Below are 72,089 nucleotides of genomic sequence, written 5' to 3'. Positions count from 1 at the left end.
TCCTGAAAATATAGCCATCAGGTAAATTCCCCATGCAGATTTACAGGGGACTATCCTTCATACTCATACTTCTCCTGAAAATTCCTCAGTACTTCAGAGCCCTGCTCATCTTTTTTTTTTAAGTTTTTATTTAAAAATCCAGTTAGTTTACAAACAGTGTAATATTAGTTTCAGGTGTGCAATATAGTGATTCAACACTTCCATACATCACCCAGTGCTCATCACAAGTGCACTCCTTAATCCCCATCACCTATTTCACCCATTTCCCCCCATCCACCTCCCCTCTGGTAACTAGCCATCAGTTCGTCCTCAGTAGTTGAGTCTTTTCCTTAGTTTGTCTCTCTCTCTTTTTTCCCTTGTTTGCTTCTTAGATTGCACATATGAGTGAAATCATATGGTATGTCTTTCTCTCACTTATTTCTCTGAGCATTATACTCTCTAGTCCTATCCATGTCATAGCAAATGGTAATATTTCATTCTTTTTTACGACTAATATTCCATGTATATGATGTATATGTATATATACACATCTTCTTTAACCATTCATCAGTCAATGGACACAGGTTCTTTCCATAATTTGGTTATTGTATATAGATAATGCTGTTATAAACAGCAGAGTGCATGTATCCCTTTGAATTAGTATTTTTGTATTGAGTAAATACCTAGTGGTGCAATTGCTGGATTGTAGGGTAGTTTTATTTTTAACTTTTCGAGGAAACTCCATACTGTTTTCCACAGTGGTTGCACCAGTTTGCATTCCCACCAACCGTGCAAGATGGTTACCTTTTCTCCACATCCTCGCCAACACCCGTTGTTTCTTGTGTTGTTGATTTCAGCCATTTTGACAGGTGTGAGGTAATATCTCGTTGCGGTTTTGATTTACATTTCTCTGATGATGAGTGATGTTGAGCACCTTTTCATGTGTCTGTTGGCCATCTGGATGTCTTCTTTGGAGAAACGTCTGTTCATGTCTTCTGCCCATTTTTAATTGGATTATTCATTTTGGGGGTTTTGAGTTTTAAAAGTTCTTTATATATTTTGGATTCTAACCCTTTATGAGATATGCCATTTGTAAATATCTTCTCCCATTCTGTAGGTTGCCTTTTGGTTTTGTTGATTGTTTCCTTCACTATGGCAAAGCTTTTTATTTTGATGCAGTCCTTTTCTTTTTTTAAGAGAGAGAGAGCAAGCATGTGCAAGCGGGGAGGGGAAGGGCAGAGGGAGAAGGAGAGAATTTTAAGCAGGCTCCACACTCAGCATGGAGCCTAACTCGGGGCTCAATCTCACGACCCTGAGATCATGACCTGAGCCAAAATCAAGAGTCAGATGCTTAACCGACTGAGCCACCCAGGCACTCCTTGATGTAGTCCCAATAGCTTATTTTTGCTTTAGTTTCCCTTGCCTCAGGAGACATATCTAGAAAGAATTTGCTACAGCTGATGTCAAAGAAGTTACTGCCTGCGTTCTCTTCTAGGACTTTTATGGGTTCAGGTCTCACATTTAGGTCTTTAATCCACTTTGAATTTATTTATTTATTTATTTATTTATTTAATTTATTTATTTTTAAGATTTTATTTATTTATTTGAGAGAGAGAGAATGCAAGATAGAGAGCACGAGAGGGAAGAGGGCCAGAGGGAGAAGCAGACTCCTTGCCAAGCAGGGAGCCCGATGCAGGACTCGATCCTGGGACTCCAGGATCATGACCTGAGCTGAAGGCAGTCACTTAACCGACTGAGCCACCCAGGCGCCCCACTTTGAATTTATTTTTGTGAGTGGTGTAAGTGTTCCAGTTTCATTCTTTTGCATGTTGCTTTCCAGTTTTCACAACACCATTTGTTGAAGAGACTCTTTTTCCCACTGGATATTCTTCCTGCTTTGTCAAAGATTAATTGACCATATAATTGTGGGTTTATTTCTGGGTTTTCTATTCTGTTCTATTGATCTATGTTTCTATTTTTGTGCCAGTATCATACTGCTTTGATTACTACCTCTTTGTAATATAACTTGAAATCTGGAATTATGATGCCTCCCATTTTTTCTTTTTCAAGATGGCTTTGGCTATTCAGGGTCTCTCATGGTTCCACACAAATTTTAGGATTGTTTGTTATAGCTCTGCAAAAAAATGCTGGTGGTATTTTGATAGGGATTGCATTAAATGTATAGATTGCTTTGGATGGTATAGACATTTTAACAATATTTGTTATTCCAATCCATGAGCATGGAATGTCTTTTCTTTGTATCATCTTAAATTTCTTTCATCAGTGTTTTATAGTTTTCAGAGTACAGGTCTTTCACCTCTTTGGTTAGGTTCATTCTAGATATTTTATTATTTTGGGTGCAATTGTAAATAGGATTGATCCCTTAATTTCTCTCTCTGCTGCTTCATTATTGGTGTATAGAAATGCCACAGATTTCTGTATATTGATTTTGTATCCTGCGACTTTACTGAATTTATCAGTTCTAGCAGTTTTTGGATAGAGTCTTTCAGGTTTTTTATAGAGAGTATCATGTCATCTGCAAATAGTGACTTTTTACTTATTTGGATACTTTTATTTCTTTTTCTTGTCTGATTGCTGTGGCTAGGACTTCCAGTACTGTGTTAAATAACAGTGGTGAGAGTGAGCATGAGGAAAAGCTCTTAGTTTTTCCACATTTGAGGATGATACTAGCTGTGGGTCTTTCATATATGATCTTTAATATGTTGAGGTATATTCCCTTTAAACCTGCTTTGTTGAGGTTTTTACCATAAATGTACTTTGTCAAATGTTTTTTCTGCATCTATTGAAATGATCATATGATTCTTATCCTTTTATTTATGTGGTGTATCATGTCGATTTGTGTATACTGAACCACCCCTGCAACCCAGGAATAAATCCCACTTGATCTCGGTGAATGACTTTTTAAATGCATTGCTGGATTCAGTTTGCTAGTATTTTGAGAATTTTTGCATCCATGTTCTCAGGGATATTGGTCTGTAGTTCTCTTTTTTAGTGGCGTCTTTATCTGGTTTTGATATCAGGTTAATGCTGGCCTCATAGAACGAGTTTGGAAGTTTTCCTTTCTTTTCTATTTCTTGGAATAGCTTGAGAATAGGTATTAACTCTTTAAATGTTTGGTAAAATTCACCTGTGAAGCCATCTGGCCCTGGCCTTTCGTTATTTGGGAGCTTTTTCATTAAGCATTCAATTTCTTAGCTAATTATCAGTCTGTTCAAGTTTTCTATTTCTTCCTGTGTCAGTGTTGGTAGTTTATGTGTTTCTAGGAATTTATCCATTTCTTCCAGGTTGTCCAATTTGTTGGCATATATTTTTCATAATATTCTCTCACAATTGTTTGCATTTCTGTGGTATTGGTTATTTTTCCTCTCTCATTTGTGATTTTACTTATTTGGGTCCTTTCTCTTTTTGATAAGTCTGGCTAGAGGTTTACCTATTTTATTCATTTTTTCAAAGAACCAGCACCTGGTTTTATTGATGTTGTTTTTTTTTTTTTTAGTTTTTATATCACTTATTTCTGCTCTAATCTTTATTTCCTTCCTCCTTCTGGCTTTAGGCTCCCTCTGTTCTTTTCCTAGCTCCTTAAGGTGTAAGGTTAGGTTGTTTGAGATTTCTCTTGCTTCTTAAGGTAGGCCTGTATTGCTATATACTTCCCTCTTAGGACCAATTTTGGTGCATCCCAAAGGTTTTCAACCGATGTGTTTTCATTTTCATTTGTTTCCATGTATTTTTTAGTTTCTTCTTTGATTTCTTGGTTGACCCATTCATTGTTCAGTAGCATGTTTTTCAACCTTCATGTATTTGTGGTCTTTCCCAATATTTTCTGGTGGTTAACTTCTAGTTTCATAGCATTGTGGTCAGAAAAGGTGCATGGTATGACTTCAATCTTCTTGAATTTGTTGAGGCCTGTTTCGTGGCCTAATATGTGATCTATTCTGGAGAATGTTCCATGTGAACTTGAATGTGTATTCTGCTGTTTTAGGATGGAATGTTCTGAGTATATCTGTTAAGTCCATTTGGCCCGGTCTGTCATTCAAAGGCATTGTTTCCTTGTTTATTCTCTGTTTAGATGATCTGTCCATTGATATAAGTGTGATGTTAAATTCCCCTATTGTATTATTATTGATTAGTTCCTTTATGTTTATTAATCATTTAATGTATTTGGGCACTTCCATGTTGGGTGCATAAATATTTGTTATATCTTCTTGTTGGATTGTCCCCTTTATGATTATTTAGTGCCATTCTTTGTCTTGTTACAATCTTTGAGTTAAAGTCTGGTTTATTCGAAAAATTGAAAAAGTCTAGTTTGTCCAATGTAAGTATTGCCACTCTGGCTTTCTTTTTTTCTTCCTTCCTTCCTTTCAAGATTTTATTTAAGAGTGAGAAAGAGCACAAGCAGGAGGAGAAGCAGAGGGAGAGAGAAGCAGACTCCCCACTAACAGGGAACCCAACATGGGGCACGATCCCAGGACCCTAGGATCACAACCTGAGCCAAAGGCAGATGCTTAATTGACTGAGCCACCCAGGTGCCCTCTGGCTTTCTTTGGACACCCATTTGCATGATAGATGTTTCTCCATCCCCTCACTTTCAATCTGCAGGTGTCTTTAGGTTTAAAGTAAATCTCTTGTAGGCAACATATAGATGGGTCTTGTCTTTTTATCCATTCTAACACCCTATGTCTTTTGATTGGAGAGTTTAGTCCATTTACATTCAAAGTAATTTTTTTTAAAGGTTTTATTTATTTGACAGAGACAGACACAGTGAGAGAGGGAACACAAGCAGGGGGAGTGGGAGAGGGAGAAGCAGGCTTCCCAGTGAGCAGGGAGCCCGATGCAGAACTCGATCCCAGGACCCTGGGGTCATGACCTGAGCCAAAGGCCAACACTTAACGACTGAGCCACCCAGGTGCCCCTCAAAGTAATTATTGATAGATACGTACTTATTGCTATTGTTTTGTTTGTTCCTGGAGATTTTCTGATCCTTTTCTTTGTCTTTCATGTTTTGCTGATTTTCTTTCGTGATATATTTGAACTTTTTTATTCTTTGCATGTTTATTAGTGGGTTATAGGGTTACCATTAGGTTTGTATATAACCTCTTCTGCATATAGCAGTCCAAACTAACTTGATGGTCGTTTAAGTTTGAACCCATTCATTTCCCCTCTTTCCCTATGTTTTAGGTATGTTATTATATCTTATATCCTTTTTGCGTGTGCGTGAGTTCCTTGACTGATTTTTTACAGAAATATTCATTTCTACTGCTTTTGTGTTTCCAAACTTTATAGTCACTTTTGGTCTCTTCTTGAGCCCTGCTCCTCTTCGGAATTCTCTGCACTTCATCTGCAAATGCTCCCTAAGCCCTACCTCAAACCAAATTTCCATTATAATTTTTCTTCAGGACACCTCGGGTTATCCTTGTTTAATTAAATAGACAATTAGCTTGGAGGCATAAGGCTCATTAGAACTTTTCATTATACTCATCCCCTGCATTCTGATTCATTTGTATCTACTTAATATTGTCTAACCTCGCTTATACTTTACAAGATTTCTTTCACAACCCTTATAAATATAGCCTGGTCTTTATTCCTCTTCAATAACAATTTCTAGCCTAAAAGCTAAAAGCAATAGAAACAAGCGTTTATTCATATCAACTGAATAAAGAAATTTAATATCAATTGAATAAAAAAATCTAACAACAAAACTAAAAAACAGGCTGCAATGTTTACATTTCCTTGGATGATTAAATGTTAACACACAAGTTTAATAAGTTGTTTAATAACAGTAAAATGGTAACATTTTCACTAAGATTTCTCTGAATTAACAATGGGAAATTAACATTAGAAGGGATCTCATCTTTATTGAGTTTCCATACCTTTGAGGTGCAAACAAAATATGCCAAATATTGCCCTAGATGTTTGTGTTATTGATAACAGAATAACTGTACTTATTATATGCTAGGTACTGTGCTTTCATTTAATTTCATAAGACCCTATAAGGTCTTATAAGGTAATACTAGTGTCTTTTTTTTACAAGTGAAGAAATTGAGATTCAAAGAAATTATTTGCCCAGAGTTACACCGTTAGTGTCAGGATTTGAACCCAAATCACTACGATGAAACTTCTTTCAACTATACAATGCCATTTTCATCTCCCAATCCTGCACAAAAAAAAGTCAAATTATCAAACCGTGAGATTTTCCAAAAATTATCAATTATCTCACAATATCCCCACATGTGGGATCATGGTTAGTCACTGATAAAATCTGCATCTGAATTCCAGAAAAGCAACCAGAGATTATTAGGCAACCTTAACACATGCCTCCTACCTGGTATTACAAATCTGTTATCCAAAGGCCAGTCCTGGTGGAAAAGCTTGATTTGGCCTTGGTAAGGAGACAACAGAGCCTCAGGGTCACCCTAAAGGCCAGTTTTCCCTGACATAATAGCATTGCTCAAAATAATTCCATTATTGCACTGGGTAGAGGTCTTCTGTTAGAAATTATCAGAATAAAGGGATTCCATTCTAAAAGAAAATGAAATTCTTTTTTTTAAAGATTTTATTTATTTGAGAGAGAGCAAGCCCAAGCAGGGGGAGGGACAGAAGGAGAGGGAGAAGCAGACTCCCTGCTGAGCAGGGAGCCTGATGTGGGACTCGATCCCAGGGCCCTGGGATCATGACCCAAGCCGAAGGCAGACACTTAACCAACTGAGCCACCCAGGCGCCCCCCAAAAGAAAGTGAAATTCTAAAAAAGCTTTTATTATAGTGTTTACAGGCTCACTTTGATATGAAGCAAGGAATTCTACACAATGTACAAAAGAATCTGCAATAAAATGCACACTTTTCTTTGATATTTAGATTTGTATCAGTGTCATTAATATGTATATGTGCTCCCCCAGGAGCACTCAGTGAATACCATCATTATATGATGGTATCATACTATATGAATATCATAATGTGTGATTAATGTGTAATTAAGATGAATGGACTATTTATTCATCATTGATGCTTAACTGAAAGAAAAACACAAGGTTTTCTAAGTATAAATAAGAGATATACCATAAAGCAATTTTTCCCTATTTCTCAGATTTTAAAAAATCCATTTCTACTTAATTATACTGATATCCTGATCACGTCAACACCCCTGTGAAGCTAATAATGATAGCAATCACAGATTTTCTGTTCTTTACCTCAAGAGCTTTTGTTTTTGTTTTTTAAAGATTTTATTTATTTATTTGACAGAGAGAGAACACAAGTAGGGGGAGTGGAAGAGGGAGAAACAGGCTCCCCGCTGAGCAGGGAGTTGGATGAGGGACTCGATCCCAGGACCCTGAGATCATGACCTGAGTTGAAGGCAGTTGCCCAACCAACTGAGCCACCCAGGCACCCATGTTTTTGTTTTTAAAGACTATTTATTTATTTGAGACAGAGAGAGAGCAGGGGCAGAGGCAGAGAGAGAAGCCAACTCCCTTGCTGAGCAGGGAGCCCAACACAGGGCTTGATCCCAGGACCCTGGGATCATGACCTGAGCTGAAGGCAGACGCTTAACCAACTGAGCCACCCAGGCGCCTCAAGAGCTTTTGTTTTTGTTGATGTTTGATTTGTTTCATGTACTTCAACTGCTAGGTTGTTATGTTTTATTTCTCATCTTTTTCAGATCTAAAAATAACACAAACCTACAAAACATTAATTATCTAAGATACTTTTAATAAGCAAAATTGCATTTTAGCTGCAAGGGGCCAAATTATGCACATAGATTAATTACTCCTTCCACAAACACAGTATCAAGGAGGGCAACCTAGGCTGAATGCTTTAACGTATCACTCAGATTGTTCAGATGAAAAAAATTCTGCGTAAAATATAATTTTCAAAAATATATCAAATCAGCTATATCAATTGTGAAATATAATTTTTTAAAGATTTTATTTATTTGAGAGAGAGAGAATGAGAGATAGAGAGCACGAGAGGGAAGAGGATCAGAGGGAGAAGCAGACTCCCTGCTGAGCAGGGAGCCCAATGTGGGACTTGATCCCAGGACTCCAGGATCATGACCTGAGCCGAAGGCAGTCGCTTAACCAACTGAGCCACCCAGGCACCCCGTGAAATATAATTTCAAAATGGTGTAAAAACACCAATTCTTTCTTGTAATACAAATGGTACACATCAAATCAATACATTGTACACCTTAAACTTACACAGTGTTATATGCGAATTCTATCTCAGGAAAGCTGGGGAGAAAAAGGGGAGAAATATAACAAAGACTATGAGTGCCATCACTATCATTACCATATCCCAAGAATCTGTGACTCTCCCTTCATCACTGTTTTCATATTTACACTTTTGGTGGTTATCTGTCAATGTTACTCGAGGTCAGTGTCCTTGTCTTATCTTTGGTTCCCCGAGATCTAATACAAAACCTGGCACAAAACCTGCTCTATTAAAACAACAACAACAAACAAACAACTCCTGCTCTACAAACGGTGACTGAATTGAAACAAACCTCCTTTAAGCATCTTTGAGGCACAAATGAAACAATGTATGCAAAAGTGCTTTGGATACAACACTGGATTTGTCAATGATTTTTTTAATATGACACAAAAGGCACGCACAGGCAACAAAAGAAAAATAGACAAATTGGACTTCAGGAAAATCTAAAAACTTTGTGCACCAAAAGATACTATTTTCAAATTGATGGTTACTGGAGGGAAGGTGGGGGAGGGTGGTTTAAACAGGTGATGGGAATTAAGGAGAACACTGGTTGTGATGAGCACCAGGTGTTCTAAGTGATGAATCACTATATTCTACACCTGAAACTAATATCGCACTGTATTGTAACTACCTGGAATTTATAATTAATTAATTAATTGAGAGAGAGAAAGAGATTGAGAGCATGGGAGGGGGAGAGGCAGAGAGAGAATCCCAAGCAGGCTCCATGCTGAGCACAGAGCCTGACCCAGGACTTGATCTCAAACCAAGAGTCAGATGCTTAACCGACTGAGCCACCCAGCCACCCCAATAGCTGGACTTTAAATAAAAACTTCAGGGGGAAGGGCACCTGGGTGGCTCAGTTGGTTAAGCGACTGCCTTCAGCTCAGGTCATGATCCTGGAGTCCCGGGATCGAGTCCCACATCGGGCTCCCTGCTCAGCAAGGAGTCGGCTTCTCCCTCTGACCCTCTTCCCTCTCATGCTCTATCTCTCATTCTCTGTCTCTCAAATAAATAAAATCTTTAAAAAAAAAAAGATTTTTATTTATTTATGGAGAGAGAGAGAGAATGGTAGAGAGAAAGCATGAGCTTTCCAGAAAAGCAACCAGAGAAGATTATTAGGCAACCTTAACACATGCCTCCTACCTGGTATTACAAATCTGTCATCCAAAGGCCAGTCCTGGTGGAAAAGCTTGATTTGGCCTTGGTAAGGAGACAACAGAGCCTCAGGGTCACCCTAAAGGCCAGTTTTCCCTGACATAACAGCATTGCTTAAAATAATTCCATTATTGCATTGGGTAGAGGTCTTCTGTTAGAAATTATCAGAATAAAGGGATTCCATTCTAAAAGAAAGTGAAATTCTTTTTTTTTAAAGATTTTATTTGAGAGAGAGCAAGCCCAAGCAGGGGGAGGGACAGGGAGAGGGAGAAGCAGACTCCCCGCCGAGCAGGGAGCCTGACGCGGGACTCGACCCCGCGACTCCAGGATCATGACCTGCGCCGAAGGCAGTCGCCCAACCAACCGAGCCACTCAGGCGCCCCCAGAACAGTGGTTCTCAATCAAGGATGATTTGGCAGTGTCTGGAGACACTTTCGGTGGCCACAACTGGGGGGAGGGTGTCCTACCAGCATCTGGGGGAAGCAGCCAGGGATGCTGCTAAACATCTTACAATGTACAGGGGGGTCCCTACAACAAAGAATTATTTGGCCCAAAACGTCAACGGTGTTGAGGCTCCGAGGTCCCGCCCTAGGACTCCCGCCGGATGCATGTTGGAATCTCTCAATTAATCCTTTTTATCCACTTTGCTCCAGTCAAGGAAAATTCTTTCATAATCTCCCAATTCATTGATTCTCTTTTCAACATGTCCATGTTGGAGTTTCTATGTTTTATTTCAATAATCGCATTTTCCAATGTCCAAAACTCCTGGTAGGATCTTTTTTTATAAGCATTTATTGTATCGCTCTCTTTGTTTCATAACTTTTGTTCTTTTTAGGTGGAATTATGCTTTTATCTATCTCTTTGAGCATGTATCATTGTCCTATAAATTATTTTCAACCGATGTAATTCATATTCTGGGTTTTTTTTTTCCCTTTGCTTGTCCTTAGCATCAAGTTTCTCAATATTGTCAAACGATAGGTTTTACTTGAGTTTAAGGTTTAGTCTGCTGGTTTTTAAAATCTCCTCCTTTCCTGTTTTACCCCACTCTACCAGGAAGGCTTGCAGTTGTCTCTAATTGTTCCTCCTGGGCCTTCAATCAAGAACTAAGTCTTAAGTGTTTTGAGCCTAGTGTTCTGATGCCCTCATATCACAGGTCCAGTTACTGAGCCAATGGGCTACTTAAGTGTTCTTCATTAAAAAAAAAAAACAAAAACAAATTAAAACAAACAAACAAAACACCATGTTTTTCTCTCGCTGTCACTGGACCCAGTTTTTCACAAAGCAACAGTCCCAGGCATAATGTCAACCATTTTACCGGTCTGCTTTCACAAGTGGACATCCCAGGCCCTGGCTTCACATCACGCTTCCAGCTCATCCGCCTCAGTCAAAGAGCTCTCAGCGAAGTCTGTTTTACCAACAGGGCTAATGCTCCGAGCCACCCTGGTGTTAGACCCAGAGCCTGAGTCCCACAGCAAGCTCCGCTCATCACAAGGGCTTTCTCTTACATTTTTTGTCACATAAGTTTATCTGTTTTTTTTTTTTTTTCTTTAACCATTTTCTCCTATTGCTGGGTGTTTGAGGCAGAGGAACTGTGTTGAAGCATGAACTCACTTTAATATCTCAATCACAAGTCATACTTTATTTCGGTACTTTTTAAAAATGAGAAATCTTGTAATCAGAAAAAAAAATCGGGTTTAAATTATTTTTTACATTTACTCTCCACTATATACGTACCATAACAGAGGCAAATAAATGATAGAGTTATGGATGCAAAGAGGAGGAAGAGCTGAATTCTGATAGAGGAAGCTGGGAAAGGCTTCACATTTCAATCACTTGTTTGCCAGCATCCCCAAATGTTCTATGGATTCACAGGAACCAGAAGGGAAGAAGGGAAACAAGTATCCAGGCCCATCTAATTAGCTTGTAAGAAAAGATCAGTGATGCAGCGCTGGGTAGAAAGGGCCGATCACAGAGGAAGTGGCAGCAGTGCAGTGGGGGTGGGATGGGGGCATAAATACCAACTTCAGTTTGCTTCAGCCTATGGCTCTTTGGTCTGCTCTACTGTCATACATGGAAACTGAGCCAGTTTAGCAGTTCATTAAGATTCGTAAGAGAGATATGATAGCAGATGGGGAAGCATCAACTAGCTGAGGGCTCAGAGACCGCAGTCGTGAGAATGAAGCAGAACAAACAAACTTCTCATCAAGTAGGCCAAAAAAGAGGGTCAGTTCTGAGAGCTGGAGTGTGGCAGAGAAGGTGCAAATAGGACATGGGCTCAGATACTAAAACTACACTAAAGTCAGAATGAGTTCAACAGCTGAAGGCAGGGAGGACATTGGTCCTGAGCCAGAGGTTTAGCTGGGTCTGCAGTTGAGAAAGAATGGCAGTCCCCCAGTAGTGGAGATTTGGGACCCAGGTTAGACAGGGAGCCGTATCTGTCAGTCCATACATTAAGAGCGTTAGATAGACCCTATCATCAACATGGATGAGATCAATGGAATTAAACTTTAGATATTTTAGTACTATGCTCTAGTTCTATTTTTTAGTATTAGAAGTGGACATTAATTCACAAACAGCAAACTACAGAAACCTGCCTAGCTTCTCAAGAAAGAAGCAATTTGCATATACAAAGATATGAATATAAATTCAAGGTGTTTTAAAGACTCAGTCCTTTTTCTCCTGACAATTTACTTAAAATATTAAAACTTTTAAACAACATGCCCAACATTAACTTTTTAAAAAAAAAATAGCAAAAGAAATCTACTTCAGATCCAAATTTCTTGGTCAAGTAAAACTAAGGGATTGGTCACTAAATTACAGAAACAAATCCATGTATAACAATCTCAACTTCTAAATAAATGTTTCTTCTCACTAACTCCAAAAAATAAAAACTTTTATGAGTTGGCTTCACAAAGGTTGTGTCTGGACCAGAAATGCCCAATCAGAACATACATAACCCCAAGGTGCTAGGTTTTGAGTGGTCAAGCACTATGGACAAGGTACTAGCTAGTTAGGCTGGTTGCCCGCAAGGTGAATTTCAGTTTTTGCTTAGAAGTGTACCAGCAATGTCATATTAAATACCCATGGTCTCTTACAAACCAATCATTATTTTAAGTTGAGGAGATTACATACCTTAAGTATTAATTTTATTCTTCACTTAAATACTTATTGAGCCCATACTATGTACCTAAACACTGTATCAAGGGTTAGATCTGGCTCTCAAGAGGCTTGCCATGAATTTTATATATATATATATATATTTTGCCATCAGTTATACTAATAAAAACATTAACAAAAAATTTAAAACAAATTGCATGCTGTGTACCAGATACTGTGCTGTTTTACACTTGATCTCACTAAATCCCATTTTCAGGGTGAGGAAACTTAGGGTTTAGGGCTGAGTAGCTCACCCAAGTTCACACAGCTAGGAAATGGTGCTGACATTAGAACTCCAAACTGTCCCAGGGCCCCAGATCATAACTACTGTGCATACTGCCTCTAGCAACAGCGCTATGACATGAAAGTGTCTTTAATCCCATAGAAGGTCAAAAGTGAAAAAGGAAAAAAGGACTGTAGATAAATAAGGAAGGACATTCAAGACAACTAATTTCTTCCAAGGAGATGAGTATAAGGCCTGACTTTGTGAAGCAAGTGATATTTATACAAACTTTTGTGGGATGACTAGGATCTGGTTGTACAGATAAAGGACAGAAAGGCAAGGTGTAAGAAATATGGCCTGTACAAGGCACATTGCATCGGGAGTCAGATGATCAGGTTTGACCTTTACTCCTCCCTTTCTTAGCTGTGGAACAAGAAGCAAACCACTTACTTCTCTAGGCTTCAGCTTATTCTTACATCAAATGTCCAGTTTGGTTCATTTAAAAAATCGTGTGTTATATGCAGAAAGATATTCATAGCATAATCATTTATAAAAGTAAAATCTAGGAAACTTATCAGTAAAGAAGTAAATAACTCAAATTATTTTTCAGCTTTTCCTGACAGTAACTGTGGAGACTGCAGCAACACAGAAAAATGTAACAAACTGCAAATTATAAAATTATGTGCACTATTACAAATATACGTATGAGGACATAGAGAGTAAGGGATAATATACAGAAATAAAATTTGCAAAATAAAAATGCAAATACCAAATCCCAGACCTCTTAAAGTAAAAACCTCTGGGGATGAGACCTGAAAATATGTATTTTTAGAAGTTTTCTCAGTGACTCTGGTGTATACCCAGGATTAAGAGCCACTGACAGGATAACTAAGATTTCTTCCAACTTTGATATCTTAATTCTTTAAGAACATTCCATATACCATGGCAAAGTAGACAAATGCTAAGAAAAGATTAGAGAAATGTATAGGGAATAGTGATTAGTTTGGGGTAACTATACCATAGAATATATCAAAGATGGCATGAAGGTCACCAAAGGCTGAGGAGGCATTTGGACATTATGCTGTAGGTCATAGGCAGTTTTCTACGGCTTCTGAACTAGTAACACAGAAAAAACAGAACCAGCTCTCTGGATCTGTGGTCTTAGCAGCCTTGGGGCCTTTGCTGTTTTTGGTTGGCATCACTGGATTTAAAGGGCCCTCACTGGTCTCCAACCATGTCCCTCATCTTCTCATGAGCACAATCTGAGACAGCTCTTAGGGACGGCAGTGTCCTGGCATATTAGATGCCACTATATTCTCCCTCACCTGAGACAGACATCACTAATCAATCACAGTACTCTTTCCCAGTAAGCCTAGTCTGCCTCAAAATATTTCTCAAAATAGCCCTCCAGGAAGCCAGTAGACCCTACTAATTGCAGAGAGCCTTAGGACCAATACCTACCTCTTCAATATAGCTTAAAAATGCTCCAAGGTTTGCACAGGAACTCTGAGAGTTCTAACTAATTTTGTGTTAAGTAGGTCACAGGTTCAACTTACACCAAGAAAAAAAAAAAAAAAAACCTGACAAACAGGTATGTAGTTCCTGGTTAAGGTAGTAAACTTCAAGGATTAAAAACAAGTCATATATGGGGCTCCTGGCTGGCTCAGTCAGTAGAGCACGCAACCCTTAATCTAAGGGTCTTGAGTTCAAGCCCCACATTGGGAGTAGAGACTGCATAAAAAAATAAAAAGATAAAATCTTTAAAAAGTGGGGACACCTGGGTGGCTCAATAGTTATGCCTCCAACTCTTGGTTTCCACTCAGGTAATGATCTCAGGGTTGTGGGATCAAGTACCGCATCAGGCACCATGCTCAGCGCAGTCCGCTTGAGAGCGCAGTCTCCCTCTCTCTTTGCCCCTCCCCCCTGCTTGTGCACGCTCTAAAATAAATAAATCTTAAAAAAAAAAAAATCTGGGCGCCTGGGTGGCTCAGCTGGTTAAGCCACTGCCTTCGGCTCAGGTCATGATCCTGGAGTCCCAGGATCAAGTCCCGCATCCGGCTCCCTGCTCAGCAGGGAGTCTGCTTCTCCCTCTGACCCTATCCCCTCTCATGTGCTCGCTCGCTCTCTCTCAAATAAATAAAATCTTTAAAAAAAAAAAATCTTAGGGGCACCTGGGTGGCTCAGTTGTTGAGTGCCTGCCTTGGGCTCAGGTCATGATCCTGGGGTCCTGGGATCAAGCCCCTCATCGGGCTCCCAGCTCAGTGGGAAACCTGCTTCTCCCTCTCCCTATGCTGCTCCCCCTGCTTGTGTTCCCTCTCTCACTGTGTCTGTCAAAATAAATAAAATCTTAAAAAAATTTTTTTTAAATCTTAAAAGTCATATACCCTAGACTTATACAATGTTACATACCAATTTTACCTCATTCTAAAAAATCATATAAAGACACAGACAAAAATTAGTTTATCTATAAAGGGGGTGGGAAGCTTTGGTCTCCTTCTTGGCAACATTAGACACCACTAAGTACAAAACTTACAGAATATTGATGGGAAATTTTTATCCAGCCTAATTGTTTGAAGACAACAAAAAAATGTTCTCAAATATGCAAAGCCAAAAAATATACCAGCTATATACACCTTCTTCAAAAATGTACCTGATTATATCATCCAGCCAATCAACTAATGAAAAAAGAAAACACATTTTTTATTTGGAATTTGTGATTTTTTTTTTGTAATTCCTTCAACTTTATTTTTTCCAAGGTTTTTTTTTTTTTTTGGCTCTTATAAGTTCTTTGCATTTCCACATAAATTTTAGAATCAGAAACAGGAAAACGTCAGACTTTCAGCGACCTAGAAGATGTGATCTGGGAATAAAAGGCTGAGTGGCAAATTTAAAGTAAGTAAATGCTTAGTCAACCCTCCGTCTGGGGCACGATGTTCTGGCTCCCTGGCTTAGCTTGCAGGACAGAGAATGGAGTGAAAAGTTGGCCTACAAAAGGAAATGTAAGTTATGTAACTTTTTTTTTTTTTAAGTGGGCTCCATGCCCAACATGGGGCTTGAACTCACAACCCTGAGATTAAGAGTCATGTGGTCTACCAACTGAACCAGCCAGGTGTCCCAAGGAATTTCTGGATATTAAAGGACTAAGAGTTAATATTTAAACTTTTAAAGCTAAATAAGTATAGTAATTATGGCTACAAAGCTCGATTTAAATATGCCACAATTCATGAATAAGCCCACAATAATATTAACTAAAATGTAAACACACACACACACACACACAAAACTAAGAGGTTGGGTAGGAGAATGGGAAGAAATAAAAGTATGATAATTTCTTCACATTTAATAGAGTGAATCAATTTCATTTTTGATGAATCAATATATATATATGAACATTATTTAAAGATACAAAAAAGTAACCACTAATAATAGCAGAGAGCCTAATATACCAGAATATACTTAATATATCAGAAGCTGGAGAGAAATACCACAATACATAGAGAAACGTCTGGAAGAACATGCATCAAAATGTTAACATGCTCTGTCCGGATGACTGGATTGACGGTAAGTTCCATTTTCTTCAAGTTTTGACAGTTTGTTCCTCACCTCATGGCCTTAGGGCTTGCTGCTCCCACTGTCTGCAACACTCTCAGCCTATCTTCAAATGGCTAACTCCTCTGCTTGGCTGTCTCCTTCTCACTACTTAGATACAGCTCACATATAATGAGTTCATTTCCTCAGAAAGACCTTCCTTGATCGTCCATTCTAGAGCAGTGCCATCCCCACAAACCAATATTATTTTACCCTGTCTTATTACCGTATTACCCTGTGAAGTGCCTTCATGGCACTTTATCAGTAACAAATTTCAAAATTATCATTTTTTTTTTATCTTGCTAATCTCCCACACTAGCATGGAAGCTCCATGAGGGGAGAGGCTTGCCTATTTTGTTTCATTGCTGTCTTTATCTCTCCCCTAGGACCTTGACGCACACCCCGGCACATAATATTCATTGAAAAATGAATATGCACAAGTCAGTTTTGTAATCAGAACAAAGAAAAAAGCTATTTTTGTTTGAGAAAAGAAGAGCAAAGAGAGTAAGTTGGTTGAAAAAGTGAAAGATGAGACCAGAAGATATTTTATGCACACTTAATTGGCAAAAAAATTTTAAATGTGAGAACCAGAGAGTGGGGAGGGAAAAAATAAAAAATAAAAAATAAAACAAAAATGTGAAAATGCTAAATGTTGAAAAGGATACTGATCATCTGGAACCCTTATATACTGCTGGTGGGGTATAAACTGATCCAACTACTTTGGGAAACAATTTGGCATTCTCTTATCATTTGTGTATCCTATTACCCATCAATTCCACTCACTCCTAGAGAAACTCTTTCACATGTGCACCAGGAGACATAGGTTATAATGCTTACAGCAACACTGTTTGTAAAGGCAAAAGACTGGAATCCCAAATGTCCATCAAAAGGAAAATGGATAAATAAAGTCCAGCATGTCACACAATGGAATACTATACAACAGTGGACATGAATGCACGGCAGCTACACAAAACAACACGGATGAATCTTAGTATGACTTATCATCCCATGATTCCAATCTTAGAGACAAAACCATACAATACATTGCTTAGATATAAGTGGATGTGTAATAAAACTCTAAAAGTAAAAGCAATTATACTTCAACTTAAAGCAACTTAAAGAAAGCAAAAGTACAATAAACACATTCACATATTCTTTTGTGTCAGATATTGTGTTAAAAAAAGGAAAGAAAAATAAGAAAAAATTGGACCTCACATTGGAGTTGATCATATTTATTTTTCAAATATAAATATTGTACCATTAGGAATCTTGGTTAGAAATAATGAATTCTTTTTAAAATAATATGTTAGTTCTAAAAATACAAAGTTTTAAAAGTTACATTAGGCTTCCAACTTAAAGCCAACCATATTTTACTCACAACTGTATTCCCTCTATCTGGCATAGTAGGTCTTCAATTAATATATATTGCTCAATGGGTGATAGGTGATACGTATTTGAAGCACTATTAAGAAAAACAGCTATTTTTATTAAGCTAGAAACTGTTTTAAACACTTCACAGGAAGTACCTCATTTAATCTTCCCAATAATCTTATGAGGTAAGTTCCATTATTATCCCAAATTCTATGAGAAAACAAAGAGAGCACCTACCTTGGCCCTGGAGAGTCCAAGATTAGAAAAACATCCTGAAGAGGAGCAAACTGAAACTTATAGGAACACAATTTTCAATACAAAGTAATTTTGCATCACCTTTTTTCTTTCACATGTAGATGCACTCTGTCAGCAATAAAATTAAGGCATTCTATTGGTTAGTGGTTAGGTTCATGTAAATTTAAAACACTGTACCTGGTACCCTTTACAAATCTTTTTTAACTGTAATTTTTTAAAGATGTATTTGAGAGAGCGAGCGCACAAGCAGGGGGAGCAGCAGGCAGAGGGAGAAGCAGACTCCACGCTGAGCAGGGAGCCCGATGCCGGACTTGATCCCAGGACCCTGGGATCATGACCTGAGCTGAAGGCAGAGGCTTAACTGACTGAGCCACCCACGTGCCTCTCTTTACAGATCTTAACTTCAAGAAAACATGTAAAAAGTACAGCACTAATTGAGTTGGAGAGAAGAAAGGAAATCACTAGATGCCATCTGGTTGCACATAAAGCTTATTAGTGAAAGAGTTGGAGGGATGTAAAGTATAATACATTGGCAAAGTAAGAGTTCATTTTCAGGAAGGTAGGAAGTTCTTGATAAAATTCTAATGCACAAAAATTTAAGGAAAACTTTTAAGATAAAAATGGGGATTTATTATGTCTCTGTGATGATTAAATATTTTAGAAATTTACATCACAAATTCCCAGAAGATGGAAAATGTCATATTACCACGGGACCCCATCTATCTTCATTTCTAAAAAGAATTTCAAATAAACAAGACCAAAAAGTGAGAAACAGGGGTGCCTGGGTGGATCAGTCAGTTAAGCATCTGCCTTCAGCTCAGGTCATGATCCTGCTCAACGAGGAGCCTGCTTCTCCATCTCTCCCTCTGCTCATTCTCGCGTGCTCTCTCTCTTGCTCACTTTTTCTCTCAAATAAATAAAATCTTTTTTTAAAAAGTGAGAAACATATATACGTTTACAAGTCAGGAAAAAAAGTCCTATTATTATGTTTTTAAAGTAAGCTCTGCGCCCAACGTAGGGCTTAAATTAAGGACCCCAAGATCAAGAGTGGCATGCTCTACAAACTGAGCCAGCCAGGTGCACCTTAGTTATTAAAGAAACAGTAGCCTAAAATGTTACAGTTTAAAGAACTAAGCCTTCGCTGCTAATGTGGGTTACAGGTTCTAATTCACCTACTCCAGCAGTTCATCTCTCTGCACCTCTGTAAAATTAGCTTAGACTGAATGCTCAAAGTGCCACTGGGTTGTCTGTTTCTTCCACTGGACTCTATGCTCCATGGGAACATGTGGTATTTTCTTAATAATAAAATATTGCAAAGATATTTAGTGTATCTACATACCCACCACCCATCTTTAGCACCATGCTGTTATTTGCTATACACCTTCAAGAATACATGACTATACAGTTGAAGCACTTTGTTTATACACTCTACCCCACAAGAGGTAACTTCTACCCTAAATTTGGTATTTATCATTCCCATGCAAGTCTTCATACTTTTGTTACACATATATGTATGCATAAATACTATCATGTTGCATGTTTTCCAACATTTAAATGTCATAATATTGTACATACCTTTACCTTTTATTGCACAATGTTATTTGATATTTATCCGTAGCAATACATAGAATGCCTGGTTCATTTTAACTGCTGTATTTTTCTGCATTTCCTATATATACTTAAATTATCCATTTCTCTATTGATGAACATTTTGGTTATTTTCATCCTTTCAGTTGCAAATAATAAAGTTTTGTGCATCTCCTTGTATAGAAGGTCTAGGAATATGTTCATCTCCAACTTCACTGAATTTTGCCAAATTGCTCTCCAAAGTGATTGAACTGGTTTACTGCATGTGGCACCAGCTCCTAGGTGGTCCAAAATATTAATTTTCCTCCTCTTCCTTTAATAACAGGTCCTCCCAATTTTAGATGGGCGTGTAGCCAACTAGAATACATACCATTTCTCATTGTTTCTTATAACTTATCTGTGGCCATGTACCTAAGTTTTGGCCAATGGTACATGACAACAAGTAATTGGACCATTTTTAGATTATACCTTAGAAAGATATGGACCCTCCCCTTCTTATAGGTTGGTAGGCAGATAACGACAACTGCAGTTGCTGGAGTAGCTATCCTGAACCAGAGAATGAAGGTGCCTATTAAAGTTGACAAATCAACAAATTAAAAGAAATCTGTCACAAACACTGTATCAGCCCCATGCTTGGACTATTACAGGAGAGAAAAACTTCCACTTTATTAAACCTTATTATAGTTGGGTTTCTGTTACAACAGCCAGTATATTTTGTTTCATATCTTTGCCAACATTATCATGAAATTTCTGCTAAACTGATAGGTTTTTGAAATGGTATTTCACTGTTTTAACTTGCATTTTCCTGACTACTAGGAGTCAACTTTTCGTATTTATTGGCCATTTTAGTCAATACTTTCGCTCATTTTTCCAGTGGATATTTTTCTTGTCAACTAAAAGCTTTAAATATTCTGTATATATATGCATTGTAAATTGCTTCTTCCTGACTTAATCTTGCTGTTGTGGGCTAATCCCAGTATTCTCAACTGCCAAACAAGAAGGTTACCATGGTTTTACAATATCTGTCACTTGAGAGGAGGCAAAGAACATAATTCTCAGTTCTGAATACGGAGAAACCTCTCAGAAAGCATCCGGAATTTGCAAACAAATTTCTCTAACACTACATAATGGGTTTTTCTTACAAACAGTGCACAAAAATCAAAAGGAAAAAGAGAGATTCCATAGATTTACACTGTCTTTGAAAAGCCGTGAGAACTAAAGGATGTAATAAAAGTAGGCAGAGAGATGGGGCACCTGAGTGGCTCAGTCAGTTAAGCACCCGACTCGCAGGGGCACCTGAGTGGCTCAGTCGTTAAGCGTCTGCCTTCGGCTCAGGTCATGATCTCGGGGTCCTGGGATAGAGCCCTGCATCGGGCTCCCTGCTCCGCGGGAAGCCTGCTTCTCCCTCTCCCACTCCCCCTGCTTGTGTTCCCTCTCTCGCTATGTCTCTGTCAAATAAATAAATGTCAAATAAATAAAATCTAAAAAAAATAATAAATAATAGCAAAAATAGGGGGAGGGGGAGAGAGAGAGAGAGAGAGAGAGAGAGAGAGAGAGAGAGAGAATGACTGGACTCCAGGGAAAACAAAAAGCTTCACTGGAGGGGTGCCTGGGTGGCTTAGTTGGTTAAGCATCTGACACTTGATTTTGGCTCAGGTCATGACCTCAGGGTCTTGAAACCAACCCTGTATTAGGCTCTGTGTTCAGCGGGGAGTCTGCTGGAGATGCTCTCCCTCTCCCTCTGCCCTCCCTCCCACACACGTGCATGCACACTCTAAAATAAAAACTAAAAATTTTGGGGGGCGCCTGGGTGGCTCAGTCATTGGGTGTCTGCCTTCGGCTCAGATCACGATCCCGGGATCCTGGGATCGAGTTCCGCATCGGGCTCCCTGCTCGGCGAGAGGCCTGCTTTTCCTTCTCCCACTCCCCCTATTTGTATTCCTGCTCTTGCTGTCACTATCTCTGTCAAATAAACAAAATTTTTTTTAATTCTTTTTTTAAAGATTTTATTTATTTATTTGACAGAGACACAGAGAGGGAATACAAGCAGGGGGAGTTGGAGAGGGAGAAGCAGGTTTCCCACTGAGCAGGGAGCACAATGCGGGGCTCGATCCCAGGACCCCAGGATCGTGACCTGAGCCAAAAGCAGATGCCTAACGACTGAGCCACCCAGGCGCCCCAATAAATAAAATCTTTAAAAATAATAAAAATAAAAAATAAAAAATAAATTTTAAAAGGCTTCACTGGAAAAGAAAGGCAATCACATTACATTTCTTTGCCTTTTAATATTTACAATCCTAAGAACTCTTCATCAATTTCCAATTTTAAAATCAACCTATAGCCAAAACACCTTGTTTACAGAACAAAATGCAGATGTCCCAACCCCGACACTGCAAAAAAGTATAAATGTCCAAAGTATGAAGTGAAAGGTGGAAAAAGAACAGAAGAGTAAAGGATGATGATATCTTTAAGTTATCAAGGGAGGGGTTGAGATACTGTCTTCAATTGATGGAACAGGAATAATAGGTATAAGTTATAGAGATAAAAGCAAAACAAAAAAACGTGATCCAATTACATAAAGAGGGAAGCTGTGCTGGAGATGGAACAAATGAGCTAAATCCTTACCTAAGACAGTGGAGATCAATAGACGTTAAAAAGTCAACAATGTAAGGATGTTATTCAAATACACTAAGGTGAAACCAAAAGAAACACCATTAAAAATAATTCTTCCTAGGGACTGTGACTGAGGGTGGGGCAGGGAACTACTGCTTTTTATTTGATCCACATTCGATTTTTAAAAGTGATATGCAATACATTAAACAAAAATTTATTTTTTAAAAAAAGACAGTAGGAACTTTGTACAAATTTCCAGGGGCCAGGTAAAAGATTATGTGCTCTTAGTAACTCTGAATTTCCAGAGTTACTTTGTCTCACCACTATCTGCTGATTGAGAAAGAGGACTGACGTATGCTTTGTCAATACCGTTATCAGAGCTTTCTCTGAGGATGACATACAGGTGAACCTACTCAAAACAACAAACATTTAGTGCCATGTGCAAAGGCACTGTGAACCACAGGTAGAATGACCTCTTTCAAACACCAAAGTAATAAAACTCAGTCACCTATTATGACTATTTCCAAGCTCTCTCCCACCCAAACACATTCACTGATTGTTCTGAAGTTTTGCTTGTGTGATCTCAATACTCTTGGTGTAATGCATTGTCCCCAAAATCCTAAGAACTGAAATGATGCTAAACACTAAACACCTGTATTTATTCCCACTTACAACCTGCAGCTGGACCATAGTGGCCAATTACTGGCTCAATTGCACCAGTCCCAATCCCCCTGACATCATGCTCCATCATGCTGACAGATCATTTGGCCCTTGTCCATTATCAAATCTTTCTCTCTGGGTCTGAGTTTCCTGCTATTGATAGCCGCTAAATTCCCACAAACATAAGCTTCTTGCCAAGAAGTCCCATACTGGTAACCCATAGGAGAACTGGCTTGCAAGTGTGTTTCATTTTAATTTTTTAAACAAAACTTTTTTTTTTTGCCAAATTTTAATAGGTTTCTAAATTCCCTAGAAAAATGAAATCTGGCAACCCTGCCTAAGCATTACACACAGCACAAACCTTTAGAACCCTCCAATTGACTCATTTCTATTACCTACCTGGTCCTTGTAGGTTTTTTAAGATTTTATGTATTTGTCAGAGACAGCGAGCGAGCAAGCGAGCGAGCGCACAAGGAGGAGTAGCAGGCAGAGGGAGAACCAGTCTCCCCACTGAGCGGGGAGCCCGATGCAAGACTCCATCCCAGGCCCCTGGGATCATGACCTGAGCTGAAGGCAGACGCTTAAACGACTGAGCCACCCAGGCGCCCCACTTGTAGGTATTTTAGCTTGCAATCCCTAGCCTAGCCTACCTGTATTCTATCCAGAGCTCATTTTTCACCACGTAGGAAACAGGAATTTTTGTTCTGGCAGACATCACACAGGAAAAGTTATGTCTCAAAAATCCTAAATATATATACATACATACATACATACATATATATATATATATATCCTTCTAATCTTCCTGCAAAAACACAAATTGTTTTTCAGAATAGCTATATCCAAGAGAACTTTGCTGTTAAAAATGGTTATAATTTATGGGTGCCTGGGTGGCTCAGTTGTTAAGCGTCTGCCTTTGGCTCAGGTCATGGTCCCGGGGTCCTGGGATCAAGTCCCACATCAGGCTCCCTGCTGGGCGGGAAGCCTGCTTCTCCCTCTCCCACTCCCCCTGCTTGTGTTCCCTCTCTCACTGTGTCTCTGTCACATTTTAAGATTTTATTTATTTATTCATGAGAGACAGAGAGAGAGAGAGAGAGAGAGAGAGAGAGAGAGGCAGAGGGAGAAGCAGGCTCCCAAGGAGCAGGGAGCCCGATGCGGGACTCGATCCCAGGACCCTGGGATCATGACCTGAGCCGAAGGCAGATGCTTAACCATCTGAGCCACACAGGCGCCCTAAATATTTTTTTAAAGATTTTTTTTTAAAGATTTTATTTATATGAGAGAGAGAGAATGAGAGAGCACGAGAGGGAAGAGGGTCAGAGGGAGAAGCAGACTCCCTGCTGAGCAGGGAGCCCGATGTGGGACTCGATCCTGGGACTCCAGGATCATGACCTGAGCCGAAGGCAGTCGCTTAACCAACTGAGCCACCCAGGCGCCCCCAATTTTTCTTTTAAGATTTTATTTATTTATTTGAGAGAGAGAATGAGATAGAGAGAGAGCATGAGAGGGGGGAGGGTCCGAGGGAGAAGCAGACTCCCCGCCGAGCAGGGAGTCCGATGCGGGACTCGATCCCGGGACTCCAGGATCATAACCTGAGCCGAAGGCAGTCGCTTAACCACACATAAATATTTTTTTAAAAGGGTTATAATTTAGCCAATCAATAAGTGCCTTCTAAAGATCCTGCTTAAAAGAACAGCACGACTGAGTCAGATTTAAATTGCACAATGTTCAAATAAAGGCATGTGCCTATCTGGACCTCTAGTCTGTGTCTGTGAAACCAATTAACCCCCTCCTGGAAAGTTAGATTCAGCAGTTATGAAGTACCTCTCTTTAAGTACCATGCTGCAGCATGCTAGGTTTGAGAGATGCAACGAACAAGACAAACTCCTTCAAGGAGGCTGTAGTCCAGCACAGACAGGCAACATTAAAGGTTAAGTAGATGGGGCAATGAAAGCACATATGAATATGAATATGAAGGTCATGATGAAGAATCAGGGGTTTATAACAGGAAATAACCTCTAAACTAAAATTTGTGAGGAAGTGGAAGTTACCAAACCAAAGAGGTAAGGAGAAGAGATATGGAGATATAGGCAGAAAACAGCTTGAGCTGAGGACCACGGGGGAATGGTAATAAATGACGCTGGGAAGACAAGCAGGGGTCAGATTATGAAAGTTCTAAGCCAAATAGAGAAGTAAAACATTCATTACTCCTACCCCCAATGTCACTTCCAATCATTCATGTTTTATCCTGAGGGAAAAGAAGAATTATTAAAATAATGAGAAATGGGAAAAGCTGAAAAAAACACCAAAAGGAATAATCGAGAGACTACTAAAAAGGTAAACAGTATCAAGAAAATCAGAAGATTGGGGCACCTGGGTGGCTCAGATGGTTGTGTCTGCCTTCTGCTCAGGTCATGATCCTAGGGTCCTAGGATCGAGCCCCACATGGGGCTCCTGACTCAGTGGGGAGCCTGCTTCTCCCTCTCTCTCTGCTTCTCCCCCTCTCTCTGCTTCTCCCCATGCTCATGCTCTATCCTTGTGTCTCAAATGAATAAATAAAATCTTAAAAAAAATCAGAAGATAAGCCACAAACTGGAATAGTTGCAAAACCCACATTTGATACAAGACTGTGTATATCAAAAATATACAAAGAACTCTTAAAGCTCAACAAGCAACCCAATTTAAAAACGTACCAAAGACCTCAACACATACCTTACCAAGTAAGATCTAAGCATATGAAAAGATGCTCCACATTGTACGTAATCAGGGTAGTGCAAATTAAAATGATACCACTGTGTACCTAATAGCATGGCCAAAATTTGGAACACTGACACCACCAAATACAGGCAAGGAAGTGGAGCAATGGAAACTCTCACCCATTGTCAGTGAGAATGAAAAGTGGTATAGCCGGGGCGACTGGGTGGCTCAGTCAGTTAAGCGTCTGCCTTCTGCTCAGGGAATGATCCCAGGGTCCTGGGATTGAGCCCCACATCGCAAGCGGGGAGCCTGCTTCTCCCTCTCCCTTTGCCTGCTGCTCTGCCTACTTGTGCTGTCATATAAATAAAATCTTAAAAAAAATGGTATAGCCAATGTGGAAGATGGTTTGGCAGTTTCTTATAAAACAACGTATCTTTACTATACAATTCAGCAATTAGATTGAGCTCCTTAGCATTTCCCAAAGAAGTTGAAAATTTGTGTCCACACAAAGACCTGCACATAGATGTTTATAGGAGCTTTACTCATTGTCAAAACCTGGAAGCAACCAAGATGTCCTTCAGCAGGTGATGGATAAAACTGTGGTACATCCAATAGAATATTATTCAGCACTAAAAAGAAATGAGCTATCAAGCCAGGAAAAGATATGGAGGAAATTTAAATGCTTATGCCAATCTGCATAGACTTTATACTGTATGATTCCAACTATATGACATTCTGGAAAAGCACAACTATGTAGACAATAAAAGGATCAAAATAAATGCTGGTGAGGATGAGGAGAAAAGGGAACCCTTGTGTACTGCTGGTGGAAATTTAAGTTGGTGCAGCCACTATGGGAAACAGTATGAAGGTTCCTAAAAAAAACTAAAAATAGAAATACCATACAGTACAGTAATTCCACTTTGGGGTACTTAACCAGAGAAAATAAAAACACTAACGTGAAAAGCTATATGCACCTCTGTGTTTACTGCAGCATTATTTACAGTAGCCAAGTTATGAAAGCAGCCCAAGTGTCCAAAAATAGGTGAATGGATGGTGTTCATATATACAGTAAAAAAAAGATTGAAATCTTGCCATTCACATGGTGGATGAATTTGGAGGGTATTATACAAGTGAAATAAGTCAGACAGAGAAAGACAAATACCATGATTTCACTTATATGTGGAATCTAAAAAACACAAAAACAGGGATGCCTGGGTGGCTCAGTCAGTTAAGCGTCTGCCTTCGGCTCAGGTCATTACCCCAGGGTCCTGGGATCGAGTTGCGCATCAGGCTCCTTGCTCCTGCTTCTCCCTCTGCCTGCTGCGTGCGCTCTCTCTCTCTTTGGCAAATAAATAAAATCTTAAAACCAAAAAAACCAGGAATAGACTTTAACAGTATAAGCTGGTGGTTGCCAGAGAAGTAGAGGGGTGATGAACAAAATACGTGAAGGGATTTAATTAAGATGTAAACTTCCAGTTATGGAATAAGCAAGCCATGGGGATGAAAAGTCCAGCACAGGTAATATAGCCAATAACACCGTAGTAACTGTATGGTGACAGATAACCACACTTACCTTGGTAAGTATTTCGTATTTGTAACTGTCAAGTCACTATATTGTACACCTGAAACTAATACATGTAATGAGGGGGGGAAAAGGCAGCAAAAAGAAAAAAAATACGATCCGTGGTTGCCAGGCATGGGAATGGACGATACGCAAATCCTAAGATGATTTTTAGGATGATGAAAGCACACTGTACAATGACAGATATATGCCATCTTACTTTTATCCAAACCCACAGAATGCAGTACACCAAGAGCAAACCCAAAGGTAGGTAAACTATGGACTTTGCATGATTGTGATTTATCAGTTTAGGTTCATCCTTGGCGAAAATTGTACTATTCTGGTAAATGATGGTGACAAAGGAAGAGGCTATGCACGTGTGGGGGCAGAGGACATGATAAATCCCTGTGCCTCGCTTTCAATTTCGGTGTAAACCTAAAACTGCTCTAAAAAAAACAAAGCAGGAGGTGGTATTCCAGGACACAGTAAAAGGGGTCAGCCGTAAAAAAATGGATACCTAGTCCAAAGCAATAAAAAAAGTGTAGTTGCAGGTTTCTGCAGGTTATTTCATAGATATGGTATCTAAAAAGTTAAAGACCATGGTTTCTACTATTTTCATGAATTAGGGAGCAAAGTCATCAGACAAGTGCATGTGTTAAGAGGTACAGGGTGACATTGGGAGCACACAAAGATTTGAAGAGATGTGGGAAAGGTGACTATATCCTTACACAAAATTGCTTTGCAGCATCATGAACCCAGCAAACACCAAAATGTGTGCTCACACACTAAGCACCTACAATGTGTGATACGCTTAGACACGAAACTGCAAGGTTATGTGACTGTCCTCAGTAGTGCAGCACTATATAACCAATATTCAAAGACAATATTAACCATTTAACTCAAAAAATTTATTAAGCACCTACTACGTAAGTAATAATCTACAAACTTCCTTAGGCTCAGGTCACGGTCCCAGAGTCCTGGGATTGAGCCCCACATTTGGCTCCCTGCTCCGTGGGAAGTCTGCTTCTTCCTCTCCCACTCCCCCTGCTTGTGTTCCCTCCCTCGCTATGTCTCTGTCAAATAAAATCTTAAAAAAAAAAAAAGGAACTCAGCAAAGGGGAACTTCAGATGTCAGTGGGTTAAAGGCAGAGGGACAAAGATGTCTTGAGGACAAATGGAACAAACATATTTATAAATGGCTTGTTTCATTTTAGATAATGATTATTTCAATCTCCAGGTACAAATAATCTGGAAGAATGAACAGCACACTCACTTCAGACAACTATTACAAACCGCACCTTTGTGAAGGAGGTTGTTTCAGGGAGTTTCTATGCAGAAATTCGAAAGAGGAGTTCAATTACAGGCAATAGGACTTACGTGGGCAAAACAAAAAGGTTATTGAGGGAAGCAACGTTTTACCACTGGGGAAAATGGAAAAATTGAGGTATTTACAGGAAGGCGGCCAAGGAAAATAAAGGTGTGAGGTATAGACGATTTCTATAAACATTTTAAGCTAGCCTTGGTGAACAGTAAGAAATTTGTGTTTTTTAAAAGTAAGCTCCAGGGCACCTGGGTGGCTCAGATGGTTAAGCGTCTGCCTTCGGCTCAAGTCATGATCCCAGGGTGCTGGTGCTGGGATCGAGTCCCACATCGGGTTCCCTGCTCCTTGGGAGCCTGCTTCTCCCTCTGCTTCTCTCTCTCTCTCTCCTCCTCTGTCTCTCATGAATAAATAAATAAAATCTTAAAAAAAAAATAAAATAAAAGTAAGCTCCATGCCCAACGTGGGGCTTGAACTCATGACCCTGAAATCTAGGGTTGCATGCTCAACCTTCTAAGCCAGCCAGGGTTCCGAATGTGGTATTCAAGAACCTTTACATGTTAGCCTCAAATTAATGTATCCCCTTCTCTCCAACTTTCATTCACATAACTCACTGTAAAGATTTTCAATTCTTTCTCCACTTTTCAATTTGTCCAAATCCTAACAATCCTTGAAGACCTAGTTCAAATGTCCATCTTTTCCCTGACACAATGTAGGTGGAATTACCTTTCTGCAAACTTAACTTCCATTGGGGGCATTTTTGGTTTCTTACGTTAGCATCGATCCTTCTTAGACTCTTAAGACCAAGTTTTGGTTTGGTTTTTACCTCTCAATGTCTTACTAGATCCTCAATAAACATTTCTTAAAGGAAAATCTTGCAGATGCGGTGTGGATCAAACCATGAGTAAAAAGTTTAAGGTTCCAAATCTTTTTGCTCTTTGCAAAGTGTTTTTTTTTAAGAGGTTAGAGAGTAACAGTGTGTATTAGACTATTTATTTGACACAGAGAGACAGCGTGAGAGGGAACACAAGCAGGGGGAGTTGGAGAGAGAGAAGTAGGCCTCCCGCCGAGCAGGGAGCCTGATGCGGGGCTCGACCCCAGGACCCTGAGATCATGACCTGAGCCGAAGGCAGTCGCTTAACCAAATGAGTCACCCAGGCGCCCCTGCAAAGTGCTTAAGAGGACTGGCATCACCTAACTTCTCAAATGATCATCCAGTCACAGTAATTCGTTAACACCAGTTCCTCTTGAGTTCAGTTTTGACCAAGGGTTCTTCTTGCTAACTAGTCCCTATGCTGCCCACCCCCACCCAACAGTTAATTTTTAAAAATCAAACTATGTATTATTACTCACCAGCTCAGTCTTTGAATGACTTCCACTGGAATAAGATTCAAATCACAGCCCAGTGTGATCTGCTCCATCTAACCTGTCCAATCTCCTCATATTACACACATAACCCCTCCCATCCACTCTTACTTCATTTTTGTTCTTCCAAAAAAAAGGCTATGCTCTCCGGTTTCTGCACCTAACTATCCCTTCAGTCTGGCATATGGTTACCCAGCAAGACTTTTTGCAAGGGTTGGCTTCTTAAATCCTCAGTGCCAAGGTCCCTTTACAGATGCACTTCCTAATAAAATTTTTTAGTAACCGCCTGCCCCCACCCCACCCATCTCCACTGGTGTGACAAGGCTAAGTTCCTTTACATATAGTAACTTCTTCTCACAAGCCTCGGAAGTTTGTAATTACATCATTTTAGAGAAACAGCTTAAGGTCATAAAACTAGTAAATAAATGGAAAAGATTTGACTGCAGGATCTCAGCTTATGCTTAATCTAAACCACTATGCTACATCTGGTTCATTCCATCTGTTCAACTTCAACACTTGATCACATACCCCATATATCCACAGCCTAAACACCCTCATTGACCTCCTTCTCCTAAGAGACATTTCCATTTTTAATAAAAATAACTGCCTTTCTTTTCCACACCAAAAACTGCTCAGGACAGCTCAATACAAACTGTTCTGGATACACTGAATGGGCTCAGACAAGTATCATAAATAATAAATGAAAGATTTTATTCATCTTTGTAAATAACAGGTGCTCAAATATTAATGGTTAACCATAATCAGAAGACAAAGAGGCTTATTTTTAATAATGCAGAAGCAAAATCCTTCAACTTTTAGATGAAAACACAAACTGAAAACTGCTTCAGCTATGAAAATAAAACACCATCTCTCAGGTAGTTTTAGCTTTCTTAAAGCCCAGCAAACACCGCGCCCACCCCCCCCAACTACCTCAAAGAGAAACAAATCTTCAGTGCCTCCTGGAGTTTGTCTTAGTGTATGGCTATTCATTAAGGAACATCTCTTACTCTAAGAACAGACTAAAATTCAACATTGGTAAACACCGTAATTGTGGTCATCCACTTCATTTTTCTCTTGCATTAGCTTTCAGGTGATACATCATAGTGAGAAAATACACTACTATTTGTGCAAGAAAATTTTATTAATGGGGGGGGAGGGTAAATCTTAAGCAGGCTCCATGCCTAGTGAGGAGCCCGACTTGGGGCTTGTTCTCACAACCCTGAGATCATGACCTGAGCCGAAATCAAGAGTCAGACACTTTACCAACTGAGCCACCCAGGTGCCCCATAAGAAAATTTATGCTACTAGTCAAATTTTTTTGTTTAGCTAGATCATTTAACCATACAAAGGGACTAGTCCTTTATTCTCCCTTGCTTGTTCAGGTCCTCCTTACCACCATATATTCTGGGTAAAACTTGCTTTTCCATTCCCCTCTTGCCAGTACAATGCTAGAGTGAAGCCTGTAGACTGAACTGAGAAGGGCCCCCTCTTTCCTACAACCCTTTGGGATCTTGAACAGCTTCACAAAATAATGCTATCCTAGTTAAGAAGGAAATGGACATTATTACTCAGAAATAAATCACCTTCCCTGGTGTAGCAATTAAATGTTTTCACTTAAAGTTCCATTTACTATCTTATTATTAAATACAACATCCCAGGGAGAACAGGGGAGATTCCAAATTTCATCACCTTTTCTCTTAATTTAAAAAGCACTGCTTCCATGAAAATCAAATACCAGCTTCGTAACATTTTACTATTAGACAATGATTCCTACAATATTCCAGAAAGAGAACAAGGTTGGTTCCCCGCCCCACCCCACCCCCGTTTCTTATCAGCTGTCTATTGTCAATTTTAACTGGAGCTGAAAAACAGAAGGCTTCAAATAAACTGAAAAGTCATCACTGGGTTTTAAAATAGAAACATTTAAATAATTCTTCTTGAAGGTATTTTATCAGCCACTTATTCCTACCCTGAAAAAAATCTTGAAATACAATTAGTGTTTAAAGCACCATACAAAATAAAAAGAAAACAAACCAGACAAAGGAGTTAAGATACATTTCAATTTAATCATTGTGCACACAAACTTGTAAAAATGCTAGACACACATACATGAAGTCGCAAAGGAAATTCAAGAATTCTTGTTCATGTCTACATTTTTAAACTATGGAAATTTGTCTACTTACTCTCACCACTATTACATGCATTTAGAGTTACATACTTACCACATTTTCAATGTCTGCTTATCCTTGCTAGGAAAGGACAGAGTTCCTTAGAAATTTACTTCACTTTAAATCTTAAAGACATAAATTGAGGGTCCATACTTTGTTTAGTGCTTATCTAGAAGAATACATCACCATTATCACATACTCAAATATCAATTTTCAGATTTATTTTAGAAGACTATCATTTTCCATACTAAAATGCATTAGAAGCAGCTTCCTGTTCATTGTTGCTTTACAACATTACATCAAGAAATACACTGTGAAAACATCCTTAGCTTATGTTGACATCAGCTAGGATGTGGCTAAAGACTAGAGAGAAAAAAAATCCATGTGTCACTCTGAAGGAAAGTACTAAACAGGGCATAAAGTAATTAGAAATATACCCAGAGGCTAATTTCCACTGGTATACACAGTCCCAGAAACCGTATTTCTAACCTAAGTTTTCCATGCAAGGTTAGAAAGATATAAAGATACACTTGAAATTTTCAAGCCTCATTCACAGAGAATCCTATAAGCAATAGTCTGCAGGAGCATTTCAGGTAAGTCCTTCTTCAAGCCTACCCTCAAGCTTTAATTGCTCATGAATCACTGCAACAACAGATTCACAGAGAAGACATAAATTCTGATACTTAAATTTTACACCTGTGCAGTGCAGGAACCAAAAGCATTGAGACAAAACTTTTGGTTGTCAGCTAAAAGGAAAATCTTAAGCTTCAAAATATTTTTTAAAAGCGCTAGTTTTGAGTAAAAACATTTTTTCTATCTTACCAAAAGAAAATAATTGCACGTTAAAAGGTTTTTCAGTTACTAAGTGGAAGTCAAAAAAATGATCTGGATTGTTAGGGAAATGTCAGGAAGTGAAAATAATCAAGTTTTAAAATACATTTCCAATTCAGGTATTATCTAAAGCGTGTCAAAATTCAGATTGCTCACTTCTTTGATCAGTATCCCATTTCAGTTAAACTTAAAAGGAAAAATTGTGACATAGAATTATAAAATAATACTCACCAGAAAGGCAGCTTTATAGAGATGGTTTTAAGGAAAACCATTTCCAGTGTATCTACGCCATTTCTTATACAGATTAAACTGTGAAAGGCAATGAAACTTAAGCCCTAAGGCAATTTTATATTAAAAAACAAGTGGATATCTTATAATATATATTTTATTATCAGCTGATATATCGAGATTTTTAATTAACTAAGTGCACGACTTTCATATAAAATAACATTAAGATAGTCTGTTTTCAGTGGCTAATCACCATGCCCATTTAACAGAATACAAGATCAGCTAGTTTTATGGACTGTCTCAAATTAGACATCATTACACTTAGGGCGTAGAGGAGGTAGCCATGCATCCTCCTCAGTGCTACAGAATGGAAGGATGGTTCAGGCTTGTACAAACCAAATTGTAAGCTTTATTCTTTTTTCCTTGGTATTTAAAATGTTTATCAAAATAAGAGCATAATATTTAAAGGTTAAAGGAAAGGTCTCAAAGATGGTTGAAGAAAACAATGAATTCTGGTAGAACCAATGACAGTAATAAAACCCTTAACAGATCTTTTACAAGCCATTATACCCTCACTGCCCCTCAAAAGGAATACACAAGGAATCTGTCTAGGTTTCTTGGTGGGTGGTCAGTTTTCATTTGAGTATTAAAAAGTCAGTTTTGTTATTCTTAATTCAAGGTAAAACGAGCCCACAGTGGTGGTGCACCAACAAAACAGGTTATAGTTTACAAAAAAGGTTAACAAAATTAGTACTATTTACAGCAAGTTACTAAAAACATTTAACAAAAAAGCAGTATGAAAACACTTTCTAGCTTCTGACTGCACACCATTTATCACTGCTAGAGGTGAGGAAACTTGACTTTCTTGGGTTGATTCATACTGTAAAAAGCTCAAAGGTAAAATATGAGTACCACCATGGGAGAGGCTTAAGTAAAAGAGCTGGACCCAAAGCCCTGCACTCTGTTTTCAGATACCAACACGTGCATATAGCCAATCGAAACTTTCACTATCTTTTCCTTTTATGTACAACATATCTATTTACGGTCAACCACGACCAGATAATAAAGGAGCAGTATTACACCTTTCTCACAACGGAGGTTAGCAAACCTAGCTACTTTGGCCCAAGTACTGAGTGTTTAAAAAGTGTCCAATGGATCTATTATTAGTTATACTCACATTTAAGTAACTGCACAGCTTTCTTCCTTGTGTGGGTTATATGGATATGTTTGAAAAAAATAGGAACATCAGGTACTTACAGATTAAACTAACCTGTACTGGCAGGGCTGTGGGATTTTTCTTCTCTACCAGTAAGTAGCAAATGCTGAAATTCTGCTGCTAGTTAACAAAAACACAAATTGTATTAAACTGAGGAGTTCAATCCATAGTTTAAAAAGTCAATGTGCATTAAATTTCCTCAGAACCTGACATTAATACATTTTAAACTTTTTCCCTAAGTCTTACAAAAGTTAACTTGCATTAGCTCTTAAATTTAAAGTGACCTTATGAGACTTAAAAACACTATCTCTTGGACACACCTACTTTTAATAAACTATGTATTCCAACATGTATATTATGTGGCAATTTTGGTTCCTCTAAAAAAGGGGAGGAGCATGTATCTGGGGGGAAAAGGTAATTTCTAATGTGTGCAGACATACTCCACAGAGGAAAGCAAATTTTAATAGTTTAAAATTCAATTTTCAAAACACTTGATTTTATCAGAGAGTTAAAACATGGACTGAAAAGTAAATGTTTCTCCTGGAAATACACTAATAAACCAGTAACAAAAACAGAGGCTTTACTCAATAAATATATGCCCCGTACTATTCTAACTCAAACCTACAGAAACTTCAAGAACTTCCCTTGGCTCACTTGGGTGGTTAAGCAGCTTTATTAGTAGAGAAAGGAAATGATGCTGCAAATTTTATTTTCATCTGATTGCCCAAATATTTATGAACAAAAATGTTAAAAGTAAGCTACATTATAATAAATGATTTGGTGAAACCTTATCACAAATGCAAACCAGAAGCAGGAATGTTGTTACCTTTCACTACATTTAAGGTTCCTAAGCCTAACAACATTATATAATGACCTCTCTCTCAAATAATATTGGTCTGTGTGTAGTAAGCTGGGGAAACGTCATTCTTCATTTTTATCCAAGTTGGGCATCAATAATTTCACTGCCAGCTCCTCAAATTTAACCAAAGGTGAAGGCATACAGATTCTTTATCAATAATGGTTTAAAAAAAAATCAACAACAAAAAACCCCACAAAAACCCAGACACGGTAAGAATGCCAAAGGGCCAGGAGAATTCCAAAAAAGGCCTTCCCCCTCTCTATACAGCATTACACAAACCCCTGACCAAACACACAGCACACATTCCTGAAGCTGTGCCGTAACACAACCTTACACAGCATTTAGAATGGATGGGGTCCAAGTTATCAATCATTAAAATAATTTACTCACATGTATCTTCTCTGTAGTTAATTTGATCAAGATTAAAACATATATACAAACATATTCTAATATAGCTGATTATATGCCTCCTAAAAAACCTAACCATGAACAGTCTTGACTTATAATACAGGATTCAATTTGCTTCAAATAGTAATAGTTCAAATTAGCTTCAGTGAAGAGCTCCTTTAGGTCTTCAATTCCTGCCTTAATAGGACTTCTATATCCTGCTTATTAGTAAAATAAAGATATTTCCCCTGAGAATACATGAGCTGAGCTGAACAATTTTAAAGAGACAAGGTTTAAAAATTCAAATTAATATAGTTTCAAGCTGTTATTTTTCCAGAGTTAGGAAGAAAATGAAAGGCTCTGCCCTTTATGGCCAAATTATTATGTAAGAATGTATAGAGCTCAGAGCAGAAAAAACAATTCTTATAAAAAGCAATTCTCTGAGCTTTATTCATATTTCTTTAAAATGCTACTTTCAAACTTTATTTTTCAACAAAAATACCAAGTAAGAACATGAAGACACTGGGGAAAAGTTGGAGATACTTCAAGCATTAGGGAGCTCAAACTCAAGTCCCGCATTTCCTACGAGTTAGTCTGATTTAGATCCCATAATAGGGAATGCCTAACAGCAAGATATTAAAAGTATTGTTCTGAAAATTTAACATTAATCACAAAATTATGAATAATCACTATGTGCACAACACTATGTACAACATCATTAAAGTAACTGCTTCTCATTTTGCCAAGAAATATCACACAGAAGTTAGAGGATTACTATGCTAGAAAAACAAAAAGTCATTTATTAAAATGATTCAGATGACAGAAACAAAATATTGAAGAAGGGTTAAAAAAAAAAAGTAACCTTCACTAATATTCAAGTCATGAGACAGCAAGCAGAAGTGTAACTAGGGGGAATGTTTACTTACGAAACTGCCTTAAAGTCAATAGTCTTATAAATGAATCCCTCCTTTTAGAAGAGTTTTCCATAAAAGTTACAGTACGAGAAAACTTTGTTTTCGAATAACATACAAAGTTTACTTAATATTAGGCAGATAAACACTGCCTCTTTAAAAAGACATACCTGATTAACACAAAATTTTTATATTTTAAATACTACTTATCTCTAGCCAATACAAGCATCAGTTTACTCAAAACAAAATTTTATCTCTGTAAAGTAACTAGTTTAACATTTCATTTACCAAGCATTACCAGTGGAAGGAATAGATACCTGAAAGTTATGTAATTCTCAAAATCATACTACTTCAGAGATATCAAGAAAATTAACTTCAACAAATTACGCCACCTTTAGAAAATCCCTCCAACACCCAGTAGTCAAGTATGTAAGAGCCTATTTAAATTATTTCAACTATCACTATTAGAATTAAGATAAGCAGCCTCACTCTTGAATACTTCCCTAAACTGGGGGATGGTGGATGTAACAGAAAACAGCTCCAATTAAGGAGACTTAAAGAGGTGTAATTACCGAACACGTTATAAATGTATTCTTTTGTTGTGACAAAATTTTTTTCAAACGCTAAAATCTTTTTTCCATGATTCAGTTACAGAGAAAATCCTATGTTTTAATTGCACAGGTTAAAATTTGGAATTCATTTAATGTATATTTTTTCTTTATGCTTCCAAGAATTAAAACCAATAAAAACATTATTCTGGGTTAGCTAAACACTGTACTGTATGTTGTTACTGTTCAAAAGAAAACGCAATCTGGATAGAACAGATGTGTCGCTTAAACACAGGAAGGAACAAAAGTAATACAAGTTTTGGCCTCTCTTCCATTTCCTTCTTTACTCCTCACAACATACACACATAAACATGTTTCTCACCAAGTAAAAGCAAATTTTAGTTGGAATCAAATGTGGATACTTTTCATGTGTGCATATTGCATAAAACAATGTTAAGGCTGAAAAAGAACCTCAAAAATGTTCCAAAACCACAACAATTCAATGTACTAAGTTTACCACGATTCAATTTCAGTTTGGCTACCTGAAAATTAGTAATCTATCCATACTGACAGGTCTGTTATACCCAAACTCTTTTATTATCCTTTTATCAAATGTGTAGTGTATATGCATACATACCACACACACACCACCTTCCCACTCTTCACAAGGGCTCTACATTAACATTTGCTCTAATGTGGTGAAGTTTGAAAATTGTAAAAAAAAATCACAAGCATTTCCACATGACCCTTCAACCTTAATGTTCAATGCATAACTTTGGGATTAAGAATGCAGATTTCAGTATCCTGTGGCATTTCGAATGATCAAACTTATCCATGAAGTTAAATTTAATAGTTTGAGGAGAAAATGACCAGTAACTTTTTCCTAAAAGTGAAAGTGGAAAATTTGACAAAACATTTCATGCCTCCAAATCAAGAACATCAAATTTTGTCAATTTACTAATAAAGATCAATATAGCAATACCAGCTTTACTGAGGCTGTTAACACAAAGTAAATTACATAAAATTACATATATCAAATACTTTTTCTTTATTAACACCACAGTCAAACGTGAATATTAATATAGAGCCTTCTCTGCCCAAAAGAGTATAAAAATCCTAAGTTTAATTAAATTTAGGGGCCTTCACCAAACTTGCTGCAAGTTTGGGGACATAAATATCCAACAGCCATAAAGCTGTGAAAGCCCCTATAAGGAATAAAATAAATCCCACTTGCCTCAGACTGAACAGGGCAACACTGAGACTCAGCCTCAGCCTGTCCTATGGCAGGGCTATAGGAAGAAGAAAATTTTAATTTTAGAAAAACATTACCCAATTAATTTAAAAGACATGCATTAAAAAAAAAATCCCAATGATCAAGCAAGCAAAGGAAAAAAGAGCAGCTTTAAAAAAAAAAAAAAAAACTATTGTCTGCTGTAATTCCACTCTGAACCCATACTTATTTTTGTTGGGGATCTCCCCCCAAATAACTAAGTTCAATTAAGCTGAATATGTAACTTGATCAGTGGAATAGGAGTACACTAGGAGTATTTTCCCCATTCCTAATGGTAAATGTGTGCGATTATTACTAAAATATAAGTATTCAAATTAAATAATTCCAGCAGCCACTCAAAAGTTGATCCTCACCTGCTGGTCTTGTCATACAGCAGGTAAAATCTATACACGGTAGAAACTAGTGCCAGACAAAACGTTGTCACTTTTTTTTTTTTTTAAAGGTAACATAGGAGTGGGACTACGGGAGAGCCAAAGTTGGCAGTCCCATTAATCTTACAACTTCCTAAATTATGGCAATCACAATGCCTGCCTGAATAGAGCAAGTCCTAAAGGATGTCTTCTGTGAGGGCAAACAGAAGTTTACTTCAATTCAACTCCATCTCTTATTTTAAGGAAGCATAAGTCAAAGTAAGAGTTAATTATTTCAACTGATTTGTTCCTCTCATGATTTAACCACACTATGGACCCCAGAAGCAGTTAGGTAAAAGGTATTTTCTAGAAGCTTAATTATGCTGATGCATGCACAAACAACATTAAATATACCAAATGGTCACCACCTGAGCCATATACCTAACACAACAGGAGACTGTGTGCTTAAGAGTCATGCATTAACACTTTGGATTAACTTTTTAATTAAAATTAAAATTCTACAACTTATTTAAAAGTAGTATTTTCTCCCTTCAGACTTCAGAAAACCTTGATATAAAATATCAGTTATCTTTGCATTAAATGGAAATAAGCTTTGCATAAGTTTTGGAACATTACTAACCCACTTGTATTTTGTTGATAAGCCTGTACATGAAATGCCTGAAAAACATTTGGTTTGGGAAAACATTTCCTATTTAATCGTTCTTAATTTAATCATGCCATTTTTACCTTACAGATTTTCAACACAGGCTCTTCTTTGGCAGTCTGATAAATGTGCTGCCAAATCTAAATGTATGTTAATTCCGAAACTACTTAGTAGGCAGGTGTTTGGTGAGGGAAAGGGTAGCGGTACGGGGCTTAGCCACTGGCAGAAGGAAACGCATTCTTGGTGATACACAGATGTTGCCTTTTCAAACTATGGAGTTTTTTGAACTCGATGGTACAATTAAAGAGCTATAAAACATTTCACTGGAGCAAAATATCCGATTTAAAACAGCAGCTTTGTAAATATTTGTATGTTTTGTTTAAATGAATAACTTTTACTTGTCACCTAAATACAGACTCTTTTATGATTAAAAGTTTTCAAAGACAAAAACTCAGACTTCATGTCATCTCTACACCTTCACATACAGGTTATAAAAAATTATCACCATTTTCTTACAGGTCTTAACTTTATGTTGAGAAAAACTCAACTTGAGTTCATTATATCAATAATTATGCTTTGTACAGTCATCTGATACTTAAATAATCATAAAAGTACCTTGCAAAAAACAAAGATCGAAAAAATGGTACCAAAAAAGGCCAACAAGAGCTATTATTGTAGGAGACTTGCAACGCAAGATACTAATAGCAGTGTCACCTCTACAGAAAACTACTTCACAGGACACAGTAACATTCAAATTTCCAAGAATGAAAAGGTTAACAGGAAAGCCATTTAGGCTTTATAATAACAGAAGGTAGCCACCTTACTCAAAGAAATAATGTAATTTTTCAGGAACATAATAAATTTTGAATCCATCTGTTAACTGTCCTAACAGAGGCACATTTAGATTATTTTGGTGAAATTTCACTTAGAAAAGATTCCAATCCATTAACAGCAAAAAGCTATTACTGCATGCACCTAAGCTTCTAGAAGTCTGCACCTGAAAAGCTTCTGAGGTCCACGCAGTACTGCAGTCTCAAAAATAATCAGAAGGAAATGAGTGGGTCTGGCACTAGGCTCTAAACTTCATCAGTAGGAGAGGGCATACTAAGGTTTACATTTTAAATATCTAGGACATCTAACATGTAGTGACACCAAGGGTGTGGAAAGGTGACACAATATAAAGATTTCATACCCACTATGTAATGACTCGTATGTATCTAAGTTTTTCTGTCAACTTAAGCACTAACATACAATTCTATATATATTGTCCAGTTTAAAACATGCAGCTAAGGAACAACCTACAATTCAAAGAATCCAATGATATATCAAAACTGTATTGGTAACTATGAATTTTATTATGTGGACATCTACTGTGGCATGCATCTGTACAAACCTTTCAGGCAGTGGTCCACTGGGTTATGAATAAAAAGGCATAAGTTTTTCTCTCATTTTATTACAATGAAGTTTAACAGTACAGAAAAGTCACATGACCTTGGTGGGTCAGATTTCTTAAACCCTGCAACATGAGGAACTCTAAATACATTAAATATTGTTATACATTCAGACTTCCAATGTACAGGTCTCGGAAACAGTTACAGCCCTCACCAAGCTAGGTTGGGGACATGAAGTCCAACAGCATCTGAAATGCTGTGAAGGCATAACTTTACAAATAGCAATGTAAGCTTACAGAACTTGCCTTTATTAAGGTGGTATGTTCATGTAATTCCAGCGCCTTCACAATATAACGAACCAAATTTACTATACTTCACTTCTAAAAACCTAGATGAAACATGAAAAAGAAGCCATACAGTATAAATTGCAACTTCAGGAAAAGTTCCTGCTTTATTATTCCAAATAATTTTTCCCATGTAAAATAAATGTCCAATAGTTCCTGGTATGTGGGAAGATAATGTTTGTTAAAGTCACAATGAAGCCTTATTGACGGAAGCTTGGCTATATAAACAGCACAAGTTGAGAAAAGGTTTAATCTCCAAACCTATTAGATTGGATGAAGTAAGATCAGTAACGGCCACCTTGCGACATTACAGGAGGTCTCATTCCCATCGGAGGTCGAGGAGGCCCACCTTGATAAGGGGGCACCATTGGCGGTCCCTGCCCATACGGTGGCATAGCACCAGGAAGGTAACCTGGCATGCCTTGATGATGACCACCATACTGACCTAAAAAACACATTTAAAACACAAAAAATAGATTGAGTTGGTCTGTGCATTATACTTTTAAATGCAATGTATTTTGCAGATAAATTTATGTGTATACTCAGAAAATCCACTAAATACAATAAACAAATACAGTAAACATAAAAAGAAATACCATGAGGCGGCATTGGGGGTCTCATTCCTTGTTGCTGTGGGATGCCTGGCTGTGGTGGCATCATACCTCCAATAGGTCCAACTGGTGGATTACCAATGGGAGCCTGGCCTGGTCGAGGAAGATTACGTTGATATTTAGGTAACTGTGCCCTTCTCTCTTCCTACGAATAAAAATGAACACAATGTTAAACACTTGAATGCAGAGAGCAGTCATTAAGCATAAAAGACAAACATTCAAAATCTTACAGAGTAACTTTTTAAAAATGTACCCTTACTTCCCAACCACTATTCTTGCTCCACAAACCAGTCCAACTGCTTAAAATCTCAATGCCTCAAGAAAACCTATTTTTATATTTGAAAAATGGCTAATAACTTCCCAGGAATTATACACTGCCTCAGCAAGAAAGTGTCTAGTGATGAAAGTCGCTTCAAAGGATCTGTATATTCTACCCTCACCACTTAACTATTTCACCATTTACAAATTTATGTGTAACCAAAATGATTTTTGAGTTAAGAACCCAACTTACTGTCTTCTTTCAAAAAGTCTGGGAGTAGGGGAAAGAGTGTGTCTAAGATCAAAACACACAATATTCCCTTTATTTTGTGGTTCTTAATAATCAGAATAAAAACCACACAGTAAGCATTAGATCAGATTATAAGACCATTGTTGTACAAATTAATACTTTAAGAGGAAAAGTTACTACAACGGTATTCAAACTACGCTAGTAAAAACCTGTGAAAAACTTACCAATGATATATCCTCATCTGGGTGGATCAACTTACTGGTTGCACTGGTTGTCGTAAGTGTAGCAGGCTTACTTGTTATTGAAGCCGCTGGTTTAGCTGCAGTGCTATTTGTTGTACTAGTGGTTGAAGCTGTAGACTGTGTATAAGCAGGGAATGTAGGCTTTGGGGGTTCTGTAGTTGTTGCAGGGGTACTATTTAAGGGCTTGAAATCTGTACCAACAGGTCCTTGGACAGCTGCCTGAGCCTGGAAAACACAATCTTTCATTAAGCAAACTTCAAAAGCCAAAATTGAATAAATCTATTATAATTAACTTAGAAATGAGATACCAACATTCAATAAAGGACCAAACTTTCAATGAAATTAAAACAAATTTAACATAATTAAAACTCCACAAAAAATTAAGATGATACACAAGAACATCAAAAGATGTTGGGTCAAAGTCACATCCAAAACTCAGCAGTGGAAACAAAAAGACTGCATATGTAACTTCTAAGATGTTATCTACCTTCCCACCAAAATGTACTTGCTTTACAAAGCTTTGTAGTTATTTCAGACTGATGAATTACATTGTATCAGAATAGCATTTTCTACTTTTACTATTCTAAATTAGTTGTTTAATCAATCTACCAAGCACCTCAAAAAAAAAAAAGAGTTAGAAATTACAAAATACAAATGTTTGGATAAATTTTAGTTACTAAGCATAGCATGAACAGTATCAGTGGTGACACATTAAAGATGTCCCTTCAGAGATATCTTTATAGAGATAATACAGTGTCCTCCCAATTAACAATGGCTAGATGATTATCATGGACAAAAGGGCTTAGTAGGATCTTTTAAGCGTAAAGTTACCAGTAATAAATGTGTTACTTTTCATAATACCAAACATCTGAAACATGAAAACTAGGCCAACTTTAGAACCAAATACAAAGTACTAAATTTCCTTACATTATATGTGATGCATTAGATTAAACAGCATAAATCAAAAAAGCTTAATCATGCATCAGACTAACCATTGGCCACTATAATGCATTTACTGCTTACATGCTTTTAACCCTTTAGAACCATAGGAGTTTGGGGTACATTTTTTTCTATTAGTATGAGTTCAAATTTTCATATACCATTGATTTTTATACCATTAACTTTAAAAAAAATTAAACATAGTATATTTTTTGGGAAAAGATTTAGTTTTAAAGTAGGGTCCAAAGGGTTAAGTTTATAAAGCCATTTTAACAATTTTAAACTGCAACTTCCTGCGTACTTGTGCTGTGCTAGGAAACAGAGCTTTAGAAGATGCAGACAGACTTTCTGAATTGGATGAAGCTGTACTTGAGCTTGTTACAGGTGTCCCCATCTGTAGCATAAAAGAAAGGAAACAATGAAAAGTCTCCAAACAAATGGGTGAAAATAAGCCATGTGGTAGACTTTTTTTTAGTATAGATTGCATTTTTATAAATGCAAACTATAATGCAATCAAATCTGATTTATTTAAAGAGGCAGGCAGTTAATGCATTTACAATATACAAAGACAGTATGAGCCTCAAAAAAATCTTTAATTCTACACCAATAAACCTAGTTAACCAGTTTCTTTTCTAAAACTGGATGTTTTTGCACTGTGATTTTTCCAAAAATGATACCTTCAATTGAGAATAAAGATGCATTACTACTGACACTTCAATCCAATTCTCTATCAATGACTCCACAAGATTTTTGCTGAAAGTTTGACATCTCTCAATAAACAAAATCCCCACCCACCTCAAAAAACATAAGATATGTGCTTACAGGGGACTTAAAAAGTAATGCTTTGAATTTAGCAACCATAAACAGAAGAAAATTAAGGAAAAGAAAACCTCTATGGGATAATGTTAAAGTGAAAAAAAGAACACACATCCTGATCTTAATTGTGAATGAATTAAATACACCTGTTTCATTTTGAACATAACTGGGAAAAAAACAGCAAAAGTAACAACCACTATACACATACGATAACAAAAGCTCTTTAGCTTCTGAGTTCTGAAAAAAGACAAGGTCAGTAAGAAAGATTAAGTCTAGGTCAAATGATGCCCTTCCTGCAAAAGTGTAGCACTGTCATTTGTCACTGTTCTAGATTAAAGAGTCCAACGTTTCATTCCACTCACAGTTCAAGCTAGGTAAAAGAGGACCTCTAAACATTATCATGTATTTAAGTCCCCAGAAATTAGACTTTCATTTCTAACCAGAGTTCACAGCTATGAAAAAAATAACATACTATCTGGCTCTAGTCAATGTGCGCAAACATGCAAGAGAACAGGACACTTCTTTGTATTCAATAAGTTAATTAAAAAGATTATAAACAAAAAATTGACCTATGACAATTTCAAGCATTTCCAAAAACAACTACACTTTACCTTTAAATATAAGTGCACTCCTTTTCAGGAATTTCACCTTACCTGTCCAGCACTGGGGAAAAGAGGCTTAGTAACTGGAGGCTGTGGAGCAGGAACTGTTGCTGTTGGTGCAGGTGGTCTATTAAGAATGCCTGGTGCTGAAACAGCCTGCGCTTGAGTCATTGGAGGAATTCCAGGACGGGGAACAGGAGGGGGAATACCTATAGAGAAGAAATGTTGAGAGGATGGGGGGGGGGTGTTGAAACATTTAGCTCAGAAAAAAATTTTCCCAAAACTCTGTTTGTTAAAATATACCATATTAAAAATGCTTCTAGAGGTGCCTTAGGTGGCTCAGATGGTTGGGCCTCTGACTCTTGATTTCTGTTCAAATCATGGGATCAAGCCCCGCATCAGGCTCCATGCTGGGTATGGAGACTGCTTAAGATTCTCTCTCTCCCTCTCTCTATGCATCCCCCTACTCACATGCTCTCTTTAAAAAAAAGTAAATAAATAAAAAATAAAATAAAGGGGTGCCTGGGCGGCTCAGTCGGTTAAATGTCTGCCTTCAACTCAGGTCCTGATCTCAGGGTCCTTGGGATCGAGCTCCGAGTCAGGCTCCCTGCTCACCAGGGTGTCTGCTTCTCCCTCCCTTCCTCCCTGCTTCCATGCATACTCTCTCTCAAATAAATCAATAAAATCTTGAAAAATAAAAATAAATAAACAATGCTTCTATGCTACAAAGTTACTGATGAACTGTTCAAGTCAATGAAGTCAAATAACTTAGGCATTTGCCCATTGGAACAATCTTGCCTCAACCTTTCTATTCCTTTGTTTATTTTCAGAATTTTGGAAAGTGAAAGATACCACCAGAGAGTCTATGTACGGGGAAAATAGCAATTAAGCTTACTAATTTTATTGATTTGGCAAACTTTTTGAAACATGTAGTCAATTATTGCAATCTTCCAACAGCTAGATGCTCTCTGAACTCTAATTCAAATTACTGTAAAAACTTTGATACGTCATATACCCATAAAAATTTTTCCAGGGGCGCCTGGATGGCTCAGTTGGTTAAGCGTCTGCCTTCGGCTCAGGTCATGATCCCAGGGTCCTGGGATCAAGTCCCGCATCGGGCTCCCTGCTTAGTGGGAGTCTGCTTCTCCCTCTCCTCCCCAATCATTCTCTCTCGCTCTCTCTCAAATAAATAAATAAAATCTTAAAAAAAATTTTTTTCCAGAAAACTAAGTTATTCCTGTAAACACTTTAAAAACTGTATTTTCTTTTCTTTTCTTTTTTTTTTTTAAAGATTTTACTTATCTATTTGACGGAGACAGAGCAAGAGAGGGAACACAAGCAGGGTAAGCGGGAGAGGGAGAAGCAGGCTTCCTGCGGAGCAGGGAGCCCGAGGTGGGGCTCGATCCCAGGACCCTGGGATCATGACCTGAGCCAAAGGCAGATGCTTAATGACTGAGCCACCTAGGCGTCCCTAAAGATTGTATTTTTCTTAAGTAAACTCTACACCCAACATGGGGCTCAAACTTAAAACCTGAGATCAAAGGTTGCATGCTCTACAGGCTGAGCCAGCCAGGGCACCCCTCCTTTAAGCACTTGAAATAAATTTTCCTAAAATCCATCACTAATGCATTCTCCAAACTTCCTCAACATTACTTTGCCTAAAATTATCTCAGAACATATGTGGAGCTACTGCCTATAAATGAATGGTTGCACCAGTAATGATGCAAATTTTACTGCTGCCTTACTTTAATGTGGAAAACCCCACATTATAGGCTACAAAGTCAAAATAGGTTTTGTTTTGTTTTTTTTACAACTCCCTTGCAGCTAGAGGGTCCATTAGAACTGTTTCTAGCCAACAACGGGAGGCTAGGAAGCTTTTGGGAGAGTTACTTTGCTCCCTAATGAAAAAAGAAAAAAGAACACTTTGCTGTTGACACCCTTTGTTGCCTGCATTATCTTGTAACACCTGAGTGATGTGTCTGGGGAGAAAAGCTAAGGTTAACAAAGAAGAAAATTTAAAAAACACATGGGTTCTTGACATTACCAACCACTGAAGCTACCACTTTTCTTTCTGCTGAGTAAGACAATAAATGCCTACATTTTTAAACGTGGTTTGATGGGTTTCTCCATTACTTGCCAAGAGTCTCCATTACTCACCTAAAATATTCCTAACAAATACAACCCCTCAGGGTGCCTGGGTGGCTCAGTTGGTTAAGCATCTGCCTTCGGCTCAGGTCATGATCCCAGGGTCCTGGAATCGAGCCCAGTGTCGGGATCCCAGCTTGGCAGGGAATCTGCTTCTCCCTCTCCCTCTGCTGCTCCCCGTGCTTATGCTCTCTCTCAAATGAGTAAATAAAATCTTTAAAACAACAAACCCACAAATACAACCCCTTCTAGGTATATGAGCTTTGGTGCATAGGTTCTATAACTCATTTTGACTGCTTTGAAACCTGTTTATTACCTATTTCAGAACTCAAAAAAAGAAACCCCACGGTCCATTCCAACACTTCAAGTAATTTAAAAAGAATTCAGCAACCTACGGAAATTATACAACTGCGCTAAAATCCACAGACCTATTGTCCAAAATAGGTTAAGAATAAAGCATGCCAGTCACATTAAAAAGGAAATTATCTAATGTTTCATACCTGGTGGCATACCAGGCATCAGAGGTGGTATTCCTGGTCCAGGTGGCATCATTCCACCCATTGGCATCATTCTATTGGAAAGCAAATTTCAAGAAACAAACCAAGTTAATTAACAGTATAAACCATTAGAAAATATTTTGGCTACAGCCTGAAACAACAGATAAAAGACTTGAATTTGACCCCTAATATTGAAATCAATCAACCTGAAAGAACACACAACACTAAAACAATTCTATCAAAATAAGCTCTCTAAATACCAGCAAACTCTTGGGTTTACCAGCAAAATAAAGGAAAAAAAAATCAGTCTTTGTTGACAAAACATTTTCATAAATTTAAAGTCACTAAGAACAATTATACCCTCCTTAATATATGTAAGAGGCCTCATCTAAAATATGTGTAATTGGAAATCAAAATCACCTTTTGTCTCACTTGAAAACATCCACACAGAATGTAAATAAAAAAGAAAATCTATTTCAGAGTCATCAGATTTTTCGAAGGAAAGTACTGAATATACACTGTGGAGTAAAGATTTTTTTTTTTTTGGAGGGTTATTAAAAAAAAAAAAACTACCACCAAAATTAAAGACAGTCAAAAGTAAACTCACACAATTGCCTAATTTCTATTTGTAATAGCTACCTTACACTAAACCATGACTTAAAAACATAACCCATATTTATTTTCCTTCCCCTAAAAGAGCTCACCTTCAAATATCAGTATCCAATTCACTTAAAACAGTTAAAAGTTTGTGAATTCTTAACTGAGGACTTTATCAAAAGATAAACTTCTATATATATGTGTGGATTTCATTACAAGAAAACCGAATTACCTTCTATAAATAATAAGGCATGTAATTTGGCAAAAAAGTATCTATTCTTTCTTAAATAACAACCTTTTTACTAAATTCCATTACTTTAGCAGTTTGGGGAAAAACAGCTGCATTTAGAAAATGCTTAATTTATATGGGTCTATTATAATTTCCTCACAGATGTTTTATTTCCCTCCATTAAGAGATCTGTGTCAACCAGCTTGCACATTTTAGAAGTTTAGAAGTTTTAGTGAGGAAGGCTAGAAAATTTCTGAAGTCAACTGAATAGATACCATTAAACACACAAAAAAATGACATTATGATTATACCTCCTGAATTACATTATGAATGAGATGCTTACATGTTTTCACCGCAAAATGACTGGGTGTATTTTCTCTGATGATGCAATCTGTGAAAATGTATGACAAAATCAAAATCTAACTGTGATTTTCAAAATACAGTGGGAAAGTGTATTGTATACCTCTCACATCCAACAATATTTAAGTAAAAGTGATAGGCACGAGCACCTCATATCCATTTTAGTTCTTGAGGATTTGACAAATAAAATCATTTACAGAGGTTGCGTCTTGTCACAAAGTGTCATGGACAATTCTGAATCTCAGAAACACCAATCTATAACCAACTACTTTAATTACATCAGATGCAATTGAAGCAGATGGCTGCCTACAGACATCCTAAAGCCCAAAAATCTATTCTCTTCAGAGGCAAATTTATATTCATTTAATTTGTTGGTAGACCCCTTTATAAGACAAGTTTAATATTTATGGAGCCCATACCTTTTAGAAGGGAAAAAAAAGGCAAAGTAACATTTTAAAATTCATATAACACCCAAGTTGAAAAAGATCATTACTAGGCACAAGTCCGCAAGTCAATTAAAAGTTCTCTTACCCAGGTGGCATGCCTGGCATAACTGGTGGCATTCCTGGCATCAGAGGAGGAACACCTGGCATTAATGGAGGTATGCCTGTAAGAATTTCAACAACCACAAAATATATTAGAGTAAGAGAAAATTTTAATACTTTTACACCATATCAATAAAGTCCTTAAAAATGTTAAATTTTAAGAAACCTTATGTAATACCTGGAGGCATTCCTGGTGCTCCCGGAACTGGTGGCAGTCCTGGCTGTGCCATTGGGGGGATATAACCTTGTTGAGGTTGAACAGGCTGTGGCTGAAATGAAGTTGAAGCTGCAGAGTCATCATCATCATATTCATCAGAATCATCTTGTTGCTTCTTTTTTTGACTCTCTGCTAAAAAAGTTTTAATTAGTTTTTCCCATAAAGTAAAAAAAAGAAAAATTCAGCAAGTTGGACATTCAACATTTAAAAAAAACTATTTCAGGGCGCCTGAGTGGCTCAGTCGTTAAGCGTCTGCCTTCATCTCAGGTCATGATCCCAGGGTCCTGGGATCAAGCCTCACATCAGGCTCCCTGCTCAGCAGGGAGTCTGCTTCTCCCTCTCCCCCTGCCCCTCCTGCTTACTCGATCTCAAATAAATAAAATCTTTAGAAAATAATGATTCCAGTGCAATTAGCTCATGAGATTTTTCTTACCAAAAAAAACCACTCAATACTGTTCTTTTTAAATAAATAAAATCTTAAAAAAAAAAAAGAAATTAAAAAAAAGGGGGGGCGCCTGGGTGGCTCAGTCATTAAGTGCCTGCCTTCTGCTCAGGTCATGGTCCCAGGGTCCTGGGATCAAGCCCCGCATCGGGCTCCCTGCTCAGCGGGAAGCCTGCTTCTCCCTCTCCCACTCCCACTGCTTGTGTTCCTGCTCTTGCTGTCTCTCTCTCCGTCAAATAAATAAAATCTTAAAAATTAAAAAAAAAAACTGTTCTTTTTACTCTTCAAATGGGTTTTCAATCTATATTAAGCAAGATTAACATACTTTCCCTATTTTATGACAGATAAAAGTAATTTTCCTAAGTCAGTTTTATTTTAAAAAATAGCTTTCTATTCCATCCCCAAAGGTAAACTATGACAGAGTTCTGACCTCTCTGCAATGCTTTTCAAAGCAGGTTTCAGGGCACCTGGCTGGCTCAGTCGGTAGAGCATGTGACTCTAGATCTTGGGGTCTTGAGTTCAGGCTCCACATTGGGTGTAGAGCTTACTTAAAAAAAAAAAAATTGGGGGGGCGCCTGAGTGGCTCAGTCAGTTAAGCAGCTGCCTTCGTTCGGGTCATGATCCCAGGGTCCTGGGATCGAGCCCTGCGCCAAGCTCCTTGCTCAGCAGGAGCCTGCTTCTCCCTCTCTCTCCCCCTCCTGCTATGCCTCCTTGTGCTCTGTCGAGTAAATAAATAAAACCTTTAAAAAAATAAATTTTAAAAAATTAAAAAAGAAAAATCGCATGGGGCGCCTGTGTCGGTGGCTCAGTCAGTTGAGTGTCTGACTCTTGATTTCAGCTTAGGTCATGATCCCAAGGTCCTGGGATTGAGCCCTAAGTCTAGGCTCCCTACTCAGTGCGGAGTCCGCTTGAGAGTCTCTCTCCCTCTGCCCCTCCCCTCCCCAAGCTCGCTTGCTCACTCCCTCCCTCTCAAAAAATAAAAAAATAAGCCTTAAGAACATAAAATAAAATAAAGGGGCGCCTGGGTGGCTCAGTTGGTTAAGCATCCAACTCTTGGTTTCAGCTCAGGTCATGATCTCAGGGTTGTGAGATTGAGCCTGGGCTCAGCGCAGAGTCTGCTTGAGATTCTCTATTTCCCCCTACCCCCCACCACTTGAACGTGCTCTCTCACAGTAAGTAAAATTTTAAAAAGAAAAAAATTTCATAGGTGATTAATAACTTCTACCATCTGGATAGTGATCACAAATTCCAAGTCAAACAACAGCACTAAAAAAAATTTTTACTGTTAGTGGTTATACAATTAAAACAAGCGACCTTCATTTTCAAAAACCTCAACACTTGCTAATTCCACTTAGAATTCAGTTAGGAACAAAACATAATAAAGTGTTTGGAATGATCCATGTGGTATTACATATACACAAATTATATATACAACTTCAAACATTAAGACATAAAAACAACACTCAAAATTGGAATTTTGAATAAATCTAACATCCACTATTAAATTTATACGTCAAAAGTATTATAATACTCTCATTAGTGAACCTGTATTAAGAAAAAGCATAGATCTTAATATTTACCTTGTGTTTTCTGTTCAAGAAGTCGTCTTCTTTCATCCATGTCTTTTTCCGGAATTCCTTCCATACCATATATTTCCAATTCTATGTCTGTTCTCCCAGGTATTGCATTTGGTACAGCATCTATTGTCTCTTTATGCACCTAACATTAAAATAAACTTCCATTAGATAAAGTGCCTCATAAAGTCCTTTAAGAGTAATTTGAAATTACTTAGAGAACATTTAGTATAATGGTTAAGAATATTTGGTTCTAGTGAGACTGTCTGGATTCAATCCTTTCTCAGTTTTGCTGCTTACTAACTAGGTATGTGGATTAGGCAAATCATCTAAGATTACTCCACCCATAGTACCTAACATCTAGGATCATTCTAAGGATTAAATAAAATATAATGAACATAATAAAAAGCACTTGATAGTATGTCTAACACAGAGTAAAGGCTCAATAAACATTAATTCAAGTTTACTATAAAGCTTATGAAACAGTCTTATTATAGTAAGAATTAAAATAAAATTTCCAAGAATGGATCTTGAGACAAGCCGGTAAACTATAAAAGTGACTTACAATTAGCATTACCCATAACTAATGAGTTACCTGAGGCACTTAACACTGCACAGGTGATCCTGTCATTACCCTATATTTGGTAGATCACGAAGAGGAGGAAGTTCTATGAAATCTACAACTTTTTTCACTGTACTGTTTTTGCTAGAACAAATGTTTCTAACCTTCAAACACGGGTCTCTTTTGCCAATAAGGTAAAATTCCTGCTAATCTTGGTTTCTTCAGCAACTTGCATTAAACTTAGGCTAAAAAAATGTCAAAGTATTTTGCCTAGGGGCGCCTAGGTGGCTCAGTTGTTGGGCGTCTGCCTTCGACTCGGGTCATGATCCCCGGGTCCTGGGATGGAGCCCCGCATCGGGCTCCCTGCTCCGCGGGAAGCCTGCTTCTCCCTCTCCCACTCTCCCTGCTTGTGTTCCCTCTCTCGCTGTGTCTCTGTCAAATAAATAAATGAAATCTTAAAAAAAAAAAAAAAAAGTATTTTGCCTAGGCTATCAGCATCACCTGAAAGCTTATTAGAAATGCAAATTCTCAGGATACCCCCACCCCATCAGAAACCCTTGGGTAAGGCTAGCAAACTGTGCCTTAACAAGCCCTCCAGGTGATTCTGAGGCATGCTCAAGCTTGAGAACCGCTGATTTAGGTTAGTAATGACTTGGACATATTTGTCCAATACTCAATTTTTCTTTCCTCCCAAGACACTTTCATGTAATAGAAAAGTAATTAAAGGAAGCTAAGTATTTTCTTCTTAGGTATGTATCTCAAAGATTTTAAACAGCAACATGCAAATCAAATTCAAAAATTACCATAGTTTTTGATTAATCTTTAACCACTGTTCCTTATTGTGATTCAAAGATCCATGAATAAAGCTACTCAACGAGCGACTTAACCACCGTTTTCTAAGTTTCTGGAATGTTACTATTCTTGACAAATGCAGATGAAGTAATTCATGTTTTCCAAAGAAAATGATATTCACGTACACATTAATCTTTGTTGTATTTCTAAATGATAAGGCCAAGAATAAACACATCAAAAGCTGTTGGAAAGGAAAAATAACATGATTTACCTTACTACCTCACAATATCCCAGCCAGAATTAGATTTCTTACAATCTTGCCTACAAGTTGGTACGGTCTTGGCTGAAAAGATAGGAGCAAGCACTGATGTGAACCATCTAAATTATTAATGTCCTAGGCTTACCATCTATAAAATTGGATGTATCTGATTTAACTGCCATGCCTATCTCACAGGTTGCTGTGAAACTACACTAGGACTATAAAAATAGAAGCACTTAATCAATTAAAGATGTTACTGACATAATTTCTCAACTAATCTTCTAGTTCCATTCCATTTCTCTGCTCTTCTCTATAGCACAACTTCTTCAAGGAGTGCCTCTACTTCCTTATTTTCTCTTGAAAGCACTCCAATCAGGCTTTCATCCTCATCATTCTAGGAAATCACTCTTGGCAAGTGACCAATGACCTCCACTTTGATTAATCCAATCTCAGTCCTCTTCTTCCTTGACCTACTACCAGCATTTGACTCAATTAAATAACTCACTCCTTGAAACATTTCATTTGGTTTTCAGGGCACTACTCTCTTGGATTTCCTACCTTTTCAATGTCCTTGAATGGTTTATTTTAATCTTCCAACCTTTAAATGCTGGGAGTGGCCTAAGGTGGAGTCCCTGCACTTCTTTTTTATCTATATTCTACTCCCTAAGAGAGAACATCTAGTATAATGAGTTAAAACAGCTGTCCTTATACGGTATCCTTCCAAATTTCTATCTCCAGCTCCCACTTCTCTGAACTCCAGGCTTGTAGACACAACTGCTTATAGGACATCTCCATCTGGATATTCAGTAGACCTTTCCAAAATTAAATACCCATACTCAAAATTAACATAACACAATCTTGATATCCTCATCTCTAAACCAATTCTTTCTGCAGCTTTCTACATCTCAATGTATGGTAACTCGTCTCACACTCCTCAGACCAAAATCCTTCAGATCATCTGTAACGCCTCACTTTATTTTACTCCACATCTAATCCACCTGCAAATTCTGGTCTCTGTCACCATCACCTCGCCTGGAATACTCTAGTCATCTTAAGTGTTCTCACTGCACTCTGCAGTCTGTCTATCTCAAGCCTACAGCCAGGACAAGTCTTTAAAAAGAAAAAAAAAGTGCATCAGAGCATGCTCTACCTCTCCTCAAACCTCCCATTTTGTTCAGAATTAAAGAGAATGGCCTATAGTAAGTAAGCCCTCCTATATAAAAAGCACACTGCTACCCTTTCCTTTTTCTTTCAATATAGGAGAATGCTCCTGTATGTGAGCGTCTTTCATCTGCTGTTCCCTAGAAGCTCTCTCTCACTTCCTTTCACATCTCTGTTCAGATGTCAGTTTCTCATTCAGGCCTTTCCTATCTTGTGGCCCTCCCTATGCCCCCTACCTAGTTTTAGTTTTCTCTATCACTTATTACCAAAAACCTAAATAGTTTTCTTCTACCATATGGATCTAAACTCCACAATGGTGACTTCTTCACAGCTGTATACTTAGTGCCTAAAACACTGTCTAGCACAATACCCTCATAGGAACTTTTTGTGATAAATAATAATATTCTGTATCTAAACTACCCAATAGTTATTCACCAGCCACCTGTGACTGAGCACTGGGAATGTGGCTATAATGTGACGGACATTAAATTTTTAAATTAAGTTTTTTTTTTTTTTAAGATTTCAGAATGAAAAAGCACGAAGGGGGGGGCAGGGGGAAAAGGAGAAGCAGGCTCCCCACTGAGTAGGGAGCCTGATGTGGGGCTTGAATCCCAGGACCCTGGGATCATGACCTGAGAGAAGGTAGGCACTTAACCAACTGAGCCATCCAGGCGCTCCTAAGCTTCTTTTAAGTAGCCACATGTAACTAGTGATTGCCACAGTGGAAAACTGTGTGTCTAGCATGTTGCAGGATCTAAAATATTTTTGAATGGATACTAAATTATTGTTATAGTTATATAATTGGAGTGAAAAAGATCTGTATAAACTTATTTTCTTTTATAAACTTATTTTTAAACTCGGGGAAACAACATCTTATTTTAATTTACCTCCCTGCCTCCTACCAACAGTAGTTTCCAATGAATAGGGATTTGCTCATCTCTCATCTCTCTAGGGTCCAATTAGGCAAAAATTCAGGCAGCTCTAGGACTGGTAAAAGTAGAAGAAATAATGTTGAATAAGACATAAAGGCACTTACTAGATCATTAAAAATATAAATGCAAAGCTCTTCCTACCTAGTAGGGAGAAAAAACTCCAGAAACCCAAAAATTATCAAATGAAACACGACGTTACCATTCCAAAAGAGGTCCATGGAATAACAGAAGCAAGCCTATCCCCAGGCAACAGATTATAACAAATCCTTCAATGGCAGTAATGGTAGCTAATTATGTATTAATTCTCATGGGATTAGAACTGGTCAGTATGACTACAAAATTTAAATCACTGATACTTGTTCTCTAACCCAAGTACAGAGGAGGTACTTTAGGACCTCAACTTAATTGTCACCAATCTAACCTAGGATAAAAGATTATCAATAATTCAAAAATAAACTATCAACATAAATTTTCTCTGAACATTAAAAAAATCAATTATTTATCTTAATGGCTAAAAACAGGTTTTTTTTTTAAAGCTGATTGACCACATCTAATCTTCTGCAATAAACAAAACCCTACAACTGTCAAAGAGAAATTCAAAAATTTTTTCCATATGGTTTCCAAACAAGGGGTAATAATTAAATACAGAAAAAAAAAAAAAAATCCTTACCTGCATGCAATGAATAGCTAAGCCAGGTCCTGTGTACAACTTCTTATGACATATATGGCATTTAAAATGTTTTGCTTTTTGGTGTTGTATAAGAATCTTCTCATCATCAAAATCTCTATTACAATACCTGATCAATGTCGTTAAGGTAAAAACCAGCATAATAATGACACTGCTTATAAAAAAAAATTGTCATATAAGAGAACAGGAGGAAGAACATTAAAATATAAAATCAGTTAAAGCCAAAAATGTAATTTATACAAACTTTGCTTCTGCTATTTACTATACAATTCGTAATTATCTTGCCATGTAACACTAAGTTTCCTGGAAAACCCATAATCTGCCTTCAGGACCTCTAAATGAACACATCTCAGTAATCAGCAATATAGTTTTGTCAAATCCCTGCATTTAACAAAGATTTAAGTGAAACTAACTTTTTTATTCAGTATTTCAACATTTAAAACATTTAAAATGCATACTGTGGACCAGACAGTTCAACGTTAAAAAAATCCCCAAGTTTATGTCAAGACTGAATTTCAAAACAGAATTCATTAAATAGAAAACAAAAAATAATCGAAATGTTAAAAATCTACCTAATATCTGGAATTTAGGAGTATTTATATTATTTAGATCCAAAAATAAGCTCATAACGAGTAAGAACATATCCATATGAACAATCCATAGTTGTCTGAAACTCCTTACAAATGTATGTTGCCATGGAATGTATTTAAACTCACAGATAAGTTACATTAATAAAACTGAGAATTTTTATCTCACTCGTCAGATTTTTCCTAAAAGCACATTAAAAACATCAGTGACCGTTTTTAAACTTGGCAGGTAAATAAATGTAATTCTGTAACAAACTGTTTTTAAGTACAAGACAATAAGTAAAACCAATTTTAACGTAAAGTGTATTAGCGCTTCGGGAAAAAGTGTTAAAAGACGCCACGTTTTAGTAAGCAACAAGAAGCATTTTTTTTTAGCCTTACAAAGCCAGGTAATAGACACAAGAAACTCCACCCTCTAAGAGAACGCTTCTTGAAGATTTAAGGCGCCAGCGGGTGAGACGCGGAAGCTAGTTCTCCCCCAACCCCGGCCAAAAAAAAAAAGGCGGGGGGGGGGTTTCCGAAACCAGGGTCGACTAACACAAGCCTTTACTAAACCACCGAATCTACAATAAAACGGAAAGAGTGGGTGACAGACTCCGGAAGCTCTCCCCTAATCCTCCAAAGACTCAATCAGCGTATTATACTCGAAGAAGGTCCCTTTGTTGAATCGTCACCAAAACAACGGAGTGTGGCAGAATATCCTCGGGGGGGGGGGTCACTGTCCTTGGTGGAGGGGTCCAAGCCGCCTCCCAGCGGCTGGGTCAACGCTCGCACCAAAGCAAGAACCTCCTGAGTCACGGAGTCCCACGACCCCCACCTGCCAGAGCCTCCCGCCTTAGAGACTTCATTTTCTGCAAAGCATTCCCAAATCCGGTTCCGGCACCCAGCCGCCCACCTCGAGGCCTAGATCGCAGACGCTCTCTGCCACAGGCCAGAGCAAGGCCTCCCAGTCCCAGTCACCACCAACCGGCGCCCCCGCTCGGCCTCTACTTCAAACCGATGAAGGATATCAGCACCACGGCTTCAGCTGCTTCTTCTTCTTGCGACCCATAACTGCGCTCTACCGACAAAGTAAAAAGGGGGGGAGAAACTAGCAGGAAAAACGAGGCAAAAACCGCTCACGCTTCCGACCCAACTGCCACCACCGCGTCTCACAGGAAACAGACACAAAATGGCCGACGCCCTCGTTCGCCGCTCTGCTCCCATCAGGCACTGCGGCCGGAGGCGGTGCCAGGCAGGGAAGGGTCACATGACGCAGGCCTCCTCCCTGAGTGGGGGGAGACTCGTGGCCGCTGAGGTGTGGCCGCCATCTTGTCCCTTTAAGCTGTCCTGGCCCTCGTTGGTCGTGCTTGCTGATCCCTCCGGTTTCCTTTTCTAAGGAAGCTGGCTACCGAGGTACGCCGAGACGCTCGCTAATTGAAGGAAAAAAAAAAAAACCTGGAAAGATCATCATTGTAATTAAGGGCAAGACTACAAATAAAAAATGAGACAGCGCCCAACTTTTAATTTTTCGTTGCCCGGATTAATCCTTTCTGTAGTAAGTTTTGGGCGTTTGCTTATTACATGTTAAGTTAAAGAAGTGGCAGTCTCTGCCTTGTAATACACAGATTGGTGGTAGATGAGTAAACAAGGCAGTGTGGTTAGCGCGGTGATGGGGGAAATACAAGGTGCTGCAGACCTCTGGAGGGGAGCACAACAAGGGTCTTGGCGGTCATTGGGGTGTCAAGAAAGGTTTTCTGAAGGGTCCGTGGGGGCAAGGGAAGTGGAAGAGAGAGAATCTCATTGAAGGAGCAACAAATGCAAGTCTTCGAGGCTGAGCGCCTGAAATACACTAACGGTGTTAGGGCTGGAGCTTACAGTGATGGGGCTGGTGGCAAGAGATAATCTTAGGGAGGAAAAAAAAAAAAGGCGGGGGGGGGGAGGGAATCCAGGCTGGAAAGGAAGAAGTAAAACCGTGTTCACAGATAGCATAATCTTGTTATGGGTTGGACTGTGTCATTGTGTGTGTGTGTGTCCCCACCCCGCGCAATCACCCACAAAGAAAAATTAAGTCTTAACCCCCAGCACCTCAGAATGAGACTTTTAGCGGTGAGCTAGCTGACACTCCAGTAGAGGAAACAGACAATAAACAAATATATAATGTCAGGTGTGATAAGTGCACTGAAAAAGAACTTAACAATATAAAGGGACAGAATAGAGACTTGCTGGGATGACAACAGAGGTTTGTGTGGGATGTGTTTTGTATAGGGCATTTTCTGAGTATCTGAGGAGGTGACATTTGTGCAGAAAACTGAATGATATGAAAGAAAAAGGCCATGCAGATATCTAGGGGCATGGGCATTCCAGACAGAAGCACAAATTAAAAGACGGTTATATTGGGAAAAAGTCGAAGGGTTTGAAAAACACCAGGAAATGTGACCAGAACAGAGTGAGCAAGGGAGAGAATGATAGGAAATGAAGTCAGAGGGGGAGGTAGAGGCTAAATTATGAAGGCCTCTGTTGCAGGGTCCTGGGATCGAGCCCCGCATCAGGCTCCCTGCTTGGCAGGAAGCCTGCTTCTCCCTCTCCCACTCCCCCTGTTTGTGTTCCCTCTCTCGCTGTGTCTCTCTGTCTCTCAAATAAATAAAATCTTTAAAAAAAAAAAATTCTAAGACCCAAGCAGGAGAATACAATATAAAATAACAGTTAAGATTATAGATTGATCAGGGTGCCTGGGTAGCTCAGTAGGTTAAGTATCTGCCTTCGCCTCAAGTCATGATCCCAGAGTCCTGGATGGAGCTGGAGTTGGGCTTTATGCTCAGCAGGGAGTCTGCTTCTCCCTCTCCCTCTGCGGCTCATCCTGCTTGTGTGCTCGTGCACGCACTCTCTGTCAAGTAAATAAATAAAATCTTTAAAAAACAAACAAAAAAATGTGGGAGAAAAAAAAAAAGCCAGTAATGAGATTCCATAAGATCACCCTGTCTGCATTACTTTCTTGGAAGTAATTACATTCTGCCCTTCCCCATGTGTATACCTTGTCTCCTTCAATTGTGTTGCCAGGATAAAAAATACTAGATTGTTTTTCTATATGTGCACATATTCTAGTTCATTCTTTTTAATAGCTGCATAGTCTTCAGGTACACGTGTGTATTAGTTTCCTATTGCTGCTCTAACAAAATTAAACACAAATTTAGTGGCTTAAAACAACACAAATTTATTATATTATAGTCCTGGAGATCAGAAGTCTGAAATGGCAGGCCGACATTCCTTCTGCAGCCTCTAGGGGAGAATCACATATTGCCTTTTCTGGCCTCTAGAGAATGCCCAATTTGTGGTCCCAAATCACTTCTGTCTCCCTGTATCACAATTGCCTTCTCTCGATTTCCCGTCTCCTTCTTACAGAGACTCTTAGGGTTACACTGGGGCCTACTTGGATAATCCAAGATAATTGTCCCATTTCAAGTTCCTTAATATAATCACACCTGCAGAGTCCCTTTTGCTGTGTGAGGTAAGATACTCTCAGGTTCCAGAGATTAGGACTTGAACATCTTCACTGGGGGCTGTGGGGGGTCATTATTCTGCCTGCCACTGCATGTACCAAAAACTTACATAATCAGTACTCTATTAACCAACATTCAGACTGTATCTAGTTTTTCATCATTATAAACCATGTTGCAAGGAATATTTTTAGACTTGTATTTTCACACTTACATAAATGTATCCATTTGATGATGTCCTGGTGTTGCATTGATAGTCAAAGGGTATATGAATTTAAAATATTGATAGACACTTTCAAATTCCTTTGTAAACCATGTGCACTGAGGGCACCCAGCTGGCTCAGTTGGTAGAGCATGCAACTCTTGATCTCAGGGTTATGAGTTCAATCCCCACACTGGATGTAGAGATTACTTTAAAAAATAAAATCTAAAAAACAAATAAAATAAAATTAACCATGTGCATTAATTTTATTCCTATCAACTGTTTGGGAGAGTGACTGCTTCTTTACACACCCCAACACAAGGTATTACCAAACTTTCATATCTTTGCTAATCTGCCAGGTGAAAAGTAGTACAATATACTACCAATTTCACTCGAACAGTTTATTTACTTACATATTCTTCATTTTTATTTCTTCTGCGAACTGCCTATTGTCTTTCTTTTTTGTTGATGAATGACAGCCCTTCGTCTATTATACATGTTGCAAATATTTTTCCTAGTTGGTCATTTGTGTTTTGACTTTGGGCAACACAGAAGTTTAGCTTTTACCTGGTCAGTTTTTTTAATCTTTTCCCATGTGGTTTCTAAGTGTTTTAAATATTTAGAAAGGCCTTCTTCAAGAATCTTCAGAATTCTCCCATGTTTTCACCTGGGAGGGGGCGCCTAGGTGACTCAATCAGTTGGGCCTCCTACTCTTGATTTTGGCTCAAGTCATGCTCTCGGGGTCCTGGGGTCAAGCCCGGGGTCAGGCTCTCCACTGAGCAGGGAGTCTGCTTGTCTCCCTCTCCTTGTGGTCCTCCCCCTGCCTGTGCGTGTTCTCTCTCTTTCAAATAAATAAGTATTTAAAAATAAATTTTTATATCTTTTATCAAACTGGTGCACGTGAGTGCGTGTCCACGCTCTTGAAGGGTGGTGGGAGGGCCCATTCATCCTTTTCCAGGTGGCTAGCTAATAGTACCATGTTTACTACGTCTCCTAGACGTCTTAGACGATAGCCAGAGAAGAAAAGGGAGTCAAGAGACAAATGGTAAAAGATTCCGCAGGAGGTAATTCCGCGCGCCCACCAGCCCCTACCAGGAGTAAAGCCCCCCGCCCCCTGCCGCGGGCAGCGGCTTCCGGGCCTGCGACTCCGGGAAACCGGCGGAACGCAGGTGCGCGAGGGCTGGGAGCCGCACGAGCCCGGCCTCGGAGGACTGTACGGCAGCGGGGGAGCGGTTTGGCGGGAACACAGGGCCGCTCGGAGGCCGCCGCCGCGATGCTCCCCTCCTTGCAGGAATCTCTGGATGGGGATGAAAAGGAGCTAGAGAGCAGCGAGGAGGGAGGCTCCGCGGAGGAGCGGAGACTCGAGCCGCCGTCCAGCAGCCATTACTGTCTCTACAGCTACCGCGGAAGCAGGTGCAGCGCCCACCGTCCCTGGAGCCCCGCTCGGGCCCCGCATCCCACCCCTGGCCGCTCGCAAAGGCCTTCTTCCCCTCTCCCAGCCGTATAGTCTCTGGCCCTAAGGACCCTCCTCGCCTCACGCCGTTCTTCCGGGCCACCGTCCTGGACTTTGGCGCCCCTCCTAATCTGCGCTCCAACTGTCCCTCTCGACTTTTCAGCCCCTTCCTGTCGCCCCTGCCCTTTGTTTGGCGCAGCGCCTCGTACACTCATTAATGTCAATTTCCACCCGGTCCTTCCTGTCATTACCGCCCCACTTTCTCCCATTAGCCCCACGCATTCACACCTCCACCCCACCCTCTGATTTATCCTCCGTTCTCGCTGCCTCCTTTTCCTCGGTCGGGGCAGACATTCCTGGGTCTCTCTTGGGCCTGGAAAGTCTGGTTTATAGAGGAAATTTCCTCGACTCTTGTGGATGTTTAGTTTAGCCTTTCCTCCACCCCTTAGACGGCCTGGAGAAGGGACTCTTGTCCGCACCGTTTCATGGGTTTTCCCTGTCACGAGGCTCCGTAGGCAGTGGAGGATCCACGCACTTCTAACTTGCAGCATTTTCAGTTGACTCTTCACCCCCACCCTGCTTGCCGGCGGGGAGGGGGCCATACTGCGCTTGAGTTAGAGCCCATAACTGATAGCTGTACTGGTTTTGTGGTGTGCAGATTGGCACAACAGCGAGGGGACAGTGATGATGGAAGCCCAAGCGGCACAAATGCAGAAACGCCCTCTGGTGAGGATTTCAGGTAAAAACAGCTCGACCCTAACCCACGCGTGTGCTTTCATCTTCTGTGCATCTCTGTCCTGTAGATATCAGTGGGTACCCACTTTCACTTCAGCTTTCCCCGAGTCAAACCACCAAGCCCACCTATCCCCTAGGAACCTCACCTGGATTTCCTCATTAGTCCATTCATTCAAGGCTGGGCCGATCCAAATACTGGCAGTGCCCCTGGTGATTTAGCCAGAGGCAATCCATCTTAGTTCCTTGATTGGAACTGCATTAAGTATTCAATGTCATATGGGTATAAAGAAATCTAAAATGCTCCTTTTCCCCACCTTTAGTACCCTTTCAGAGCTCCATTGCTACACACTGGAATGTAAACTCTAGGACAGCATAGATTGTTGTCTCTTTGGTTCATTGATGTCTCCCTACCTGGCACCCTGAGTGGTACCAGGGTAAACATTTAATACATATTTAGTAAATGAATGAATGACTGAATCTTAGCACTTGATGCGAAGTAGGGGATAATACAACAATATGTTCACTGACAGGATGATGGATGATTTAAGGAATTTTTTAGGTGTTGTAATAGCATTATGGTATTGTGAAAAGGACGTAGGGTCAGTGGATTAGGGGTCCCGGTGGAGTCATAATACTAGAGAGAATGAGCTGGAAAGATAGGACTATTTTAAACTATTTGATGAGGTAGATCATACTTGGTGACATAAACACCTAGAAGCCTCCCCAGCAGGAGTCCTATAAAAAGCTTTGTCAAATCCTTAAAGAGATTCTGGCTTTTAGTAATATTCTGATTTATGAGGTGTGAATGTAGTAGTCTGCTGGTAAGGGATGTGTGTCTCATTTGTCCAGCCTCTCCTTGGTGGGTACTAATCTGCCATCAGAAGTGGAGCCAGACCTGCGTGGTTTCATTGCTAAGCGTCTTGCTAAGGGAGCAGTATTTGAAGGGCTGGGTAATGTTGCATCTGTGGAGCTGAGGTAAGTGTAAAATGTGCTGTGTCCTGGATTTTTATTTCTGAGCTGAATATGAGAAGTGTGGAGAAATTGCAAAAGATCAGCTCCTACTGGACTTGCAAGGTTGGTCTTTGTTCTCTGGCAGCCTGAGCCCTGGGTCTCACACACACACACGCACACACACACACACACACTTGTGGGACGGAATTAAGTGAATGGCAGACGCTACCACCTAAGAGTACTTATTTGGTCTTGTACTTGGAAGAAAGGAGTTAATTACCAAAACTAAAAGTGTATACAGTTTGTGAAGTGCTTTCCCAAACTTTGCTCTCTACAGAGGGGCAACAGAGCAGATACTCTTACTTCCATTTTCAGATGAGCAAATAAACTCAAAAGACATTGAGGTCACACAGCTGGTCATATTGATGGAGTGCAGGCTTAATCATAGGTGTCCTCTGTTGACTTCCAGCCATCTTTCCATTACACCCCTTGACTGTAGTTCACTTTAGACTATGATTTTGCCATCAAGTCCCCTCAGGAGTATGAAGCCACAGCCCAGAGATAAAGCCCCAGGATTAACATGTCACATCTGCCTTGGAGCTTCAGTGATTTGTGAAGTTTTGGGGGGAGAAAGAGAACATGTTTATATTTATGTAAACGTGGATATACTATGAACAAGAATAAAATTTGCATGAGTTTTTCACATAAGAGAGGAGAACTCAAAGAAATGCCACGTTTGAAATTCCAGGTGCTGCTTTTGCAAAAGCCCATAACAGTACATGGTAATTTTCCTCTGCTGTTAACAAGTAAACCAAGGAGAAGTCTAGGAAGTTCTGACCTAGTTTGCAATCTAACAGTACTGTCAGATGAAGATGACCAAGGTTTGGAGCAGTCCATAAAACTAGATGCATGACTTAGCAAAATAATACATTTTACTGTCTTGTCTTTTCTAGGATTCCAGAATCCCGAGTCGGTTGTTATTACTGTCTTTTCCAACAAGAAAAATTGCTTCCTGAAGCAGCAACAGTGGACTCTGAACATAACGCTTCAGAGTATGTGGTCTGTTTTTTAGGAGGGTCTGAAAAAGGACTTGAGCTATATCCTTTCTTTGGCCTTCGAGGATATCAGGAAGGAAAACATGGGATGCTAAGTGAGGGAGTATTACTACTGACCTCCAAAGAGCTTTTCTACCCCTTCTATATTTACTTCATTTCATACCTTCATACAACCAGTTTGTCCTGGCATGTTTTAATTTAAAGTTTGCATCTGAGAGATTTTATGTTTCCTATTGAGAGATAAAACACTGTCTTGATGCATCCTTTATTGCTTCCTTAAGAACGTACTTTCAGGCTTGAATTGGACAAGTATATTCAAGGGCTGAAAAATAACATGAGCTGTGAGGTAAGATGATTGATTTAATTGGTAAGACTGAGATGATAAACACTGTAATTGCTATGCTTATGAAATCACACAGGTGGACACAAAGACACCCAAATGCTAAAAATACTGCTTTGTGGGCTAACAGGAAGGTGCCTGTTAAGGGAAGCAGGGAACATAGTCCTATAAGTGCTCTAAGTTTCACAAGACTCCTTCTGATGTTTTGTATCCAGGAAAAATTGAATCCATTAAATTCAGGGTATATGGTAATATGCCAAGTGAGGAAGAAGAAAGATATTCTTTTCCAGATTTCTAGGCACATAAGAATTATGTGCTGGTCAGAACTAATGTCCATGAAGCCTCTGGCACCAAAGACATGCTATACAATGGTATGACTGTCCTTGAACTCAACATCAAAGATTTGTAGAAAAATTTACATTTTTAATTTATTTTTTTAAACTTTTTTTATTTTTTTAAAGATTTTATTTATTTATTTGACAGAGAGACACAGCCAGAGAGGAAACACAAGCAGGGAGAGTGGGAGAGGGAGAAGCAGGCTTCCTGCGGAGCAGGGAGCCTGATGCAGGGCTCGATCCCAGGACCCCGGGATCATGACCTGAGCCGAAGGCAGACGCTTAATGACTGAGCCACCCAGGCGCCCCGAAAAATTCCATTTTTTATTAGTCGATCTTTCACGAACTAGATATCTCCATATTGATTAAATTATCTATACCTTTAAAAAACTACACTTCACCATGTAGTAGTTGTTAAAGTCATAACTCTCCTAACTTTACTACCCATTACATGTGGTACCAATTCCTTTTACTTGTCATGTGCTTACCTTTTACTTGTCATGTGCTTACAAGATGCTGCAGGACAGGAAAGGCTAGTATAGGAGTAAGCCAAGGAAATGGGTCTAGGGGAGCTGCTCTCCCAGAGCGGAGCTCTTGCAGTAGTCCCCAGTGAGCAGCACAGTCTAGAAAGCCAGATGTGCTCATGGCCGGTGCTCGTGGTAGCACGTCTGACAGCTGGAGTGGGCTGGAGGGCTTTGATGAATTAGGGTGTCCTTCTCTGACCCTATCTGAATGTGAGTGAGCTGTCTCACTCCTTCAGCCATTCAGCAGGTGCTCTGTAAGCTCACGCATGGGTGTTTCAGGCACTGCCAAGTGCTGGGGTGACAAGGATTATTAGAGAATATCTCCTGGGGCACTTGGCTGGCTCAGTTGGTAGAGCACACAACTCCTGATCTCGGGGGTGTGAGTTTGATCCCCACTTTAAGGGTAGAGATCACTTAAAAAGAAAATCTTAAAGAAAAAATCTCCAAGTATACACAGTATGGTAGGAGGAGATGGACATGTAAATGCCCAACTTCTTCCAGCAGAGAAATAGCATGGAACCCTACTAATTCGGTCTCTTTATTTTATGTAATACATTTCTAAGTGTGTTTTTAAGAAATTCCGTACAGGGGCGCCTGGGTGGCTCAGTCGTTAAGCATCTGCCTTCGGCTCAGGTCATGATCTCAGGGTCCTGGGATAGAGCCCCGCGTCGGGCTCCCTGCTCCTGGGAAAGTCTGCTTCTCGCTCTCCCACTCCCCCTGCTTGTGTTCCCTCTCTCGCTGTCTCTCTCTCTGTCAAATAAATAAATTAAATCTTAAAAAAAAAAAATTCAGTACAGAATTATTCCCCACTCTGCTCAGGAAAGTTGTATCACAATTCCTTTTTTGAGTTGGTGCTGTTAGCTTAAAAAAAGGAGGTGTCTATCCTCAGTTTTTTTTTTTTGTTTTTTTTTTTAAGATTTGAGAGAGAGAGAGAGAGAGAGAGAGAGAGCACGAGCAGAGGCAGAAGCAGACTCCCCACTGAGCAGGGAGCCCAACAAGGGGCTCGACCCCAGGACCCTGGGATCATGACCTGAGCCAAAGGCAGACCCTCAACCAACTGAACCACCCAGGCACCCCTATCCTGAGTTCTTTGCACTGTCAAGAGTATCATGAAGAAAATGTTAAGTCCACTAAAGTGAAGGCTTATATTAAAGCAGGTGACATTCTTTCTTGATCTAGGAAAGGGGCCTGGAGAACCACATAAAATCCTACCTGAGCAGCTGGTTTGAGGATGTTGTATGCCCAATCCAAAGGGTGGTTCTTCTCTTTCAGGAGAAGCTTACCTTTCTGCTACATGCCGTAAGTATTGCCCAAACAAAAGCATTTCTTTAATTGAGAGTCACTTTGGCAGAGTTTGGATTATTTAAAGACATACTCGCTTTCTCTGAACACTACTCCCCCCTCCCCTGCTGAATATTCATTCAAACTATGCTTGCAGTCAGAATAGACAAACTGTTTACTGAGATCTAGAAAGTTCCATTACTCAGGTAGAATTGCAAATACTAAATCTTCCTAATAGGATAAAACATTATTATTTTTTTTTTAAGTAGGCTCTACACCCAGCTTGAGTGGGGCTTAAACTCATAACCCTGAGATCAAGACCTGAGCTGAGATCAAGAGGCTGACCTTTAACCAACTGAGCCAGCCAGGCACCCCGGGATAAAACATTTTAAAATAATATTTTTGAAGTGATCTGGGAGAGGCACAATTTCCAAAACAATTTGAGAAGGAAAACAAAAATCCCAAAGTGATTTTTCACTATATAAAAAGTCCAGATAGGGGCGCCTGGCTGGCCCCAGTCGGTAAAGCATGCAACTCTTGATCTTGGGGTCGTAAATTCAAGCCCCACATTGTGGGTAGAGATTACTTTTAAAAAAATGTCCAGATAAAAAATGAAAAATTCATGAAAATATCTAGACAATGGGGGAAACCTAGAGTATATGGCCAGGCTTTTATTTAAATATGTGGTGGGTAAATTCAGCTGTAACTGGATGGTCCTGTGAGACCAGGGTGGTAAAGCCAGGTTTTAGGCTGTCAGTGGGCAGCTGATGAACGAGGCTCTGGAGAGCTCCTGGGTAGTGCCCATCTAGAATGGTCCAGTGTGGTGGTTATTAGGGAAGCTGACGTTTACTGTTGAGTATCTGCTCAATAAGGAAAACTAGAATCCCTGCATCAGTTAGGCTTTATTTTTCTCTCATAGGCTCTGAGTTATACTCCTGTTGAAGTTAAAGAATCAGATGAAAAAACGAAGAGAGACATTAACAGGTAAAGAAGTTTTCCCTTTTTTTTTTCACAGCACCCTGATAATACGTTTTCAAACCCCCCACCCAGTGCAGAATGAATTTGTTTTCTCCCTCCTACCCTGCAATACTGTTTGTGGAAAAGAACCTGTGTGTGTGGCAGGTTTCTGAGTGTGGCCAGTCTTCAAGGCCTTATTCACGAAGGCACCATGACGTCCTTGTGCATGGCCATGACCGAGGAGCCACATAAATCTGTGGTCATCGATTGCAGCGGCTCCCAGCCTCAGTTCTACAATGCAGGTGAGCCACAGCCCGAGGCGGCCTTCCTGGTGGGAGTCTCTATTTTTGCACCGAGAACACATGAGACAAAGTTAGCCCTCCAGCCTTGTACATTTGTCCCTGTTTATCTCACACTCACCAAAAACAGCATCAATTCTAGAACCATGGAAATCCCATCCTGCCTAGCAATTCCACTCCTATGTATATAGAGAAATTCTTGTATGTGTACATAAGGAGACAAGTACAGAAATATTCATAAAGGCATTGTTTGAAATAGCAAAAGAATGGAAGCAAATGTCCATGATCAGGAAAACTGAAAAACTGCTATATTCATACAATGGAGTCCTATATAGGAGCAAAAATGCACAGACTAGCTCAGAAGCATACTGTTCAGTGGAAGAGCCATTAAAGAAAAACACACAAAGTTTTAACATGTGTAAAGTAATACTATATAGGCCTTAGAGATTGAAAAAGAAAAGTATCTGACAAAAGTTGAAAGAAATATGTGGGAATGATAATCCTTTCTGATGGGAAAGGAGGGGGATGTGATGGGGAAGACATACTCAGGGTTTCAGCCATTTGGTATTTCTTAGCCAGGTGGTAAGCAGACTTATTTTTTTTAGACCGTTATAGAAAGTCCTAAATAATTCACTATACGTGGGGCGTTTGGGTGGCTCAGTCGGTTGAGCATCCAACGCTTGATTTTGGCTCAGGGCATGATCTCAGGGTCGTGAGATCAAGCCCGGTGTCTGGCTCCTCGCTCAGTGGGGAGTCGGCTTGAGATTCTCTTCCTCTCGCTCTGCCCCTCCCCCCAATTGTGTGTGCTCGCACTTTCTCTCTCTAAGAAATCTTTTTTTTTTTTTTTTAAGATTTTATTTATTTATTTATTTGACAGAGAGAGACAGCAAGAGAGGGAACACAAGCAGGGGGGTGGGAGTGGGAGAGGGAGAAGCAGGCTTCCCGCTGAGCAGGGAGCCCGATGTGGAGCTCTATCCCAGGACCCTGGGATCATGACCTGAGCCGAAGGCAGACGCTTAACGACTGAGCCACCCAGGCGCCCCTAAATAAATAAATCTTGAAAATAATTCACTATAAGTATTTTTACCAAGAAAAAAAATCATGATGGATACAGGTGATGTATACCTGAAACTAACAAGTTATGTGTCAATTACACTTCAGTTAAAAATAATGAATAGAATGAATAAATGTCTTATGCTTTGTAGGATTTTGGTTTTATTTAATTTTTCTAAAATACTTCATAGGAAGCAACCGGTTTTGTGAGGACTGGATGCAGGCTTTTTTGAACGGCACTGAAGGAGGTAACCCTTTTCTTTTTCGACAAGTACTGGAGAACTTTAAACTAAAGGTAATTAATTGGCTATGTGCCAAATGCCACATTTTATCCTTTTTGTCTGAATTTTAGTTAGTACCAGTGACAGAGTAACAAATCTGCTTTACAGCTGTGATGTCTATTAAATAGGACCTTCTCAAAACTAGAATCCCCAGAAGGCATTTACTTTATTTATATTTTCCAGGAGCTTCTGCATATACACCATTGCAGTTCCAACTAATTGGGTTGAATGCTTGCTTGTATCTCAGGGACATCAGTCTTCTCATTTGTGATGTATTTTAGTTGGAAAGCACCAAAAAAATGGTTCAGTGCCTAAGGGTTCAAAATTCTGATGGGGAGGAGCATTGTTACTTTATTTAGCAGATTTTAAAAGTATTTTTACTTTATGTAAGAAATTGTGTTCTCCCAAGGGCAAAGCATATTAGCAATAAGAACGATGGAAATATTTAAAATAAAAAGCAAACATCTCGGCAACATATGTCAAGCTCTCAGCTGGATAGGAGCTATTTCTCAGGCTTCATTATTATCTCACTAAACACATATTTAACTGGGTAATCTTTTTCTAGGCCATACAAGACACAAATAATTTGAAGAGATTTATCCGACAGGCAGAAATGAATCATTACGCTTTGTTTAAATGTTACATGTTCCTGAAGAACTGTGGTAGTGGAGATATCCTTTTGAAGATTGTTAAAGTGGAACACGAAGAAATGCCTGAAGCCAAAAACGTGGTGGCTGTCCTTGAAGAATTTATGAAAGAAGCTCTTGTCCAAAGTTTTTGATCACATGTTTTGAGATTATTGTATTGTGAAGTTGTACATTCCAGCCTTGGTGTTTGAAACTGCGGTTGTAATTGTCATAGGATTGCTACTGAAGATTATTTCAGACACATTCTAGAGTTCTTCATTCGTACTTTAAAAATTTAACTTACTTAGACCTAAAAATCTGAGGACCATTTTCACTGAGTCTTGGATGTGTGTTAGAGTAGTAGAATTTTAGTACACTGCTGGCCCCATAAATTCTAGACCTTGGGGGTTGATGCTCAAAAATCTTGAAAGGTAATTTTGTGGCTTCTCTGAGGAGTTGGCTGCAGTAGTTAGCAATTTTTCCTCCCAGAAAAATTGTGATACTCCTTTCTCAATGTACTATAGCTTCTTTAAAAAAAAAAAAAATGTCCTCCTAGTCTCAGGACAGATTAGCGCTGCGACACCATTTCAGAGACAGATCTGTGCATCCTGTGGATGCTTGGATAGGTTTTTTTTGTCTGATTATGGCATGGATGACAAAGCCAGCTTTTAAGTCAGTACACAGATCATGACTGTGTAAGAAATTAAATGGGCTTTAAAAATACATACACTAGCTTCAAGACAAAACATCATCTCTGACAGAAAGCTACTGCAAAAGGGGCCGCCAGCCCCTTTCTTCATTCATTTGTTCACAGGTACCTGCCAAGAGCCTGTATTTTCTTTCCTGTTTTTCTGTTGAAAATGCTGGAGTGTTCCAACAGTGTTAAAAAAGAAAGTACACAAATTCTACAAGCAAACTGTAACATAAAGAATGCAAACAGATTCTTCATATCAGAGTTACTTACTGATTTTAGTTTTTTGTATGTATTTGTTATAAGCCTCATATTGTTTTACTCCGAATCAGTTGAAAATGGAACCGTTTATAATTCCCACGGAAGCCAATTGTAGCTACACACATGACGGCAGTTTGTTCTGCAAAGCTCTTCAATAAATCCATTTAATAACGATTTTTGGTTAGAAGATCAGAAGTCTTATTCTCACTGCCTTCAGGATGCTCAGAGGAACACAAGCCCGTAAAAATCCTCTCCTAAACTCGTACATAAGTGCTGAGTTTTAACTTTGAAAATGACTGACAATGGCCTGATGCTTTCTCTTCTACAGAAGTCTGGGGACATGACTCACCAAGCCATTTCTTTTCCTTTAATGAGAAATACAATTCAGGATCTTCATAAAGGCTCTCATATGGTTTTAAATTTTAATAACTTGGATTGTAGGCAGTGTAGAAAACAAAACCCAAATAGCATTTTTTATAGCATTAAATTCAGAATGACTATGGGAAATAAGCAATTTGAAGGCACTACCCTTGAACCTGACTTTTTCTAATGTACTTGGTTACTCATTTAGAATCAATTTTTTTAATAGACATTAGGACACCAACATTTGGAGTCTAAAAAACATATTTTTCATTTTCAAATTCACATATCGTTCAACAGTCCATGATGTAAATGGCATTTTAAAGTAAATTACCTGCTTCAAGCCATTTATGGATAATAGCCAAGGTAGAGTTAGCTGTTCCTTTCGTGTACTTTTATATATACATTTGTGATGCAGGATCACTACAGTGCACAGTTCTGTGCCATACTGTCTTATTTTACAAGTCTGTGACTCTCTTCTAGGCAAGGAAAATGGTGACATGGAATCAAGTATCTTGGCCATGAGAAGCAACCCAAAGAGCTCATGACCAGAAACATGTACTGCATTCAAATTTTAATAAGCTAATGTATTAGTTTTTAAAGTTTTAAAAAGGATTTGTTCAGGTGTGGAATACATTTATGTATTGCTTGTGTGCTCTACACACAGAAGAAATATATGTTTGTCGTGTATCAAAAATGGCCTGTTTAATTGTAATTATATTTGTGATAATAATAATAAAAAACCAACTTAGCTTCTCATCAGCAGAGTCATTTTTATTTAACTAGCTCCGGTCTCAAGTCTGACATTTTTATTAAGGCGCGACAAGTTTAGGGGCCGATTGTACTTGCGCTAAGGAATTTGTCGAAGAGAGTCACAACACCTGCTGGAATACACCTTTCTGCACCTTGCAGGAGGGCATCAGGCAGGGTGTGAGGGCAATTTCCATCACAATGTTTTATTCATTGT

At 38.9% G+C, this 72,089-nt stretch overlaps 2 protein-coding genes across 11 annotated transcripts; one reads left to right on the top strand and one right to left on the bottom strand.

Moving 5' to 3' along the window:
- Positions 1–40,534: 40,534 nt before the first annotated feature.
- ZNF207 (zinc finger protein 207) lies at positions 40,535–57,445 on the bottom strand. Of its 6 annotated transcripts, none has more exons than XM_073879401.1 (12): positions 57,254–57,445; positions 55,638–55,765; positions 51,268–51,406; positions 49,207–49,377; positions 49,015–49,090; positions 48,467–48,514; positions 47,301–47,371; positions 44,707–44,864; positions 43,539–43,631; positions 42,281–42,523; positions 41,534–41,693; positions 40,535–41,382 (listed from the first exon to the last, which is right to left on the bottom strand). In XM_073879401.1, exons 1-12 carry the CDS (start codon positions 57,291–57,293, stop codon positions 41,222–41,224), a joined length of 1,488 nt encoding a protein of 495 aa, XP_073735502.1. In that variant the 5' UTR covers positions 57,294–57,445; the 3' UTR covers positions 40,535–41,221. The 6 variants fall into 6 exon arrangements, with proteins under 6 accessions (XP_073735502.1, XP_073735503.1, XP_073735504.1 ...); XM_073879402.1 differs by having other exon boundaries at positions 49,207–49,374; XM_073879403.1 differs by lacking the exon at positions 48,467–48,514.
- A 3,679-nt stretch (positions 57,446–61,124) lies between these two features.
- CUNH17orf75 (chromosome unknown C17orf75 homolog) lies at positions 61,125–71,881 on the top strand. Of its 5 annotated transcripts, none has more exons than XM_073879400.1 (10): positions 61,125–61,333; positions 62,032–62,112; positions 62,958–63,083; positions 64,013–64,209; positions 64,396–64,460; positions 66,493–66,612; positions 67,514–67,578; positions 67,699–67,853; positions 69,095–69,151; positions 69,750–69,905. In XM_073879400.1, the coding sequence occupies exons 1-10, from the start codon at positions 61,194–61,196 to the stop codon at positions 69,767–69,769; spliced, it is 1,026 nt and encodes a 341-aa protein (XP_073735501.1). In that variant the 5' UTR covers positions 61,125–61,193; the 3' UTR covers positions 69,770–69,905. The 5 variants fall into 5 exon arrangements, with proteins under 5 accessions (XP_073735501.1, XP_073735498.1, XP_073735500.1 ...); XM_073879397.1 differs by having other exon boundaries at positions 61,130–61,333; positions 69,095–69,198; positions 69,750–71,881; XM_073879399.1 differs by having other exon boundaries at positions 61,132–61,333; positions 64,013–64,156; positions 64,403–64,460; positions 69,095–69,198; positions 69,750–71,881.
- Positions 71,882–72,089: the final 208 nt, after the last annotated feature.

Source organism: Callorhinus ursinus, unplaced genomic scaffold, assembly GCF_003265705.2.
Source record: "Callorhinus ursinus isolate GAN/ISIS: 27379988/994484 unplaced genomic scaffold, GSC_fseal_2.0 scaffold34, whole genome shotgun sequence".
NCBI lineage: Eukaryota > Metazoa > Chordata > Mammalia > Carnivora > Otariidae > Callorhinus > Callorhinus ursinus.
The sequence above is the reverse complement of the archived record's forward strand: the minus strand, read 5'-3'. Positions and strand labels throughout refer to the sequence as shown.

Excerpts from the sequence above, each read along its gene's own strand:
- ZNF207 (XM_073879401.1), bottom strand. The coding sequence starts at position 57,293 with ATGGGTCGCAAGAAGAAGAAGCAGCTGAAGCCGTGGTGCT. Across the intron at positions 49,091-49,206 it reads AGCACCAGGAATGCCTCCAG|GCATACCTCCATTAATGCCA; the intron begins GTATTACATAAG and ends AAATTCTTACAG. Across the intron at positions 44,865-47,300 it reads GATGCCTGGTATGCCACCAG|GTATTCCCCCTCCTGTTCCC; the intron begins GTATGAAACATT and ends TCTTCTCTATAG.
- CUNH17orf75 (XM_073879397.1), top strand. The coding sequence starts at position 61,194 with ATGCTCCCCTCCTTGCAGGAATCTCTGGATGGGGATGAAAAGGAGCTA. Across the intron at positions 63,084-64,012 it reads GTTGCATCTGTGGAGCTGAG|GATTCCAGAATCCCGAGTCG; the intron begins GTAAGTGTAAAA and ends TGTCTTTTCTAG. Across the intron at positions 64,461-66,492 it reads AAAATAACATGAGCTGTGAG|GAAAGGGGCCTGGAGAACCA; the intron begins GTAAGATGATTG and ends TTCTTGATCTAG.